Source organism: Syzygium oleosum, unplaced genomic scaffold (assembly GCF_021117445.2).
Source record: "Syzygium oleosum isolate NSW1041296 unplaced genomic scaffold, Sole_v2.1 Sole_v2.03, whole genome shotgun sequence".
Taxonomy (NCBI): domain Eukaryota; kingdom Viridiplantae; phylum Streptophyta; class Magnoliopsida; order Myrtales; family Myrtaceae; genus Syzygium; species Syzygium oleosum.
In genome coordinates, this window is record NW_026607487.1 from 16329195 (window position 1) to 16389129 (window position 59935).

General features: G+C 41.3%; 6 protein-coding genes and 2 pseudogenes across 9 annotated transcripts; 5 read left to right on the forward strand and 3 right to left on the reverse strand.

The window, feature by feature from the left end:
- The first annotated feature begins 5211 nt into the window (after positions 1-5211).
- On the forward strand, positions 5212-10673 carry LOC115672076 (pentatricopeptide repeat-containing protein At1g26460, mitochondrial). Of its 3 annotated transcripts, none has more exons than XM_056309215.1 (7): positions 5212-6028; positions 7215-7437; positions 7547-8026; positions 8834-9040; positions 9343-9480; positions 9583-9771; positions 10499-10673. In XM_056309215.1, the coding sequence occupies exons 1-6, from the start codon at positions 5346-5348 to the stop codon at positions 9766-9768; spliced, it is 1917 nt and encodes a 638-aa protein (XP_056165190.1). In that variant the 5' UTR covers positions 5212-5345; the 3' UTR covers positions 9769-9771; positions 10499-10673. The 3 variants fall into 3 exon arrangements, with proteins under 3 accessions (XP_056165190.1, XP_056165189.1, XP_030449696.1); XM_056309214.1 differs by having other exon boundaries at positions 10502-10673; XM_030593836.2 differs by lacking the exon at positions 10499-10673 and adding an exon at positions 10010-10302.
- A 520-nt stretch (positions 10674-11193) lies between these two features.
- LOC115671720 (putative pentatricopeptide repeat-containing protein At1g26500) lies at positions 11194-13083 on the forward strand. The gene has a single exon (XM_030593345.2). The coding sequence runs from the start codon at positions 11315-11317 to the stop codon at positions 12836-12838; it is 1524 nt and encodes a 507-aa protein (XP_030449205.2). The 5' UTR covers positions 11194-11314; the 3' UTR covers positions 12839-13083.
- Positions 13084-13617: 534 nt separating this feature from the next.
- On the reverse strand, positions 13618-18127 carry LOC115672029 (mechanosensitive ion channel protein 6-like). The gene is made up of 5 exons (XM_030593770.2): positions 16279-18127; positions 15806-15929; positions 15129-15422; positions 14846-15048; positions 13618-14175 (listed from the first exon to the last, which is right to left on the reverse strand). Exons 1-5 carry the CDS (start codon positions 17871-17873, stop codon positions 13887-13889), a joined length of 2505 nt encoding a protein of 834 aa, XP_030449630.2. The 5' UTR covers positions 17874-18127; the 3' UTR covers positions 13618-13886.
- A 6928-nt stretch (positions 18128-25055) lies between these two features.
- On the reverse strand, positions 25056-29553 carry LOC115672094 (uncharacterized). Its single transcript, XM_030593859.2, has 9 exons — positions 29309-29553; positions 28960-29177; positions 28399-28513; positions 27735-27824; positions 27404-27574; positions 27200-27319; positions 25905-26015; positions 25471-25552; positions 25056-25379 (listed from the first exon to the last, which is right to left on the reverse strand). Exons 1-9 carry the CDS (start codon positions 29483-29485, stop codon positions 25318-25320), a joined length of 1146 nt encoding a protein of 381 aa, XP_030449719.1. The 5' UTR covers positions 29486-29553; the 3' UTR covers positions 25056-25317.
- A 3985-nt stretch (positions 29554-33538) lies between these two features.
- On the forward strand, positions 33539-34451 carry LOC115671838 (uncharacterized; annotated as a pseudogene).
- An 802-nt stretch (positions 34452-35253) lies between these two features.
- Positions 35254-38033, forward strand: LOC115671729 (uncharacterized). 2 transcript variants are annotated; one of them, XM_030593356.2, is made up of 3 exons: positions 35256-35837; positions 35927-37297; positions 37699-38033. In XM_030593356.2, the coding sequence occupies exon 2, from the start codon at positions 35931-35933 to the stop codon at positions 37293-37295; it is 1365 nt and encodes a 454-aa protein (XP_030449216.1). In that variant the 5' UTR covers positions 35256-35837; positions 35927-35930; the 3' UTR covers positions 37296-37297; positions 37699-38033. The 2 variants fall into 2 exon arrangements, with proteins under 2 accessions (XP_056165211.1, XP_030449216.1); XM_056309236.1 differs by lacking the exon at positions 37699-38033 and having other exon boundaries at positions 35254-35837; positions 35887-37596.
- A 2985-nt stretch (positions 38034-41018) lies between these two features.
- LOC115665746 (mechanosensitive ion channel protein 8-like) lies at positions 41019-41837 on the forward strand (annotated as a pseudogene).
- Positions 41838-46227: 4390 nt separating this feature from the next.
- On the reverse strand, positions 46228-50044 carry LOC115665747 (probable WRKY transcription factor 57). The gene is made up of 3 exons (XM_030587587.2): positions 49485-50044; positions 47898-48041; positions 46228-46723 (listed from the first exon to the last, which is right to left on the reverse strand). Exons 1-3 carry the CDS (start codon positions 49889-49891, stop codon positions 46336-46338), a joined length of 939 nt encoding a protein of 312 aa, XP_030443447.2. The 5' UTR covers positions 49892-50044; the 3' UTR covers positions 46228-46335.
- Positions 50045-59935: the final 9891 nt, after the last annotated feature.

Sequence of the window (59935 nt, forward strand, 5' to 3'; positions counted from 1 at the left end):
ACGGTGATTTAATCTTCTTTCCCCGACATATATTCAATATTTCCACCTTTTCCTAAGCAGCACACACGTCTTTTTACTATTGGAATTAGCCTTTTGAATGTCTGATTTGAACCTCCACCCCGAATCCCACGTCGGATGTCAAAAAGATCGCTGCGCACACAAATTGCCCTTAACCGAGACTCATCTCGCACTTGGTCCACGTGAAACGGGCCGGATCATTACGTCTAAATTATCTACCTAAAGTAAGAAGAAGAAGAAGAAGAAGATAACGGAGGACCTGCAAGCGAAGCAAACAACAAGGAGTTCTGAGAACTGGCCTTTTTTTCTTTCCGAAAGGGCATCTATCTGAGCTTTAGAAAGATATATGCTTCTTCTTGCATCTTCTTCTTTTATCTCTTTTTTCCCTTTCCTTTTTCACTTTCTTTCTTCGTGACTTTCGTTTCGATTCGTTTTTTAAGGGTGTCCAGAGCCCAAAAGGTCGTTTCTCCACACGTGTTGAGATTAGGTTGGAACGTTTCTCGGACCAAGGCATTGACGATTGCAAAAGAAAAGATTTCGCTCTAATTCGAGGTAATTTCGTACTTCGTAAGGATCTTTGAATTTTCTGGAACTTCTTATATCAAATTGAGTCCCTAAACTTTTCAAAGTCGGCTCATGGTAACCCTTTTGTTAAATGGATCGCCTATTCTTAGTCAACATAGAATGTCGAGGATAAATACCAAAAAAGTTATAAAAATATGCAATTGTGCTAATCTAATCTTAAATATTTCAATTGACTAATTTAGTCTTAAACCTTTTGAAAATTTGCCAATTCAGCCATTCCAGTCAATTTTTGGTTGGAAATTTGCTGAAGTGGATGTCGGTCATCCTATATGGCACTGTCAGTGTTGATGTGGACAGTGTTTGTAATTTTTATTATTTTTTTCTGAATTTTTTCTGTTTTGTTTTCTTTTTTTTTTCCCTCTTCTTACGCCGTCACCGGCCTCCTCGATGGTCGGCGACTGGCCACAAGCAAGGGCCGACCTCGCTGGTTGAGCGAGGCTCGCCCTTGTAGGCTCAAGGTCGTTGAGGCTAGTAAGGGTAGCTTCCGGCGAGGCTCGACAAAGGTAGCCTTCAGGCGAGGCCAACCCTTGTCGGCCTTTGGCAAGGCTTGACCTCGCTGGCCTCAACGACATCGCTCAGCTGGTGAGGTCGAACCTCACCTGCGGCTAGTTGCCGGCCATCAAGGAGGTCGGCGACTGCAGAGGAAGAAAGAAAAAAAAAAGAAAAAAAAATTATAAAAAAAATTCAGAAAATATAATAAAAATTTACATTAGTTTTTTCCATCAGCATTGACGGTGTCACATTGGACGCCCAGCATTAACATCCGCGATTTCTGGCCAAAATTGTTCGGATGGACTGAATAGGCAAATTTTCATAAGGTTTATGACTAAATTGGCCAAATTGAAAAGTTTATAATTGCATTGACATAACTACAATAGGTTTAGGATTATTTTGGTAATTATCCCCGGAATGCCACCTTAGTAATGTTGGTGCAATAACCCTGAGCATTGAGCGGAGTTTATTATATCTTTCCTTCTTCTTTTTTTTTAATTTTCTGAATCTATTTTTCTTTTCTTCTTTTTCCATTTCTTCCTCTTTGGTCGATGAACCGCCACAGTCATCGTCCCTAAGAACTCCATTGTTGCCGCGGAACACGCTATAGTCATAGCCGCTATCGGAGACCCGTTGCATTGCTCTTTCTTTGTGGCCACCACCATCTTAGCCCCTCTCTCTGTCTTTTCCTCTCGACATCTCTTCGATCGAATGGCGACAGAGGTCGCGGCGTCGCGCAACCTTCGTTGTGATAGGTTTGTCATTTCCATGTCGAATAGTCCATGACGGGGTCTTAGTTTGTCTACACTAGTCTGGTGGCTTTGTTTGTAGTTGAGGTGGTCCGGCACTGGCTTGGTCGTGCTAGGTCGGCATTGATCTGGCAGTGGTGAACTCGATTCGAGGTCGCGTGACCCTAATTCAAGGTCACACGAGCTTCGTTTTGATAAATCCGCCTCCACGTTACTTCCTTCCTCGTGAGGTGGTGGTCGGCCTGCACCCGTCTAACGTTTGAGTTGATGGTGGTTTGCTGTTGGGGATGACAAGAGGTGGTAGTGGTGGTCGGCGAGTCGCCATGATGGGGACGACGGTGATGGAGGTCGGTAGTTCCTGGCAAGGCCGATGGCATGGTGGAAGACGGCTGCACTATGGAGATGGTGGGTTGCTGGAAGAGGAAGAAGAAGAAGAAATTACGATGTGCACGGTATTGTGAGCCCTTTCAATGGAGAACATGAAAGCATTTAGACTTTTCTATTGGACATCTCAAATGACTACTGGAAAACCGAATGTCGCTCAACATTAGTCGATTCACATCAACAAATTCCATTAGTAATACGTAATAGAAAGTTGGCATTGAACTAAGTCAAAAAGTTCATGAACTAAATTACAATAAAAAGAAGTTTAGAGATTCATCGAACATCAAAAGAAAGTTTAAAACAATCCATGAACAGAGATGAAATGCTACTGCATCTGAAACGCCTACGAACTTGCTTCACTCCCTCACATGCACATGCTAATTCTTCCCACCACCGACGATGCCGAAAGTGGTATAAACATGGTACGACATGCCCTTTTTTAAAAACATCCCCATCTCGATCTAACACTCCCAAGTTCAACGCAGCACACGTGCCATGACCAAAGTAATCGACGACAAGAAAAACTCAATGCTGAAACACAGATAGATGACTACCGGATCGAGGCCTTGCAACGAAAGGGGCGGCTCGTCTTCCACGACGCAGCGAGCTTGATTCACGTCGTGATCGAATCACCGAACTGCTCGTACCGTATTGTCTAGCCGCGGCAGACCTCGTGTGGTGAGAGTGAAGACTTCCTGACCGTTAATATCTTGGATGAGACTGCAGTGACGGGCTCTCCAACCTTGAACACTTTGGGTCACGGGTGATTCGGAACGGTTATGGCTCGGACTGAACATTTCATAGCGATGTGGAGCGCTGATGATATGCCCAAGAGGATTGCTAATGCCAATCGTCCCTTCCAGTACATTTGCTTATCAAAAACAAAAAAAAAAAAGGCGTATTGCCGTTTTTATAGCCGTGAATGCCGCTTTCCATCGCTTAGGCCACGTCTTCTTCACATCATTAGATCTTTTCAAGAGATCTCTCCATCGGATGCCTCTCAAAGTCCAAGTTAAGACATATAGGAGCTTGGATGTGTCATTTTCTTGCTTTTGTAGAACGCTTTATCTAATTAAACACCAATAGGCCTGCCAATCGAAAAATATAAAAGGAATAAAAAATAGAAGACCTACATGATTAAGGTGGGGAGGCCTATAAGAAAATCTTGAGAGTGCCCAATCCAATCCTTGATCATTCCAACATAAAAAGCCGGACGACAAGATCTAAATTTGCTTAGTTTTAGTGATTATTTCGAGGGAAAATTTCAAATAAGGGCCTGAAGTGACAAATCTAGCTTCTAGCAACATCTCTTGTTGCTGAAATCGGGGAGTGCCTTCGTTGAGGTCCACGAAGGAGTAGATCAGTGTGCTTTTGGACAGAGTTCTAATCCCATCCTACTTCAGAATATGAAATTTGAAAATCCGCTAGTATCCCAATTAATCTATAATTCTCTTTTTTTTTTTTATTTTCAATGAATGCATATCGACTAAAATGCATATAATAATTACCTGTATAATCTAGTTTATGTTAGACAACAATGAGTCTTGATAATATCATTAGCTTTTAACTGAATTGGGGTTTCACGGTGAGAGTAGCCAGCTAATAAATCTCAAAGCCCGTGTCCAAACTCTACATATGGTTTTGCCAATGCGACGTCCAAAGCCCATCTGGCAAATTCCAAACCCAACAACGCTCGACTGTAATCTCCACCTTTTGATAATCACCAAATCGTCACTGGCGCCGGCTATCCGACCCTGTCACTGATCGGGAAATGCCGCCATCGGGCTTCGTTGCTAGCAGCCGAACTTCGCCGCCGATTGCCGGCCGGCGAAATTTGGAAACCGTTTATGTTTAAGGATTCGACGCCGGTTTCTATTGGATGTCGCTAGTGACCGGCGTCGGTTGCCGAATTCTGCCGTCATCTATGAGAAGTATTCTCTTTTTGAAGACCAAATTGATTTTTCGCAATCCAAACGGTTGAAAAGGAAGCTCATCCCAAAAATCTTCTCTTTAAAGGCCCCTTCATTATTCTGTTGCACATATTTTGGGGACTTTAGACAACTCCGACGAGCAATGTCGTACTCGTACCAATGACTATGCCGTGAAATCTGTTTAGATCACTCGAGTTTTCTACCTTATCTTCAAATCTTTCACATTTGCCCTGAAGATAAAAAAAAATCACACACATTTTCATAAGCATTCGAACTATCGAATATTTTTCTTTAATTTTCAAACGAAAATGTCACAAACACTCGAATGATTTCGTCTGTTTCACGAAAAAAAATCAAAAAATTCGAAATTTTTTTTTCCCAACTTTGATCGTTGTTATTGCCTACCAAAAAATGAGTCAACGGAAAATATTTTCGCCATTAACAATATAATTTACGCCTTAATTTTTTTTGTTATTTTTTTTAAGAGTTTAAAATTAGGAAATTATCTTCTCTTCACTTGTTCATGGAAAAATGATACAAACGGCCGCTGAACTTTGGCTCAATGTACAATTTGATCCCTGAATTTTTAATTTGTCTAATGTAGTCTTTGAACATTAATCCAATGTGCAATGTGGTCCTTGAACTTTTAATTTGTTCAATGCCATCCCTGAACTTTTGGTATATGTTCAATTCAGTCCCTGAATTATATGAAAATATTCAATGTAGTCCTTTCCATTAATTCAAGTTCAGGGACTACATTGAACATTTTTCATATAGTTCACGGGCTGAATTGAACATGTACCAAAAGTTCAGGGATGACATTGAACAAATTAAAAGTTCAGGGACCACATTGAACATTAGCATAAAGTTCAGAGACTACATTGAACAAATTAAAAGTTTAGAGATCAAATTATACATTTGATCAAAGTTCAGGGACTGTTTGTGTCATTATCCCCTTATTCACCGTCACTATCGACCGTTGTCGAAATTACCAGATCGGCCCATCATCTGCCGTCGTCCGCCACGATTCAGATTAGCCCCCGCACCCCCAAAAACCTCTCACACTCTCTCAGCTCCACACTCTCAAGAACCCTAAAAAAAACCTCCCCGGCCACCATTTCCCAGGACGCCGTGCCGTCGCCGTCGCCGTCTTCCTCCTCCTCCTCCTCCTCGCTCCCCCCCATCAATGGCGTCTCAGGCGTCGATCTTCGCCCGCACCCTCGCCCTCCTCCGCCCCCTCCGCCATCCCCCTCCCCGCTCCGCCCAATCCATCACCACCTCCGCCTTCCTCTCCCAGCAGCCCCAGCTCGCCGAATCCCCCGACCCCCCCTCCCCGAACCCGAACCCTAGCCCTAGCCCCGATCCCGCGCCGCCTTCCTCGACGCCGCTCCCTCCGAATCCGGCCTCCGGGAGCCCCCTCTACTCCTCCAACTGGCGCAACCCGATCCCCCACACCGCCTCCGCCGCCGCTTCCGTCCAGTCCCTCCTCGTCCCCCAGGGGTTCCTGCACCAGGGGGCCGCCGCCTCCTCCCGCATGCAGTCCCTCTCGCAGACCCTCGACGTGCAGTCCCTGATGAACGTGTTCGCCGATTGGATGACGTCGCAGCGGTGGTTCGACATGAAGCAGCTCTTCGAGTTCTGGATTCGGAGCCTGGACAAGAGCGGGAAGCCGAACCGGCCCGACGCCAACATCTATAACCACTACCTGAGGGCGAACCTGATGACCGGAGCGTCCGCGGGGGACTTGCTGGACCTGGTCGCGCAGATGGAGGAGTACTCGATCGAGCCCAACACGGCTTCGTTTAACCTCGTCTTGAAGGCAATGTACGAGGCTCGGGAGGCCGAGGCTGCCGAGAAGTTGCTGGAACGGTTAGAACTGTTGATCCATCCTCTTAATATGGGTTAAATGACCGCGAAATGATACGATCCTGGATGTCCATATACTGATGAATGCGGTTTTTATCAGGGTATTATTGCCTTTATGTATGTATATAGGATATATAGAACAAAGAAGAAGGTGATCTTATCTGCATCATGTTCATGCTCTATGTTCTTTTGAAGCCAAGAGTAACTTCTTGAAGCTTCTATGGTACCCGACAGCATTGCGACATATGGTCACAATTGAGTACATCAACGTTGTGATCGGTTGGATATGTAACCCTTTTTGTTGAATTGATCTTTAAAAAAGAGGCTGTACGGTACATTCTTGTGCCTTACACGTTCCCACAACAGACGCGAGCAGACATCTGAAGTTTGCTTTAGAAGGGAGCACCTTTCTGTTCGATCCGTTGCCTCCTTCTCAGCATTTTCGTAGACTTAGTCAATCAACGTTCTTTATCGAAGTGGAGCTGCTTTAGCATGACATTGCTATAAACTGGGCAGGATTTGATTCTGAAGACTGGTTTTTTCTGTTTCCATGGAAAATTGTTTCTGAATGTGAAGTGAGGTAGAGATCTTTATCATGCGAGGGTCAGTTTTTCAGCCTAAGTGCAATGATTGCGATAGTCTACGTGAGAATATTTAGAAATTTTTTACTGTGCCCTTCTGTTAGTTGCCTTTCAGACCTGGATTACTTGATTTGGAGACTCAATGTTTAAGTGCGTTGTTGAGAGTTCATAGGATCGAATCACTGCCCGGGTCCCAAAATTTGAGGCTTAGCGGACTTCTGTCTGTTGATCTGTCAGGCAAAATGGATGCCCTAGCTTTGGAAAATCATGACAAGTTGTGAGCAAAATTGTGAGCATAATAGTTAACGATGTTCTTATGTTTCCTCGGTAGTAAACGGGAGTGGTGGGCATATATGATAAGAACTGCTGTCAATTGTGGTTCAATATGACTTGCATTATTTCTCAACGAAGGCATTCCCTACGAGAATACAGTTTACTTTGGGTTTTTTGGGACTAGTTGTGCATGCTGCTGTGGACTTTGTCGTCCATGGAAGATGAATTGGCTGTTTCCTCATAGTATTCATACTCTTAGTAGTGTGAGATGCATGCACTCTCTTATGGCAAATGGTTAACTTTTAATTGGACAGTCTAATTCTTACCTTCACCAGGATGCTGCAGACAGGAAAAGAATCTCAGCCTGATGAACAGTCGTATGGATTGGTAACTCGATTGCTCCTTTTGGCGGATCAAATAGATGCTGCCTTGAAATATGTAGATCTAACTCTGAAGTCTGGCTATATGTTGTCGATGGAAGTATTCTCTGAATGTGTACAAAGCTGTGTTAAGAAAGGCAGGTTGGACACATTGGTGTTGATAATTGAGAGGTGCAAGGTATGCCATTAATATGTTCAGTCCTGATCCTTGAAGTTTTGCACTTGTATATGTGCATTTCTTGGTTCGTCTTTTCCATTTATGACTTTGTTCGTGCCAATGTTCTTAGGCAATGGATCAGAATAAAGCTCTTTGTCCACCGTGGAGTGTATGCAATTACATTGCTGAAGTTGCGATGCAAGATGACAATAGCAAATTAGCATTTTATGCATTGGAATTTATGGCGAAATGGATTGCTAGAGGCGAGATGGCAAGGCCTCCTGTTCATCTTTCCGTGGATGAAGGGCTGGTTTTATCGGCGCTTGGAACTGCTGGTAGAACATTTAGTTCTACTCTCCTAGATGCTTCTTGGGCAATCTTGCGACGGTCTTTACGGCAAAAGAATACCCCTAGTCCGGCATCATACCTTGGAAAGATATATGCCTTTGCCTCGCTGGGTAATTTACAGAGGGCCTTTAGTACGTTGCATGAGTTTGAGACTGCCTGTGGAAATCTTCAGGAGCAAGCTGAAGATCTTTTCTCACCATTTACCTCTCTAAATCCATTGGTGGTTGCATGCTCCAAAAATGGTTTTGAAACTTTGGACTCCGTGAGTATCACCTGAACATTTTTTTTCATGGTTATCAACAATCTCTTGTATTATTGCAGCTTGGTATATTGCTTTGGTCACTGTTGATGTAGATCCTCTACTTTTATTTCTTGTTTTTAAATATATTCCCCACAGGACCTATTTGAAGTTCTATAAGCAATCACGGCAGCTTGGCTGCTCGAAAATGTCATTGTAATGTCCATGTTAATGCTGTCATTTTGATCGTCATGTTATTTGTTTCTAGATGAGCTTTAGGTTTCTGGCTTGCTTGCAAGCTTCTGAAAACTAGGCTGGTCTAACAACTTTTCAAATGGGCGCTGAGAAGTTGGCAGTTCAATAGGTAGAACTTTTAGTTCATTAAATGTTGACGTCATCAATTAGTTCATATACTAATCTGCGTACCACGGAAGATGTGACCCACAAAAAATGAGAGAAGAATAAGTGTGACACGCTTATAGCGAAAGGCAATGTGTAGGTTAGTGGCTAGGAACTCTCTTTCAACTGGGGTCTGAGTTTTGACATTTATCCTCGTTATGGGCTTGGATTAAGTTTTTCGAATCTCAGATTTGAATTTGCAAAGAACTCATCCGTGTAATTAGATCAAACTCAATTCAGTTTGATTCTTGGCTGAACTGAGTCATATGATAAATCCAGACTGTTCTGCAAACCTATTCTTGGTCCTACGAGTCGAATAGTTTGGCCCAGTTTGGTTTTTAAAGCATTGCTGGCATAATTGTCATGGTATTTGAGAAGTTTTTGCCTACACAATTCACCCTTTTTACTGATTCACTTAGAAAAATTACGCAGGTGTACTTTCAACTGGAGAATTTGAGCCGGGGAGATCCTCCTTACAAATCTGTTGCTGCTCTCAATTGTGTAATCTTAGGTTGTGCCAATACATGGGATCTTGATCGTGCATACCAGACATTTGAGGCAATTGGTGGAACGTTTGGCTTGACCCCCGATATCCATTCATATAATGCACTTTTATATGCATTTGGGAAGCTAAAGAAGGTGCATAGTACTTGCTTTTCTCACTTGCCTATTCGAAGTTGAATGCAGATTCCCCTTTCAGTTGAACTAGGCCATTTCCCATTATCTTGCATGTTTCACATGGTAGGCGGTAGTGTGATTGTCAAATTAGTCCTTTTTGTGGTGTCATTTTAGTGGATACTTCACTATCAGCATTCATCTGTCACATAAACTAACTTGTGACATGGACTTTTATTGGGATTAAGAGCAGATGCATGTTAAGCCTGTATGTTATGCTTTGTCACTATACCGAATGTGAGTAAATGGAAGTTTCTCTGTGGCAGACATTTGAAGCGTCAAGGGTTTTTGAGCATTTAGTAAGTGTGGGGGTTAAACCAAATGCTATGTCATATGCTTTGCTCGTGGATGCACATCTGATAAACCGAGATCCAAAAGCTGCTCTCTCTGTGATTGATGAGATGGTAAAGATATCTATTGACCGAGCTTTGAGCTGGCCTGCTCCTGAGAAATATCTATTGCTTTGATGCCGATATTGATGTTTTCAGTTGTAAATGCTATGCCAGGTAGTTGCTGGATTCGTTCCCACAAAGGAGATGCTTAAAAAGGTCAGAAGACGATGTACGAGAGAGATGGACTATGAGAGCGATGACCAGGTGGATTCACTGGCAAGGAAGTTTAAAATACGGATGGGCAATGAAAATCGCAGAGACATGCTATTTAATCTTAATTACAGCACAGAGTATGCTTGAAAGGTAATGGTAGGGCTTTTGCCACTTCATGCTTCGTGGATCCTTTTACAGTCGCATAGTTGTGTTGATCCCCTGCATAGATTGGCTTAGGATTTGCTGGGCTGCGCCTTCTTGTCATTTCTCACCACAATTCATTTATGGCTATTCCCCGTTTCCTTTTATGCCTCACATGCCTAGTGCCTCAGTCATATGTCTTGTTCGTGATGTTGCTGGCTTAATTTCGAGTGCTCTCTTCATGTAGGTAGGCTGATTTTGGCTTCGAATCAAAGGCTCTGATCTTCCCCGGCTTCCCGTTGTTAGGCATAAACTGTACCGTAACCATTGATCTTTCGTTTTCTTTTGTATATTATTCAATTCCACCCTTTTTGAGTTTTGACAGAATTAATCTAGGATGTCTCTTTAGAGCCAGTAATTTTGTTTCGCTTTTTACATCCTCTTCTTTCTGTATGAGAACCTCGGAGGGACAGTGATGCAAATCTTGCGAGGTAATTGGTTGATGATGAATAAATATTGCACAAATTACTTCCCGTTTCACATCTGCTTTCCATAAATCGATCTGCCGATCTTCCATCTTGAGCTTGTTAGCTTGGTGGTAAAAAAAGAGAAGACTAGTTTGATTAAATACTATCGTACAGCATTGAATTGCATATTGGTCCATGGGCTACTTCTTGAGGTGGAGGAAGAGAATGCTCCATGAGGGAAGTGATTATTTGATTTCGATGCTTGACAGGAGGAGAAGATGTTTTTGCTACACTTGGTTCAGTGTAGTCCGCGGGATCTGAGGATACGCATCGACTGGATGGGTGTGCGAGAAAACTTCTCTGCGGGAGATTAGGATGGCCCTTTGCTTATATATCAAGAAGTAAAAGAGAGCTATATTCTTTGCAAATTTCCTTCCGGTAGGTGGAGAAAAGTGATCAGCGCTAATAATCCTCTATGAACCTCACTATAAGGGTTCTCCCATCTGTTGTGGAATGTTTCATAATTACTCGGAACTGAGGAGCTAAGTTTTGCAAGTCCGTTGGACTTGGATTGCTAGTAGTTTGGAGTTCTCTGCACACGAGGTGTGTCGGAACTAGGCAAACGCAGTATGAGTTGCTTACAATATGAAGTGAGCTCGCGATTTTTGTGGAATATGGATGAATCGTCAATCACCAAAGTAATCACCTTAGCGGCTTTTATTGTGATCTACATATTTACATATATCGTGATGAAACGCAGGAAAAGAAGATCAAAGTTTAATCCGAACCTCAAGTACGTGTCCCACCACGTTCACACACTCCCCCTCTCTTTCTCCGCGACGTGATTGTTTAACGTGGTGTCTTAAGTTTAATGGGCGGAGGCGTTTGGCGTTGCTGGGCATTGGAGCGACCGGGGCAGCAGCTCCAGCAGGACGGCAATGGCGGCCGGGACACGGGGGTTCATGTGCTCTATGCAGGGGTCTCTGTAGAAAGAAATTGAAGAAGGATACGGCCACTTTAAACAAGAAGACAAAGCATCGAACGAAATAGAGCGCGCGCTCTCTCTCTCTCTAAAAGTCTTAACAATGAACTGGAAGAATCTCATCTTCTCCTTCTCACCAAATATGCAAGCCACCCTCGCCAAACCCCCCAAACCTCCGTCCTCCTCCGTCCTCCTCCGCCTCCGCCCATTAACCTCCGCCTCCGCCTCCACCTCCTCCGTCGACCCCTCCCACCTCCTCCGCGTCTCCACCATCCTCTACCAGCAGCAGCACTCTCCCGATTCCCGCCTCCACGCCTCCCTCCGCTCCTCCCACTTCCGCCCCACCCCCGAGTTCTTCCTCCGCGTCTGCAGCAACTTCCCCCTCTCCTGGCGTCCCGTCCACCGCTTCTACCAGTTCACCCTCACCCTCCCCGACTTCCCCCACTCCTCCCTCACCCTCAACAAGCTCGCCGACGTCCTCGGCCGGTCCCGGAACGTCCCCCTCTTCTGGGAAGTCCTCCAGGACATGGCTCGGCGGCGTTTGGCCAACGAGAAGACGTTCAGGATCGCTCTGAAGACGCTGGCTCGGGTCAGGGAGCTGAAGAAGTGCGTGGGGTTCTTCCACTTGATGAATGAGAACGGTTGGGGTTACGGCGTGGGGACTCTGAATATGGCGGTGGAGTGTTTGTGCAGGGACACGCTAGTGGAGGAGGCTAAATTCGTGGTCTTTCAGTTGAAGGACGTGATTAGACCTGATGGGGTTACTTATGGGTGGTTGATCAGAGGGTTTTGCGACGTGGGTGACTTGGTCGAGGCCTCCAAAGTTTGGAACTTGATGGTGGATGAAGGGCTCGAGCCGGAGGTTTGGGCGTTCGAGGCGATGATGGAGAGATTCTTCAAGAGTAATCGGTATGACGAGGCGATGAAGCTCTTCGGGATAATGAGGATGAGGATGCTGGATCGGTTGGGTGTTTCCACCTACAGGCTTGTGGTCAGTTGGATGTGCAAGAGGGGCAGGGTGAGTGAAGCTTATATGGTGTTTGAAGAAATGCAAAAGAGAGGGATCGAGACAGATGCATCGACGGCGGGGTCACTCGTCTACGGGCTGTTGGTACGAGGCAGGGTGGGAGAGGCTTATAAGATTGTAGAAGGGATTGAGAGGCCGGACATTAACGTGTACCATGGATTGATCAAGGGGCTATTGAAACTGAAAAGGGCAAGCGAGGCGACCCATGTTTTCAGAGAGATGATAAGCAGAGGGTGCGAGCCCATAATGCACACGTACATCATGTTATTGCAAGGGCATTTGGGGAAGCGGGGGAGGAAAGGACCTGACACGCTTGTAAATTTCGACTCCATTTTCGTGGGGGGACTAGCGAAAGCGGGGAAGTCATTGGAAGCAACCAAGTACGTCGAGCGGACATTGAATAGAGGACTCGAGGTGCCTCGATTTGATTACAATAAGTTCTTGCATTACTATTCGAGTGAGGACGGCACACTCATGTTTGAAGAAGCGAGCAAGAGACTAAGAGAGGTGGGCATGATCGATTTGGCCGATATACTTGAGAGGTATGGCGAGAAAATGGCGACTCGAGAGAGGAGGAGAAACAGAGCAGCCGAATCATGAGAAGAGCTTTACGAGGCTTAGTATGTGGGAAGGTTCTTCTTTCACAGGATCTTCTCAATGAGCAGCTATAACTTGTAAAGAGGATATTCATTTTCAGAGCGTGTTGCGGGACGAGAGGGTTTCTGAATGTACCTATCAGATAGAGAAGAAGTCTGGACTAGACTTTCTGGCTGGACTAGTTTGCTTGCAATTGTAAAATTTTTTGCACGCATATGCCTGTACATGCACACCAGGGGATTGACAAACGGAAGAAGCACCTGAAGCCCTTTCTGTGCTTGATGGGGAATATCATGCAATCCATTAAAGGTAGAGATGTTTTCCCTATCAGTGACACGGGTTTTAGGATCTGTTAATGATCAAGAAATGAACCAGCACGAAACGCGACACGTCGCGTTAAAGGTAGAGATGTTTTCCCGACCTAGATGGAGGAGATGACAAGCATAAACATCATTGACGTAAACCCTTAAGCAAAAAACAAGCTGGACAGAACTCAAATGTTGGAGTGTCGGCATTGTCACCGTTTCCTTGGTTGGCTATTGATTGAGCGATTAAATTACTTGATCGCTAAATTACTGCGATCAAGTCGGAGATATTATCAGCCGGTTAAGAACTTGTATTGAGGGTTGCATGGTATTGCTTCCCAAACACACTTATAAGGGAGAATTTTCTCTCCAACCAAGTGTTGAAACTTCTTTGTATAGAGATCTTTTATGGAACCTCTCGATGATGAACGACGAACTTGCGCATAATAGCTTGAGAGGAAGAGGCAGGCAAAGCTGCAAAAAGTATTCAAGAAGATATAATGTGTATAAAAAGTAATCGATATAGACGAATCTAGTACCGCACATACTCAGAAGCTCTTTCACAAGTTTATACGTACCTCAACTAAATGGAGTTAGACCAGCCAAGATATTGGAAACAACCAATGCCATTCAAAGCTAATTCCATGCTAATTGTTCTGACATCTGGGCGTTGTAAAATATATTATCACTCTATTATCTAATTGTCTTCCGTTCTACTAAAACAAACCCCTTGCACCTGCATGTACTCAGTTGGAAGGTGCAGTCCAAGTAGGAGGAGGGCTGCTCGAGGTCACTGGAGGCATAGCACGGATGTTGATGTCGAGGGGTAGTAGTCGGTATTGGATGTCAAGCTCCTTGAAAATCTTGACCATCTCCTCCACCAGGAGGGCTCTCCTTGCCCATTTCTCGCCCATGTCCTGGTGGTTCATCCTGTGCGTCAACCAAACTGCTATTCTCAGCCTGTTCAAATCTTCGACATCCTTGAATATTATCATTGGTGCGGGGTACCAGTGGTCCTTCTTGTTCTCAATGTAACTGCATTTAAGATAGCGATATAAACCAACTCAGACATGATTCCATTACAAAAAAAAAAAGACTTACCAACAATTTTTTCCACATATGAGATCCGCCTTAACAGCAGTTTTCTGTTTTATGGGGTCACCAGTTGTAAGAATCGGTACATTGGCAGAGAAAAATCTTATAGTCTCGTGTTAGGACCATCTAGCCTGTGCATCTTTCGTACAATGCACATGCATCTCGCGAAAGATGCTCATTATTGACGAGCCCATGCATTAAACTTGCATCTTTCGTGTACTAAACCAATACTGCATTTAAGATATGAATTGTTTTACTACAATACGAACATATATGAGATTTGCCATAACAACAGTTTTCTGTTTTATGGGGTCACCAGTTGTGAGAATCAGTATATTGGCAGAGAAGAACTGTGTTCTTAAAGGCAATAATAAGTTTCGCGTTAGGACGAATTGCATTCTAAATAGCTGCATAGACCAAATAATTTTCACTTATGCATCATTTCTACATGGCCAGAAGGTTCAAACCAAGACAACATCCTCAATTGTTTTCAATGGACACTTTTCCTGTAAATTCCTCAAATCCTAACGCTCAATCATCTAGTCATTACGAAAGCCTGAAGTAGATAACTAAAGGGGCAAGTGGATTAGCTAATAATATAACTACTGACCTTGTTATTCTTTGTTTCATTGTGGCAATCTTCTCAGTTGGTGTAGATATGTGCACACAGAATTCAACTACATCTCCCATATCAGGACTTCGATAGAAGTTACTGATGGCCTTAGTAGCGAGAACACTGTTCGGAATTATTATCTTCTGGTTGTCATACCTCAGGAAAACAGTCGTTAAGATGTTCATCTCTTCCACCACCATCTGAAACACAACGCATCATGGTTTAGAAACATATATTGTGCAAAAATGTTGAATGCACATTGCTCTATTCGCTTGGGTACCTGGACCCCATCAACTTCACAACGATCGCCGACGTCAAATGGATGCATCACAAACAAGAAAATAATCGCTTCAAATGTCATCTTGCACGAGTTTCCAAATATGAATACCACAAGTAGCAATTGGGAGCTTATGAGAAGCAGAAACTTTTTCGTTGCAATTCCTAGTATAAGGAGCCAAACAATGGCTATTAGGATGCCAACTAGAATGTTCACCATCCGATGGAGTTTGTTCACAGCTGTCTTAGTATCATCCAGGGTCAAAGCTAGTGCTCTTCGTTCTCTGAAAGCATTAACCTGCATTTCATCCAAATGCAACCTCAGAGCTCAATTAGTGGACATTGCAACTATAGAAGTTCAACACATGTAGAAAGACCTTGTAATTACTTTATCGGGTAATTCCAATTAAAAAGGATTGCATTCATAAGCCTAGCGCAATCAATTGATTTCATTATGTCCACATTTTTTAAGAAGCACCAACTAGTTTTTGCTATTTGAGCTATAGAAAACGATCTCATTTTGCATCTAAATTAAAAGTAGGGAGTACCCTAATCTAAAAATATTAATTCAGTAAAAAGTTTTGTCCATGAGCACTCACAACTAGCAATAACAATTTCCCCTTTCAATCAAGTGCTAAAAGAGTCAAGACAACAACATTAGATGCTTTCTACATCTCTTACCACCCAGTTTTTTAAACAAGATTTGCTAATTTTGTGGCTCTCAGATGCTCCTTCAAATAGACTCATCGTCTTTACAACCTCATCTTCTGGCATAAACCGCATCAAGTCCTCTATATATATGTGCCTGACATAGAAGTAGCAAGTCAAAAGACCGATAAAAAATAAGACCAGTGATTGGAAGGTCATACAACTGATAGAGTTACAAAGAGAATATAGAAAATCGCATCAATGAATGCAGAATGGGAAGTTCAGAATGGTAGCAAAGCAGACTATTCAGCTCCTAGAATAATTTTGTAAGATGATGCTAAAATTGATAGATAAGATAAAATTTGGGACTTTTTCTTGAATAGTTTGGCCTACGTGCCATATAAAGGCTTAATATGGCCAGGACAATGATAGGTCCGTGCACAAGATCATCAGGATAGTGATAGAATATAACAACAAATTTAAAAGATCACAATGATGAGGCATACCTAGATCCTTGCTGAGCCACATTCTGGAAAATTTTCTTCGCCGCTGCTCTTGCCTCACTTTCGCTGTTTATTTGCTTCGAAGATTCATCATCGTGACCCGATATCTGCTCATCCAGTGTTGTGAGGTTCCCATACCGCACCAAATTCATCAGCCTCTTCATATTCCAGGCAGATACATTCTTTGGATTAAGTTTATGCAAATGATCGATTGTGATCCCCTCTTCCCCCTTATCCTTTCCTCTAGGACTCTTCTGCACTCTCCCGCTACCTATCACTCTCCCGCTACCTTTTGTTGGCAATACAGCTGCATTAAGGTCGGGAGGTATAATAGCACCCGCCTTCTGCAGGTTCTCAACTTCAACCGCAATCTTCTCCTCCTCTTCCTCTGCTTTCCTCATCTCGACTAAGGGCGGGCCTGAAAGCGTCTCGATCACATATTGATTAAACAGAGACTCCTGAATCCTATCAAAATAGGTGCTCACGTGAAAGGAAGATGCCAAGACCTTAACTATAAGAGTCTTCACAAGCCAAATCATTGTGCCAACCAAGAGACAAACCAAGACTTTCGTGACCAACTGGAGGTTCTTGCTATTGGTTTCTCTCTCAACCTTTTTATCAAACAGAAAGTGCCATGCTATTAAGACTAGCCCCAACCACAGACAATTCTGCACTGCTTTCCTCAACCCATAAACAAAATAAAGAACCCTTTTCCTCAGAACAAAATTCCTCTCAATAAAAAACACAATGATCCGAATCCCCCAACTAGAGACCAATCTCCCACATATCAACACCAAAATCATTACCTCCCACTTCCACAGCATGAGCTTCCACAGAGTCTTCTTCCTAAGATAAGGAATGGTGAGGCTACAGACAAGTGCACTTATGATCAAGATCAAACTTACCCACTCAAGAAGGACCACAAGGCCGAGCGTGCACTTCTTGTACTGCTCCGGCAAGTCCTCCCCCGCAAAAGGGTCGTCCTCGTCCTCGTCCCCACCGAGTTTGGGCGACAATCCTAATTTCGAAACCCGACCCGATTTCTTGTCCGTGTGATCAGGCGGATCCAAGAGCCTCGACTTGTTCTTTGCCGCCCCCGTCAGAAGCCGTGACTTTCTCTTGAACGAGCTGTTGCTATGAAACGAGGCGTTCGATGTGCACCTCAAGACTTGCCCATCTTCGCTCCCCTCCTCCTCCTGCCGCTGCTGATTCTCCACTGAAAACCTGGTGGGCTTGGCCTCGCTCGAGCCGGGCTCGCCGAAGGACACCTTGTTCCGGCTCCTCAATGGCGACTCTTCCAAAGGTGGCAGCGGCGTGAAGTCGTCGTCGTCGTCCTCTTGCTTGAGCTCTTGCATCTCCAGATCGATGTCGAGCGAGAAATCGCCGGAAGCCCGCTGCTTGTGCAGGAACTGACCGATCAGCCTCGACGGCGGATCTTCTTCCAACCCCTTCTTGCCGCTTCCCCGGCGGAAATCGAACTCGTCGCTGCTACCGACTCTGGACTCGGTACCGTTCGCGTTACCGCCGGCAACTTCCTCGTCCTCCCGGAAGTCGTAGCTCGAACCCCTCCAAATCTTTTCGTTCCCTCCTCCGTTCATCGTGCACGCGAACTTGTTCTCCTTAGTGGGGTTCGGCAATGCAAGTTCGCTACAGTGAGCAGATCACTGTGAGTTCTTCCTGTGCAGTGACGATGGCGATGGGAACGAAAGCGACAGGAAGGTGGTGGTCGGAACGCGAAAAGCAGTAACATGGGCGTGGTGTGAATGGGAGTCAAAAGAGGCAAGAGCGAGGTGGGGTGTACGAACGAGCGAATCCCAGAGATGAGATTTTTGCTTTTGCTTGATTGATGGGGGTCGGTACGATTTCGAGGATCGCGAGGAACGAGAGGAGGGACGCGTGTTCTTGGGTTGGTGTTAAAAATTGGATCTTCAGTTGAATTTGCGACAGAGAACATGTGGCGACGGAAACGGAATGAAAAGGACGCGACAGTCTTTGCTGGTTCACGAACCCTTTCGAAAATTAATGTTATTATAATTTGGTGCTTTTGTCAAAAAGGATTATACTTTTCATAGACTGTATTGATTTATACCCTTGTATGAACACTCCATTAAAAAGATTAAAAGTTAAAAATTAACTAAAATTGAATTAGGAATGAAGAAATTTTAACCTTGATGCCAAAAAAAAACTTGCACATTCTCGATATGACTGACATTTTTGCCTTGAGTTTTATTATCGCTTAGCTTCTTAGTTCTATTGATCAAAGTGCGAATATATTAGGAAAAAAGAGGAACCTGCACTATGCACGGAAAAATAGAACTTCATGAAAGCACGACGTAAATTATCATTCTCGTCTTTTCTTTTATAGGTTTTGGAATTTGTTAACATGTCGTGATTTATTGAGCTCGTTAATTATGCATTTTAGTTGGCATTTTTCGGTGAAGAAATAAATTTTCGTGCTCTTTGATTTCACAAAACGGGTTTTGAGTTGTCATGCAGTGCCAACATTAAATTTCAATATATTATCATCTCACATAACAAAAATATGTTTTGAGCATAAAAAGAAAAATTTCTTAATTCGAGTAAGTTTCCTAAAAAAAGTTTTCTTATTTTGGATTCAATTTTTGTCTATATATAAGAAGTGGATTTTTTTTTTGTGAAGTGCAACAAAGAGGAGTTTCTATTTGTGAATTACATCCCAAGAATTTGAAACTAATTAAATTTTGTGCTAAGATTTGTTAGATTGAGAGATTGTTTCGTAAGAAATTGTGGGGCTAAACACCGTGTGAGTTATTAGTTGTAACTGAGGGCTGGGTAACACTAAGGCTGCGTTTGGTCGTCCGGATTTCTAAACAGGATAGGACTGGATAGGATAGGATAAGAAATCCTGGGATTTCTTCATATCCTGTCCACTGTTTGGTGGACTACGGATTTAAAGTTGGATAGGATATTTTTTTATTTTTTATTTTTGCTATTCACGGGTCCGGAGGAGTCAGTGAAGGAAAAAAAAGCCGAGAAATTTTTTTGGTGAAAGCGCACAAGGTGTGGGGATGAAGATGACGGCAAGTGTAGCGTAGGGTTTCTGGAAAAATAGGCATTAGAAATCCTATCCGGGTCTATCCCACCCCCTCCCCCGGATTTTTTTATCCGGGTTATATCCGGTCTATATCCAACCTTATCCTATCTTGGACCACCACCAAACACAGGATAGGATAAAACATATCATATCCTGGCTTTTATCCGGTCGATCAAACGTAGCCTAAGAGTATTTGAATTACTCGAGTGTAATTGTGATCTCCGTTATATCGCTTGATTTATAGTGAAATTCGTTTTTGCTTTCACCGTGGACAAAGTTTACCTGATCGAACCACATAAATTTAGTGTCCGATTTATTTTCTTATTATTATACTGTAGTTTGGGTAAGACCGAGGTAAGCTTGGAAATGATGATGCAAGAAAACCTATTATTTAATGTTAGGTTCAAAATACAATCAAGAATGGCCATGCTTCACTTTTCCAAGTACCAATACGATACGAAATAAAAAGAATTAAATTTATAAAATTGTGAAAAACTCGAGTATAATTAACCTTGTCAAAAGCTTGTGAAGAGACCACATCATCCTTTTACATTGTGGAGTATTTTTTTTATATATAAATAAATTAGATCAAAATGCATGCGTAAATTAAAATTCCTGGAGAGGGCACACATACTTTATGGCCACTTCACGGTTAATCTCTTCACTATTCGAACTCATTTTTATTCTTCTTAATGATAAAGTATGCTTGGGTTAGGTGAAAAGCAATCAAGCATTGGAAACCAATACATGAATTTGTCTCTTGTTCTCCCTTTTGGCATGTGAAAAATAAAAAAGAATGAACATGATTATTCTTCTAAAAAAGTGAAGAAATAAAGGGTTTCTTGTAATTCAAGTGACGTGCATGGTACTGTAATTTTCCATGAAGAAGAAGATTGCATCGTCCCCAATTCGCCATCACAAGATTTAGAGGTATGGACCTAAAAGCACGTTCTAAAACTACTTCGCCTGAACTCTAGAACGTTAAATTCGAGGATATTTCTTAAGGAGAGGAAAGAAATTTTTTTTTCCTCAATTGGGAGCTATGCATACGGCAACGACACGTTAAACAAGAAATGTAATCCTATCAGCCCATCAAATATATACATTCGGATAGACGGGGCAATCCTAATCGGAAGCTCGCTTTTCTAATTTTGATGAGGAATTCTCGATAATCATCATGAAAGATCCAAGGTTAATCCCTGATTTTTACGACCACAGAATTTAGAGGTGAGTGGTCCTTAAATGTATTTAAATAGGTCGGAGATGATGCATATGATGTGACGGGGATAAGAGTGGGTTGGACACATGCTGTCTTTTGGTAGCAATAGGTCGTCGGTGATTGACTCGTGGCTTTGATCGCGCTGCTCTTCACAGGCAAAGCCTCCATCTGTTCTCCACATCGAAACCACAACCTTTTTTTTCCACCGCCCGGGTCATGATGACGATGCCTGTGGTTACTAATTTATTGAGAAAATTTCTAAATTCATTCCATAATCATCAATAAATTTCAAATATTTTAATTATATCAATTTAGTAATAAATCATTTGATAATTTACTCATTTAATTTTAAACCTATCGACGATTTGTCAATTTAGTTTTTCTGCCTAATTTTGGTCAGAATTCACTAACGTGGCGATCTAGTTAATATTGGACACCTTACGTGGCACAACTGGTACTGTTGTAGAGAATTTTTTTTTTCATTTCTTTTCCTTTTTATTTTATTTTATTTTTTTTGGGGTCTCGACCATGGCCGGCGATTGGCCACAAGCAAGCGTTGCGATGCCCTCACCTAGACCTGGTAAGGGCGTTGTGGCCCTTGTTCGATCTAGTGACGGCAACCCTTGTCTAAGAGAGGCCTTGTTGGTCATCGTTGCCTGTGGTCCGCAAGGCCTCACCTGTGGTTGGACACCGGCCATTGTCAAGATCGGCCATAGGCCAGAGAAGAAGAAAAGAGAAAATAAAATAAAAAGGAAAAAAAAGAAAATTTTTAGAAAATTAAAAAATTGGAAAAATTGTCCACGTAAGACGCTTAACGTCAATTAGACCACTACTCGGCAATTTCCTGTCAAAATTAGCCGGAATGACTAAATTGGCAATTCGTCAAAAGATTTAGAATTAAATCAGCAAATTATCAAAATGTTTAAGACTAAATTGACACAATTGAAAAAATTTTCATTAAATTGATAAATCGTCAAAAAATTTAGCATTAAATTGACACAACTAAAAGTTTTAGGATTGAATTGGCCGCCGTACAAAGGTTTAAGATTTTTTTGTATAATTTTTCCCAAATTTGTAAGCAATCTTATATGCCACAAAATCAACTGACCTTATCGTGGAGTTTTTTGCTCTGTTTCCCCATCACAAGAAGTGGAAACGTTTCTGATTCGATTCCTATCCGTGCTTCTCTCCGTTTGGCAATCAACTCTGGATTCTATACATTTCCTTGCTGCGAGAAGTTCAAACACTATAATTGGCGAAACTTCTCTCCAATTATTGCACGTTTGCAGTCGACATTTTGAGGGAAAACAAAAGGTGACATGACTAAACAATACCACACCCTACTTTAAAACCAAGCAACGAGAGAGGTTTGAAGGAAATCCATCACTGTCCATGGACCTGACTACACAAACTACTGCGTCTTACATACCGGGAGAACAACACAGATTCACAAGTAAACTCTGCAGTTTATTATGTTTCGGATTGCGCCATGGTGCGGCGCTCGCCGATTTCCCTAATCTAATGGCAGGTCGGGCCTGTAACTCGGGCTGCCGTCCGGCGGGAAGTCCTCGTCGAAGCAGTGGTATCTCTTCAGCAATTGGGTTCTAAAGCTCGAGGGAGGGCACGGCCGGCACACCAGCAAAGTGCATACTTCTCTCAGGAATATATGCCCGCTCCCCGGCGGCGCGACCGACGCGTCGGAGCTGGACAAATGAGCACGCGAGAAGGACAAGGCGCAGAGAGCCCCCACGAAGATCAGCTTCAAACACGTACATGTCCACAGCTTAGCCATTGACCTTTCTCTGGAGAAACCTTCTGGTACTTGCAATGGTGCCTCAGCAACTTTTCTTTGCTTAAGCAACCTTTTTAAATACCGAGGAAAGGGACTGTTTCTGTTTCCTGCAGAATTAAATGAGGGCATCAGGTTCATGCCTCGATGCTACGTCAGTTATCCTAACGTGCATTGAAGACGACTAATTAAAGATGTGATGCCGCGTTTGTAATCCTGGTGCATTGATGAGATACTTATGAAATACGAAATCTTCAGATTCAGAAATCGATTATAGTGAGAGGACCAACGGAAATGGTGAAAAAGTTGATGATTTGTCTGAATAACTCAAGCTCTAATAAGATGATCCAAATTTATTTATCTTCATTGATCGAGCTACCTATAACCTAAATATGTTGAAATGGCTCTAATATGGGCAACCTCAAATTTGAAGAGCCTAGCCATAATGGGTTCTAAGAGAAAAGACCCAAAATAAATGGGTCATTTCCAACCCATTTAATAAACAAATGGGTTCGTCTGTGTTAGCAGCTTCTCACGCTCTCTAGCTCTTCGTTCCTCTTTGCCAGATCAGAGTCTCTTCAATTACACGGACCGGTTTCGCCACCACCTATCTCCGGCTTTGCCCCCGCCGCCGATCTCCAGTGGCCCTCCGAGGAGTGGAACTTCTCCAAGGACAAGCACTACTTCGGCCTCGAGAACTTCGGCAACATTAGCGTCACTGAACTTCGGCAAGCTTAGCTCATTTTCCGGCTAAGGACAAAGAACACGCGTGCTCATCACCAATCTTTGGGGAAAAGTGCCAAAAAAGTCCTAAACCTTTTGCATTAGTGCCAATTTAGTCCTAAACCTTTTTTTGGTGCTAATTCAGTCCTAAACCTTTTGCATTGGTGCCAATTTGGTCTTAAACCTTTTTTTTGTGCCAATTAAGTCCTAAACCTTTTAAATTGGTGCCAATTCAGTCCTAAACCTTTTTGTTTTTGTGTCAATTTAGTCCTTCCGGTCAATTTTGACCGGAATTTGCTGACGTGGACGGCTGCCGGCCGGCGATCGGTCACCGGCGCCGACGTGGCGCTGACGTGGACAAATTAAATAATATTTTAATATTTTTTTGAATTTTTATTTTTTTTCCTTTTTTTTCTTTTTTTTTCCACTTTTTTTTTTTGGTTCTCTCCCTCCTTCCTCTGGCCGGTCGCCGGTCCGGCGACCGGCCAGAGGCCAGAGGCCGGCGAGCTCGACCTCGCCGGCCACTGGCGAGGGCGGCCTCGCCCGGCGAGGGCGAGCCTCGCCATGGTCGGGCGAGGCCCGACCTCGCCGGATCTGGCGAGGTCGAGCCTCGCCCAGCCGCCGGCGAGGCCCGACCTCGCCAGATCCGGCGAGGTCGGGCCTCGCCCGACCATGGCGAGGCTTGAGCCCTCGCCAGAGGCCGCGGCGAGGGCGAGCCTCGCCATGGTCGGGCGAGGCCCGACCTCGCCGGATCTGGCGAGGTCGGGCCTCGCCGGCGGCTGGGCGAGGCTCGACCTCGCCAGATCCGGCGAGGTCGGGCCTCGCCACTTCGCCCGACCTCGCCCAGCCGCCGGCGAGGCCCGGCCTCGCCAGATCCGGCGAGGTCGGGCCTCCCGACCATGGCGAGGCTCGCCCTCGCCGCGGCCTCCGGCGAGGGCTCGAGCCTCGCCATGGTCGGGGAGGCCCGACCTCGCCGGATCTGGCGAGGTCGAGCCTCGCCCGACCAAGGCAAGGCTCGGCCTCGCCGGGCGAGGCCGCCCTCCCCAGTGGCCGGCGAGGTCGAGCTCGCCGGCCTCTGGCCTCTGGCCGGTCGCCGGACCGGCGACCGGCCAGAGGAAGGAGGGGAAAAAAAAAAAAAAAGTGGAAAAAAAGGAAAAAAAAAAAATTCAAAAAATATTAAAATATTATTTAATTTGTCCACGTCAGCGCCACGTCGGCGCCGGTGACCGGTCGCCGGCCGGCAGCCGTCCACGTCAGCAAATTCCGGTCAAAATTGACCGGAAGGACTAAATTGGCACAAAAACAAAAGGTTTAGGACTGAATTGGCACCAATTTAAAAGGTTTAGGACTTAATTGGCACCAAAAAAAGGTTTAGGACTAAATTGGCACCAATGCAAAAGGTTTAGGACTGAATTGGCACCAAAAAAAGGTTTAGGACTGAATTGGCACTAATGCAAAAGGTTTAGGACTTTTTTGGCACTTTTCCCCCAATCTTTGCGTGCGATAAACCAATGCCCATTAAAAATTGCATCAGGAAAAATCGAAGAGCAATGTTAGAAAGATTGGACATATCGAAATGTACCAAGATTTATATCCGAAAAAAGGTCTTAGACCATCAATGATACGGTGAATTAAACATAAGAACAATTCAAATTTCGTGTTCGCCGTCCATGTTGGGTTAATTTGTGCACGAATAATTGTGCGGGTTGATTCGAAGGTGACTTATATACGGCTTCTTATTCAAGGCAGGCTTAACAGATTATCACAAACAGGCTTGAATGTGGTCAAGTGTTAACACCACAAGAGCACGGTTTTTCGAAGGCGATGCTGATACATACGCATCTTCGATGCAGTAAATTGCTTCGTTTCGGTCAGGTTCCTAGAGTTCAAGAAGAAACTTATTGCAATGTACACATTTTCTTTGGGAATGAGTCTTCTGTGTTTATTGTGCAACTCAACTAAAAAATAGAAAAATAGAAACAAAAAAAGTGCGGTCGTTTTCTAAAAAACGCCGCATTTCAAGCCATTATTTAAAATTTTCCCTCAAAATTTGGGTTAAGCGGCTAGATGACCGAGACATATACATCAAATTAGTATTTCATTCTACGCATAATGAAATTGCTCAAAAACGAACCCGTGATCATTGAACCGGCTAGTTGTATAACTAACTGAACTTATGATCTACATTTCTCATCAAATCAAGGAATGAGGAGCCAATAGCATGAATAAATCGCCAGATCACGATGCCAGTGCACAAACTCCGAGGGAATTGATGAGAACGTCCTCGTTGAGATTATGACCTGTCGGAAGAAACATATAAATGGAATTTCAATTTAAGACGGAAAAAGCACCCTGAGCTACAATCAAGAGATGAGCTTTGCAGAACATCACCAATAAAAACTATCTTGTTCATCGGATTCTCTTGCTCTTTCCATTTGCGAGATGGAACAATCTCGTATATCTCCTTGACAGCCTGCCAAACAGTTGAAAGAAAAGAATTTGAGAAATATGACGCATGAAATCAACGAAAGATCTTCTGTATGTTCACGGATAGCTGCATCACTGATTTCAGCAAAAGCATGCAGAAAGATGTGAGGTATAGATGCAAGGAGCCTACTTTAATCCCATGTGGAATGAAGCAGGCTTAGGAAATCCAGTCTGAACGCATGGATACAAAGTCCTTAATGACAACAATTTTGTGCATGGATGAACTTGGCATTGAGATGGGGAGAACAAATTCACCATGCTATCGATGTCAGACCCCAGTGGAAAAGCCAAATCACTTATATACAATGCTATCAATGCTACCTAATATAATGGTTTACCTGCAAAGTATGCAGTGTGTTTGAGTTCAAGACACTCAGGACCCCTTTACAGCGGTATACATCCATGCCATATTTCTTATCCCAAAGAATCTCCTCAAGCCATGAACGAACCTGCATGAAAAGCCACTGAAAAATTACTAGGGTTCAAATGGGAGGAAAGAAAAGGCAAGGTGAAGGCTCTGTAATTTGGATTTCTTGTCTACCCTCAAATTTATTCTTTCTGAATTATCCCTCCCACACAAATGGGGATAAATTAAAACCTACTACTCAGTGTAAGATCTAGCTAGTACAACCAATGCAACATACTGAAATAGCAAAGAGAAGAAGAACAAGCCCTGTATGTTGATCGACATAGTATTGGTTTCAATGTACTAAAACCATTCACAACGGAGGAGATAAATTATTTAACCTAAGATGGTCCTTTCCCTAAGTTCTTGATCTCGATATTACACATATTATAGAATTCCTATCCAATTTTCCAACCCTATGAAACAGTTGATCTTTACTGTCTATTGGACGGGAACCCAAGCATAAAGGAACCATGTGGCTAACCCCACCAAGTGGAAACAAATTACGGAAATTGTCATAAATGAAACTTGTACGCAGTATAAGATGAAGGCCAGAAGCCATGAGGAGATTCTATCAATCTGTGCCTGCATAATATCTTCACTGTGTGAAAAAAAGAAACTAACACCACAAAAATTACAAAAACCAAAAATGTAGACCATTTAACAGAGAAATATAGAGTAATCGGAGGAGCACTCCACACTTCTAAAAGCAGTAGTCAGCTGCAGACTTCCTTTAAGGGTCAAATCTCCATATGCCTAGATAAGAGAAATCTCAAAGACACAACACCAGGTAAAAAGACACCAAATAATGTCTTACACTATGAACCAAATTCTCTGAGAGAAATATCTATGACATTATTTAAGCTAAGTCATGCCTTGTCTATTTTCTAGGATCTTGCAGATACCCCTAGGGATACAAAATCCTTCATACAGATATTTTATCAGCATAATGATATTTCCAAACCTTACTAAAGCCACATATTACACGCATTCTATGTCTCATTATGTTCCACCATCATAAATTAAAAATGTTTCGATGACACAGATATAAATCATCAGACTAACATCATACTTTCCACTATCCTAAAATGATATTGCAGTTAAATAAAATATTAAACAGATAATTCCCAATTAATTTGCTCACTAAAAGTTCCAAATATCATACTGCTGACAAAGGATGACATATATCAGTAAATATGACCCTTGCGTCTGTACCTCATGCATTACCTTATCGAGATCAACTTTCCGAGGCTCACAAATGCATAATGTGCGCACTCTACTGTCATGAAGTTCTCTACCAGAAAGAGATTGATTTTCTTGCAACAGGGCTTCTAAGTGAGCAACACGCTGAAAGAGCATATTGAGCAATATGATTAACTTAAAAATGAGAGTCAACAATAAGTATAATTAGTGAAGATACATATAACTCACTGTAGCATCATAGGCCTGCCGATCCAAAATTGTTGGCAAGTCAACTTGACATCTAACAGTGCGAATGATGTCGGCAATAGAGTTAATGCCATGTATTTCCTTCTCCAATTCTTCCAAGGCACCAGTGGCCTCCAAGGAAACCAAATCAACCTTGTTAAGAATCACCACATCCTACAACAGTAAAAAGTTTCTGTAAGAACCTCCTACATTCCAAACTCTCCTATCCAACAGAAAAATAAAGACAAACATGATGAAAAAATCATGGAGATGGAATATGTGCCCTAGAGTGAATGAACTAAGATGCACGAATAACAATAATTCAAAATCTTACCGCAAATGCAATTTGAAGATACGCTTCTGGAAATGAAGAAGAATCACGCTGCTCATTGAGCTGCAATCGGAGGTTTTTAGCATCTACAACCTAGTGAAGGAGCAGCATATCAAACAAGGGCTGAAGAAAAAATAGACTTCATCAATGATGATTTTGTCTTATAGGCATGTAAACAACATGTAAATGTATATTAACCTTGCCATCCCCGAAAAGCAAAAAATGTAAGAACGGCAAAAACCCAAGAAAGAAAAGGAAAGAACAAGAGGGTCCTCATAAATGGGGCATTCTGCTTATCAAGTGTACAGACATAGCAAATATAAAGTAATTGAGTTCCGAGTTCCATCTTTGCATTAATGTCCACCGAAGCAAAATGGCAAAGGCAGAAGCACAGCTACTACACCTCACCACCTCAAGGTCAAACATAACAATGACTTGCTTAAGCTGTTCGACAGATATATAAGTAGGGGATGCGAAAGTTTCAGACTTTAATTAGGGAAAGTAACGTGGGATTTCCAGCCAGAATAAAAGTACTTGAGAAAATAATACCCAAGTGGTTATGTAGTTTCACTTTCAAAAGCATAGTTTAAGAAGAGATGAACAAAATGTCAGCAAGTGTAATATGATCCTTGCAAAACAAACTAAGATATCATCAATAACTTCTTACTGTGACAATGGAGTCGAGCTTCACAGCAGATTCAAGCTGCTCATCCAACCAAAGAACAGACGCAAGAGGAGCAGGGTTCGCCAAGCCGGTCGTTTCCAGCAATATATGGTCGAGCCTATCCTACCAGAACAACAACAAAGGCAGTTGTCAGCTTCTGCCACAACATTCTAATTGCACAAGACAACACCTGGAATCCCGAGCAAATTCCAATCATGAAGAAATTTAAGCAGAACTTAATGCCGAAAATGATAAACAGATCGAGACAAATCCAGAAAAGAGTGTCAACAAAACCTCACAAGCTCATGCGCGTCAGATAATTCCTAATTAGGCTAGTGGTCCTCATAAGAGGAGGACGACGACACCAACACCAACACCAACACCAACACCAACAAGAACATAATCCCTGTTGCCCAGGCCGAAATATAACCTTCGCTCAAGCTCGAAACCTCTGTCTACTTTTCATTTCACTTCCTCCACAAAGCCACACGCTCATTCCAACACTAAGACAGCACATAAAAGAGAGAATTTATAAATCTCCAAAACAAAAATTTGATTACAGACCTTTCTTTCCTCTGAACAAGTTGCTCGAGGGCTTGAACCAGGCTGTGCTTGACGGTGCAGCAGACGCAGCCGTTCGCGAGCTCCACCCACTCTTCGACGAGATCCCCGCCCTCCCCTTCGTTGATCATCGCCCTCTCCACCCCGAGCTCTTCCCCGAACTCGTTCAGTATCACGGCTATCCTCTTCCCGTGCTGAGAGTTCAGGACGTGGTTCACGAGCTGCCAAATCAAACGCATCGCGTTCCGAAGAGGGGAGTCACGGCGGTAAAAGGAAAAAAAAAGGAAACTTCGAAATTCCCGAGGAACCGGGGCGACGAATTCGAGGAGGAAGAAAGCGGAACGACGCTCACCGTGGATTTGCCGGCGCCGAGGTAGCCGGTGATGACGGTGACGCCGACCGAGGCGCCGCCGACGCCGACCGAGGCGCCGCCGCCGCCGCCGTCTTCGGCCCGCTGCGCCGGGTCGGACGTTCCGGGGATTTCGATCGCAAGCGGCGGAGCTTCGTCAAGTTCGGCGTGGTCTTCCATGGCCGATCGGAGGGAGTTTTAGCTCGAGGGTCTACGGGGAGTTTTTCATTTGGGACTCCTCCCCAGTGTTCACGCTAATAAGCAGCGAGTCAAAATCCAATTCCACCGAAGCATAAATATATAAATAATATCACAATTGTAATAAATTTACTCTAACTTAATTTTTTGATAATTAAAAATAATATATTGATATATCTATAATAATTTTATTTCAAATTAAAGTTTTGATCATTAAAAATCCCAACTAATACATTTGTGATAAATTTACCTTTGATGAACACCACACGTGTGACAAACGGAGAGTAAGTTTGAGATTTTTCGTGATCAAAATAAAGTTTGAGGTAAATTTATTACGAATGTACCAGTTTGAAGTTTTTCATGATATTAACCTATTGAATAAGGTTTTTTATCTTAAAAATTTATTGGGCCAATTCCCAATGCCATCAACATTATTCTCCTCTTTGTCAATGTCATATTTGATGTTTCCCAACTTCGATTTTATTCGGTCTAATCGATATATTCTTTCGAAATCGAATATAATTACCTTATCAGTTTGATCCGATTGACTTATGATGTGGCAATCCGACTTACTGCGCAGCTATTCGCGTCATAAATATCAAATGAGTTTGAGGAGAAAGTTGAATAAGGCTTGTGCTAAGATTTATAGCTTTAGCATATTGTGTTTGAGACCAGGCTTCTTATCCCTCCGGGACTCATCCGCATAGGGTTGGATATGAAATTTTATCACAATTGAAATTTCATAGAAATGTACTTCGCTCAAAGCAGATAATTAAAAAGGCATTATTCATTAGTTGAGGAGTGAAACCCACAAAGGTATTACACACCTTTGTTTAACTAAAAAAAAAAGGAAAATTTCCGAACTTTATTGTTTAACTATAAAAAAGGAAAATTTCCAAACTTTAGTGCAATGAATAGATCTTTTGGCAACCCTGAGTGCATGAATCTGCACAAGCTCTCACTTTTGTCACGTCCGCTCCAACTTTCTTGGTATCTACATGAGTTCAAAGTCACTCACAACAAAATTGACATCGAATCTCTTTTAACAAAGCATATATATAAAAGTCCAAGGAAATGAAATGGTATAGTATGCAACCATGCTCTCATAATTAAATTACATCAATAAATCACTCATAAGTAAACACGATTATACAATAGAGAAGCTAGTTTATATCTTCGATCTCAATGCAAAGATTATTACCTGGATGGTAGTGAAAGCAAGTTGACAAGAAACAACCGACTTCGCAGTGCTCTGATGCTGCGGATGTCAAGGACTCGCTATGGTGATGCTTGAAGCAATCTTTAATGCATCGAACCGGGTCATCTGACTTCACGACACAACGAAATATACAACTAAACTTGCTTGCATCGGCACCGATGGACGACCACAGTATCAGAGTTGCCACAAGAATCATGGACCCCATTCTTTTGGATGTTGTTACCTCCATGGCTACACCCACCTAAACTCTTCTTACTCTCTCTTTCTCTCTCTCAACGAGTCTTGACAACTTTGTGACCTAGTGCAGTGATGTGTCGAGATGAATCGTAGCACCTTTATATACTTAGAGCTAGATCCATTCAAGTTGCTAAATGAGCTGATGACCAGAAAGTACGTAGAGGAAAAAGATTTCCTTTCCATTTAATGAGGATATGCTTGAGATATCATCTAGTCCAATAATATGGGATTTTAGCTATTGATGGGAATTTCCTTTTCTTACCAAATTGCAGCGTCGAGTAAAAACGCTAAAATAAGTTGCTATTTATTGTGAGAATTTTTTGATCCAATACGTAAGAATCCATAGAAAAGGCAAGAATAATGCTTAGCTAACAGTGCCGTTAGCTTGGAAAAGATACGGTCAAATCTAAGCCAAGCATTTTCCATCTTAAAAAATGGGAGACTGGTGAAATATTAACAAGTTTTTTATATACAAAAATGCATTTTCTATATATAAAAAACCATGAGAAGATAACGATTTTCTTATCTTACTTAAAGAAACAAATCAAAGTGATAATATTCAAACAATAAGGAATATATGAAGAACTCAGTTGCAATTTTTAAAATAGTGAATATTATTATCCGGCCAAAAAAAAAGATTAGGTGGATACTGTTTCCGAAAAAAAAAAAACTTAACAACTAAAAAAAATGTGAATGTAATTATCTTGTATACTTTGAACTTCTAATTACAGTAGGATTTTGTAATCGAATAAGTCATAACCGTGAAGAAATGTTCATTAATGTCTGCTTCTTTCATTGCAAGAAAGAAAGAGGTTTTCATTGTCATCGAAAGAATGAGAAGCCATTTCATTACGCAATGATTTCGCTATTTGCAGCAAAGCCAGCGATTCCAGTGTTCTTTCATCTTTTAAATATAATAGATTTATATAATGACATTAACAGTTTCTTTTTCGTAAGTGATAACATTTTTTTACTTATAGTTATTTATATTTCGGCATCTAATTTATTTTTTCTTTCTTCATATTCAAGAAAATTGATTTCCTGGGGTCCTCTCACGATTTTGTCAGTCAATATGAGCTCGCAATAAGGAAACGTAGAATTAATTAAAAAAAAAACATTAACTGAAGAATTGAAACCGTCAACTGGTTTCCTAAAAACTTTTCGTGGCTGGTCTTTGACCGTAACACTATCGTTCACGGTCAGGCTAGCGGCACCCAAAAGGCAAATTCCTTATGTTACAACCAGATCGGGCTCGCTTATTAATAAAGTGAATAGATCTGCCATTTGAAGGGTTAAGGCCTCGGGAATGGACGTGGAATGGCTGCCCTATGGTGGACTAAAGACGATAATCTGCCCACGATCCCTCACGAGGGTGTTCGAGGGGAGGAAAGGGAGAAGGATGTAGTACAACACGATGGTGGGGGTGCAGGAGAAGGAGATCAGCTCAGCCACGATGGCTGACGGGACCGAGATCCCAGACCACGCAGTGAAGCGATGCAGCGAGATCATCGAGCACGAGAGCATCCAATTCGAGTGGGAGAAGGAGAAGGGCGACGTCCTCTTCTTCGACAACATGGCCTTGCTTCATGGACGGAGGAGGCCATCGCTCCCACCAAGGAAAGTGTTGGTGGCTACGTGCAAGTGATCTGGCCCGGAGCGTGTCTTGGGTGGAGTCGTGCTTTCGAAAGCTTTGAAACAGATTATTGCGTGAAAGAGAGAGCGAGGGGTCTGAGTGGCTGGGCTGAGCTGGAGAGAGAGGAAAGAAAAGGCCTAGTTGGGCCGGGGCTATCGGGTCAGAACAAAGGACCAAAAAAAGAGGCCCAAAAGCGGGTCGGGTCGGGTCGAACTGGCCGGATTTTCCGTTTCTCGTTTTCATTTATATATATATATATATTTTTCTAATAATTCTATCTCGTTATCTCTCTTTTGCATTAGTTTGGTCCATTTGAATTTCAAAATGCCAATTTACCAGGCCAGCAAAAGCCAGGTGTCAACAGAAGTCTCTGCGTATACAACTTGTAACTTCTCTTATTAAAGTTCCAGTAAAGATGAATCTGGTGAGAGAGAGAGAGAGAAGAAAAACAAATGCCGTCACAGATCGCCTTTTGGAATATTTGAAGTGAAAAAATCAGCACACCAGATATCAACCTGAGCTCTTCAAGTACAGAGCCTGGAATGTGTATAGAGGGTGATGCGTCTTCTCTCTTCAGTCTGTCTTGTAAACTTTGATCTCTTTCCTAGATCTTAGAATTATCGTATTGCTCTCTTAATGATTGAACGCTTGTGTAATTACTCCACTGGTCAGCGTTGGCAGAGCCGTAATCCGAATCTTGTTTGCAATCTCACTTCATTGTGACAAGTAGAACTGTGTTTGCTTTGTCTGATGCATACGTCACGTACCGCAATTTCTAAGGGCCATTAAGATAAGGAGTGTGAAGAGGTAATCATGGAATTGTATTTGCTTAGTTTAGGTATGAGTTTTCCTAAATTGGGTTAATTATAGAATGCAGCATTTTATGGAGATATGAGGTATGCACTATGCAGTGATCTGCTGATTTACATTAATGGTTGTTTGCTGAAGTTGTAGTTCTGCTCTGTTCTATTTCTTTGGTCATCCAAAGGGAAATGAATCAGAAGATAGACTTTGTGTGCAAGTATTGCAACAAGAGGTACCCGTGTGGGAAATCTCTAGGCGGTCATTTGAGCTCTCATAAGATAGGGGATGGTTTCGCTGGAGAAGATGGTCGACATTGTAATGAACATAGAGTCAAGGAGCTTCGAGTTGAGGGGAATTCCGGCCTCTGCCTCCATAAGAACTGGAAAGATACGAGATTGTTCGAAGATTCGGGCAGTATATTGAGAGTAGGGAATGTGTGTAAAGAGTGTGGGAAAGGGTTTCAGTCATAGAAAGCTCTTTGCGGTCATATGGCTTGTCATTCTGTGAAAGAAAAGGCGACCAATTGCCAAAAGGATGCATTGGAGTACAGCAAGAAGCAGATCCTAGAAATGGATGTAGTCCCCAATTCAGAAGCGTCAGCTCAAATTCAGTGTAGGAGATCGAAAAGAATCAAGTGTAGAGTTCCTGCAAAGATCTTAGTCAGCGGTTCGTAGTCTGTTTCTGAGATCGAGCAAGAACAAGAAGAGGTGGCAAAATGTTTGATGATGTTATCCAGGGATACTAGTAATTTTAAGGGTGCTTGGACTTGGATCCAAGATGGTGCAGATCATGATTCGGATTATTTAGAAGCTAAATCATCGTCGAGCGATGTAAGAAGTGGGAAATCGGGTGAGATTGACGTTTCTAACAATTAAGGTTCTGGATATGTGAAGAAGACGGAATCAGATTGTCATGTTGATGACAATATCGGCATTCGTGAGCTTAAGAATCGTAAATTAGTCTACGGATCTACAGCTAGGGAAGATGGTGTCGAATGGAGGAAATGGTTGAACAGAATCAAACACAAAGCTGAAGGAGTAGAAGGCACCATAAGGGAAGCATTAAATAACAAAGGAAAAATGTGACTTTAAATAAATACCGCCAAAAATAAGATGAATCGGCTCAATAAAAAAGAATGCGCTACGACGAAAATATCCCTTTATGTATTTGGATTTAGAGAGTAAAAAAATTAGGTCATAAAGTAGGAACATGAAAATATTTATTTATTAAAATGCAAATTGCTCCAAATTCCTTGATATTTGCCAGGTGCACCTTTGATTTTCCCTTTTTGGGAGGCAAAATTGAAGGGGTGAGGCATATCAAGCAATAGGACTAAGGTGTACCTTTGATTAACCTATTCCTTGATATTTGTCAAGTCACTAATGCTGAACCTTTGCATTGCCCCCCCACTCATGCAGGCTACTCAATAGGCCTCGAAGATACATATCAAAGCCATTTTTAATGAAAATATCTCTACTCAGAATTAGAGAGGAATCCTTCTATCTCGAATTTACACATCTATCAATTCTCAGATTTTTTTAATACAAAAATCTCAACTACCGAGCAATTAATCTCGTTGGATTTGTAACAAGTAATTCTACGATAACATCTATCGAATATACTCAATTAGAAAAAAACCGATTTTCAAAGCATCGACCATGCACGCCGTGAAATATCAGAACATGCTGGGTTTTTTGGGGATTCATCGGAGAAGTCACATAACTTATGAGAAGATCTTCTCCTGAGCAAGAGACAAAACAAGGCATGGAGTTTTTAGCCTTCTTCGGCAGTCCTCGTACCTCGGAATGCCCCCCAATAACCCACCAATCTCGACCGTCCAACAAGGCAAACGAACGATCTGTGCTCTCTCTAGCACACGTGCACTCCAGCTTTTGCTTCCCCAAAACCTGTTTTTTTTTTACTGAACACACCTTTTCAGCTTCCATGATGCATGGAATTCTCCTCCAACAACAACAAGGAGGAGGACACAACCACAGGAGAGAGAAAGAGTCGTAGTGTCTTTGCTTTGATTGTTCCTCGCGTAGGCCCGTGCCTGTTTGTCGCCGTCATTAGCGACCCACCACTCCCCTTCAAAGTTTTGAATTCTTCTCTCCTTCGGTTTTTTGAACATTCAAGAGAGGGACATGATGTGAGAACCGAGGGTGAAAAGGTATTGGATTTGGACGGCCTATCGTTTGGTGGGTCTGGATCTTGTACTTTGGGAGAAAAAGAACCGGTCACACTTCGTTCTTTTGTGGAAAAAAAAGAGTTGCAAGCTTTCTTGTCTTGCTGAAATCCGGCACATCAGATATGATCTTCTCGATCTGGAACTGAATTTCCTCAGCTTTTCTGCTTCATCTTTCTCACCACAACTTGAGGGTTGTTTTGGTGGAAGGAGATGGGCAAAGAACGCGGAATGCAGCATTTTCTGGAGATCTGAGGTATGTCCTATGCAGTGATCTGCTGATTTACATTAGTGGTCTGCTGAAGTTTTTGTTCTGCTCTGCTCTGTATCTTTGGTCATCTAAAGGGAAATGAATCAGAAGATGGACTTTGTGTGCAAGTATTGCAACAAGAGGTACCCGTGTGGGAAATCTCTTGGCGGTCATTTGAGCTCTCATAAGACAGGGGATGGTTTCGCTGGAGAAGATGGTCGACATTGTAATGATCGTGGAGTCAAGGAGCTTCGAGTTGAGGGGAATTCTGGCCTCTGCCTCCATATGAACTGGAAAGATATGAGATTGTTCGAGGATTCGGGCAGTATAATGCGAGTAGGGAATGTGTGTAAAGAGTGTGGGAAAGGGTTTCAGTCATTGAAAGCTCTTTGCGGTCATATGGCTTGTCATTCCGAGAAAGAAAAGGCGACCAATCACCGAAAGGATGTGTTGGAGTACAGCGAGAAGCAGATCCTAGAAATGGATGTAGTCCCGGATTCAGAAGCGTCAGCTCAAATTCAGCGTAGGAGATCAAAAAGAATCAAGTGTAGAGTTCCTGCAAAGATCTTGGTCAGCGGTTCATCGTCTGTTTCCGAGATCGAACAAGAACAGGAAGAGGTGGCAAAATGTTTGATGTTGTTATCTAGGGATACTAGTAATTTTAAGGGTGCTTGGACTTGGATCCGAGATGGTGCAGATCATGATTCGGATTATTTAGAAGCTAAATCATCGTCGAGCGATGTAAGAAGTGGGAAATCGGGTGAGATTGATGTTTCTAACAGTTACGGTTCTGGATATGTGAAGAAGAGGGAATCTGATTGTTATGTTGATGACAATATCAGCATTCGTGAGCTTAAGAATCGTAAATTAGTCTACGGATCTAAAGCTAGGGAAGATGGTGTCGAATGGAGGAAATGGTTGAACAGAATCAAACACGAAGCCGAAGGAGTAGAAGGCACCATAAGGGAAGCAGTAGATGTTTCAAGAAAGAGAGTCGAAAATGATATGCAAAGATCATTCAGTGATTGGAAAAATGGATCTGTGATTGGTGAGAAGATCTCTGAGTCTCCCAAGAAACTTGCTAAGCACAAAGACTGCCAGAAGAAGTTAAAGATGAGCACCTGGTCCAAATATGAGAGGAGCAAAACTGGCAGTGAGATTGATACATCTCACAATCCTTCGCAAGTGATTAGTGATCCGGAGCTTTTCACTGGTGGAAACGCGACTCGAAAGGAGAAAAAACCAGGTACAAAGAAGAAGAACAGGCATGAATGCCCGATCTGCTTCAGGGTCTTTCGGTCAGGTCAAGCTTTAGGAGGTCACAAGAGATCGCACTTTTTAGGGCGGTCCAAAGACAAAGCCATGGTGACAGGGCGACAAGTTCATGAGGTTCCTGCTTTAATTGATCTCAACCTTCCTGCTTGGGAAGAGGAAAATGGTGAGGCCGGTTTATTGTCTTGGTAAAGGTAGGTCTCTTGCAGCAACCTTTGGGCATGAAGCTGGGGGGCATTCCAATGCACCAACCAAATCGGGAGAATCTTTCACTTCTTCCTTTTGCCCGAGATTCAACTATCTCCAAGATGCTCTATATTCTGCTTATGATTGTGTTCGCCAGAGAAGATCTCAATCGGAACTTCTCAAATTCTTTTCTCAATTCTTGCAATGTCCTGAAATGTCTCTGTAGAGATGAAAAAGAGAATGAAAAAAAGAACACTTTGATTCATTTTGGAATAGGTAACTGGATTCAGTGATATTTTTCTTGAATTCTACACTGAATTTCCTGCCCTGATCACTGAGGATCTCTTTATGCCTGGTAAATCATAACTCTTGCTCTCATAGCAATGATATGCATATTTTTTGTTGCAAGCATTTCTGATGAAACCACCTGCTTCAGAGGGAAGAAGTTTGAAGTGTTTGGTAATTGAAAAAAGCGGCAAGCGAAGTTTCCTTGGGCCAAGGCAGAGCACTGTGCATTCACATGTAAACAACGGCAGTCGATATGCCAGAAAACCTCAAGATTGATTGGCATGTGCCCTCTCTTTTTGTACTAGTTAACCAGAAAGATTAGCAAATTCTTTCTTCTGATCTCTTCCTCTGTTTCTTGAGAACGCTCCAAGTATTAAACTCACACAATGATCCTGACTTTGGCATTTGAGAAGTTGCAAGCTTGAAACTTGAAACCCAAGGAAGCAAATGAGGTTTCGACATGGAAGTTAATCCGCCTTTTACTACCAGACCAGGATGTGGATCAATTTTGAAAAAGGTTGCAAGCTTCAGTATGCCATTTCAAAAATTATCAGGGAACAGGGAGAGTGGTTGGACTAACACTCTTTGGATTGAAGGCTGGAAAGAATGATTAGTTCGATTGGAATCGTGAGGAATGAAAACTGTTTGATGCACCTTTATTCTTCAAGAAGAAATGTGGTTATGGAGGGTGTGGAGTCACCTACCAACGACACATTGCAGTGTCTCTGTCTGCTTCATCTACCTTATATATTAACTTAGTCCAAAAATCCTAGTATCATCTCCGTCAGTGTCTAAAAGTCACACTCACAGAGTAACTTTCAAAAGCAATGAGCTGTTAAAAGTAGCTCAACTTTAACCAGGAAACAGAACCGCATGCAGGATTCTTTGTCCTACTGGGTCTAATGCCCTAAACATCTGTTTCACAGCGTACATCTCAGCTAACTTTACACCTCGAATTTGATACAATTGGCCAACTCGCCATACGGAGAACAAATGAATCATCGCACATGACGCAAACTCTTCTTATTGGGTCCACACCTCAAGCCGTCCTCTCTGTGGCCAGACTCTGTCTTTGCTCGGCATATCATCACCATCCACGCCTGGCGCCTTTCACTTCTTTTCGCATGATTTACACACATGTTAAGCATAGTACGAGCTAAGCGCATGCCTGTAGTTTGACAATCGTATACAAGAGGATCATGTACAAAGATTGTGGGTGGCTCCTTGAAGTTGGTGGTGTCGGATGAGTGTATTGGAGAGTTTTGGATACTTGAATTGAGCTCAACTTAACAAGATATTGAACTTGAAATCAAGCAACCCGATATCAAAACTTCTTACTTAATTTATAGTTTTAGAGTCAGGTCAAAGTACTCGCTAGTTTTAATTAAATGCAAAATGAGAACCTCAAATAGCAGAAAACTAATTGGTGCTTCTTAATAAATGTTGACATAATGAACCCAATTGATTGCACTAGGCTTGTAAATGCAATCTTCTCGAATTAAAGTTACCCGATAAAGTAGTTGAAATGTCTTTCTACATGTGTTGGACTTCTATAGTTGCGGTGCCTACTAATTGAGCTTTAAAGTTGCATTTGGATGTAACACAGGTTAATGCTTTCAGAGAACCAAGAGCACTATATGGCTCATTATATTAGGAATTGCCACAAAAAAGTTTTTGCTTTTCAAAAGCTCCCAATTGCTACTTGTAGTATTCATATCTAGAAACTCCTGCAAGATGGCATTTCAAGCGATTATTTTCTTGTTTGTGATGCATCCATTTGATGTCGAAAATCCTTGTGAAATCGAGGGAGTCCAGGTACCCAAGCGAATAGTGCTCTATGTGTTCAACAGTTGTTGACAATATATGTTCTAAACCATGATGCATTGTGTTTCAGATGGTGGTGGACTGTTTTTAAGATACGACAACCAAAAGATAATAATTTCAAACAATGTTTCTTGCTATTAAGGCCATTGGAAACTACTATCGAAGTCCTAATATGGGAGATGCAGTTGAATTCTGTGTACACATTTCTACACCAACTGAGAAGATTGCCACAATGAAACAAAAAATAACAAGGTCACTAGCTATATTATTAGCTAATCCACTTTTCCCCTTTGGTTATCTACTTCTCGCTTTCCTAATGACTAGAAGATTGAGCATCAAGATTTGAGGAATTTACTGGAAAAGTATCCATTTAAAACAATTGAGGATGTTGTCTTGGTTTTGGACCTTCTTGCCATGTAGAAATGATGCAAATGTGAAAATTATTTGGTCTATGTAGCTATTTAGAATGTAGACTTATTATTGCCTATAAGAGCAAAGTTCTCTGTGATTCTCGCAACTAGTATGGCGGATCTCATGTGTCTGTAGTGTAGTAAAACAATTCTTGGTAAGTCTTTCTTTAATTTGTTACAGAATCGTGTCTGAGTTGGTTTATATTACTATCTTAAATGCTGTTGGTTTTGTAAGATGCATACGCATTGCACGAAAGATGCACGTTTAATGCACAAAAGATGCACGTTTAATGGACGGGCTTGCCGGTCTCAACAATTTGGCCGACCAGTGAATCTGTGCATTAAACATGCATCTCACAAAAGATGCGTGTTTAATGCACTGGCTAGATGGTCCTAACACAAAAATTATTATTGCCTATAAGATCACAAATTTTCTTTGCCAATATTTTGATTTTCACAACTAGTGACCCATAAAATAGAAAACTGTTGTTATGATTGATCTCATATGGGTTTGTACCGTAGTAAAAAAATTCTTGGTAAGTCTTTCTTGGTGGGACTCCGTGGAAGCTCATGTTGGCCCCGTTTGGTTCAGCATTGGGAATGCTCATTTGGCCTTAAATGAGCATTCCCAAAATGCTGAACCAAACGGTTCAGCATTGGAGTTCCAAATGCTCATTTGGTAGCATTTGGAATGCTGACTGTTCCCAAAAAAAAAAAAAATTTCTTCTTCAGCAAAGCGTGGCTGGCTAGGGCGGCCAGCGAGGGGCCGGCGAGGTCGCGCGACCTCGGCGACGGCCGCCGGGGTCGGGCGACCGCCCGTGCCGTCGCCGCTGGGGTAGCGCGACCGTCCAGGGCTGTCTCCCGGGTCGCACGACCCCGGGCGGCGAGGGTCGCGCGACCGCCCAGCGCCATTGCCCGGGTCGCGCGACCCCAGGCGACGGCTGCCTGGGGCCGCGCGACCCTCGCCGCCTGGGTCACGCGACCCAGGCCGTCGCTAGATCTAGCTCGCCGGCGGCCGTAGCTCTTCGCCGGAGCCGGCGAAGGATACTTTTAAAAATAATTAAAAAAAAACCTCCCAAAGCCCATTTATAAAAAGAAATAACCAAACACAATTGCATTTCCCCAAGTGGCTTTCAAATAATATTTTACCAAACGTCATTTGCATTTTTTCAAGTGGCTTTCACCTAAAGGTATTTGCATTCCCCAAATGAATATTATAAAAGCTGAACCAAACGGGCCGTTGTGGAAGTGGGAGGTAATCGTGTTGATGTTGAGAGGTTGGTCTCTAGTTGGGGCATTAGGATCATTTTGTTCTTTATTGAGAAGAACTTTGTTCAAAGGAAGAGGGTTCTTTATTTTGTTTATGAGTTGAGGAAAGCAGTGCAGAATTGTCTGCGTTGTGCTGGTCTTGGTGGCAAGGCACTTCCTATTTGATAAAAAAGTTGAGAGAAAGACCAATAGCGAGAACCTTCAGTTGGTGACCAAGGTCTTGGTGTGTCTCTTGGTTGGCACAGTGATTTGGCTAGTCTTGGCATCTTCCTTCCACGTGAGCACCTACTTTGATAGGATTCGAAGTCTCTATTCAATCAGTATGTGATCAAGATGCTTTCAGGTTCGCCGTTAATTGAGATGAGGAAAGTGGAGAGAGAGGAGGAGAAGATTGCTGTTGAAGTTGAGAACTTGTAGAAGGCCGGGCTATGATACCTCCTAACCTTAATGCGGCTGTATTGCTAGCGAAAGATAGCGGAAGAGTGAAATAGAATCCCATGGGAAAGGACAAGGGGAAGAGGAGATCACAATCGATCACTTGCATAAATTGAGCCCAAAGAACGTATCTGTCTAGAATATGAAGATGCTAATGAATTTAGTGCGATATGGGAACCTCACAACACTAGATGAGCTGATATTGGGTCATGATGACGAATCTTCAAAGCAAATAAACAGCGAAAATAAGGCGAGAGCAGTGGCGAAGAAAATTTTCCAGAATGTGCCTCAGCAGGTATCCAGGTATGCCTCATCATTGTGATCTTTTAAATTTTGTTGTTCTACCCTTTCACTGTCGTGATATCTTGTGCACAGACCTAGCAGTGTCATTGTCCTGGCCATATTAAACCTTTATATTACACGTAAGCCAAACTATTTCGAGGTAAGTCATGGAATGCTAGTGTATAATTAAGTAATAACTAATTGTGACCTTATCCACGAACATTGATAACCGATTAGCCTAAAAGTACACAATGCGTCACAATTAGAACCTCTCAGCCCTTGTGTCTAGGATCGCATTTAGATGGTCATTTAAGGTTCAATGAAAATCCAACAATTTTTTCATTTATGGTTTGATGAAAATCTAGTTGGCATCCTCATAGCCATCATATGGCTCCTCATTCTCGGAATTGCTACAAAAAAGTTTCTCCTTCTCATACGCTCCCAATTGCTACTTGTGATATTCATATTTGGAAACTCCTACAATATGACATTTGAAGCAATTATTTTCTTATTTGTAATGCATCCATTTGACGTCGGCGATCGTTGTGAAGTCAATGGGGTCCAAGTACCCAAGCAAATAGAGCTATGTGTGTTCAACAGTTGTTCACAATATATGTTTCTAAACCATAATGCATTGTGTTTCGAATGGTTGTGGAAGAGATGAATTTCTTAAGCAATGTTTTCCTGAGGTACGACAACCATAAAATAATAATTCCAAATAGTGTTTTTGCTTCCAAGGCCATCAGTAACTACTATCAAAGTCCTGATTTGAAAGATGCAATTGAATTATGTGTGAACATATCTACACCAACTGAGAAGATTGCTATGATGAAATCTTAGTGAGTCTTTCTTTATGGAATCGTGTCTAAGTTGGTTTATATTACAATATTAAATGCAGTTGGTTTAGTAAGATCCACATGCATGGCTCGAAAGATGCACATTTAATGCACCGACTTGTCGATATGGAAAATTTGGCAACAAGTGAGTCCGTGCATTAAACGCACATCTTTCGTGAGATGCACGTGCATTGCACGAAAGATGCACATATGATGCACGGACCAGATGGTGCTAGCACGAGACTTATCGTTGCTTATAAGATCGTAGTTTTTCTCCGTCAATATATTGATTCTCACAACTTGTGACCCCATAAAACATAAAACTGTTATTATGGCGGATCTCATATGTGTATGTACTGTAGTAGAACAATTCTTGGTAAGTCTTTCTTTTGTTATGGAATCGTGTTTCAGTTTATTTATATTACTATCTTGCAGTTTCATTGAGATCAAGGACACTGGTACCCTGCACCTATATAATATCCAAGGATGTGGAAGATTTGGTTGACGCACAGGTGAACCACCAAGACATGGGCGAGAAATGGACAAGAAGAGCCCTTGTAATGGAGGAGATAGTCAAGATTTTCAAGGAGCTCGACATCCAAAACCGATTATTACCCTCAACATCAACATCCCTACTATGCCTCCAGTGACCTCTAGCGGCCCTGCTCCTACTTGGACTACACCTTCTAGCTGAGTACATGCAGGTGCAAGGGGCTTGTTTTAGTAGAACGGAAGATTCATGTAACTTATCAACTTCCGATTAAGTTGTACAATTATTTTTTTTGTTATTAACTCTCGATTGAGTTAGCGGTGTTTAGTTTTTTCCCTTTAAAAATTTATTAACCTCTCTATTGAATTACTTTTGTTTATCTAGCTAACAAACCTTTTAAACTTACCAAATTTCTTTAAAAATCATCTACCTCAATAAGAGTGATTACCAATTTTTATATTTGATTAAGTTACCAAATTGTTTTGGCCTAATTTCCTAAAAAATCCCCAACTTTTGGTCAAGTCCCAAATTTGCCCCGAATTTTTTTTGTCTGAAAAAAAACCCTAAACTTTAAGTTCAGTCCCAAATCTGTTTCGAATTTTGTTTTGTGTAAACAAAATCACCAAAATTCAATTTATTTTCAAAAATATACTCCGATGATCCAATTCTAACTTGACATGACACTTTAACGTCAATAACAAATCCACATCAATAAAGTAATGGGTTTTTTTTTTTAGACAAAGAAAAGTTCGAAGCAAATTTGGACTAAACCTAAAAATTAGTTTTTTTTTAAATAAATTTTTTTTTGGTGGATTTGTTATCGTCCCTAACTTTTATATCCTAGAATGGTTATTTTGAAGAATTTCAATAATTTTTATTTGGTTTGATTTGTTATCGAAGTAAAAATGCAACATCGATACGTACTTATCGCTCCATTACTTTGCTGATGTGGATTTGTTATGACGTGGAAGAGTCACGTCAAGTTGGGATTGGATCACGGAGGTATATTTTTGAAAATAAATTGAAATTTGTTGATTTTTTTTTTACATAAAACAAAGTTCGGGGCAGATTTGGAACTAGACCTAAAGTTTAGGGTTTTTTCTAAGAATTAAAAAAAGTTTGGGATAGATTTGAAACTTCACCTAAAGTTTGGGGTTTTTTAGGGAACTCACCCACTTGTTTTACGTTACCAACTCTTATTAGAGTTAGATAACATTGTTTACTAGGTTTATTTTAAAAAGTTATCGATTTCTCTTATATCCCTAGCAAAGAAAGGTTCTTTATTGTTTACCAACACCTCTTATCTTTATTAACGATTGTATAAATGACCAACATCTCTTACCTTTAACAAAAAAAATCTCATATTTTTTACTACTTTTTATCTACCTCTCTTACCAATGCTTTAATTTTTTTCTGTCATTATATGACATTATAAACCTTTTTTACGTGACTTACCAACTTTTCTCTACTTAAATCAACCACTAGTTTTGAGTTACCAATTCACATTTGAGTTACTCATTAATGCTTGTTTGGTTTTTTTCTATGTTTACCAACTTTTTTTATTGAGTTACAACTTTTATTGGCTTTACTTATAAATCTTTACTACAGTTAAGTTACCAACTACTAATTTTGAGTAACTAACTCTTATTTGAGTTAGCTACCAATGTTTATTTGATTTTTCTAAATTCAACTTCTCTAAATTCTAGCTGACAAATGACTTCTTATATCTTTAATTTACTTTTATTTACATTTCCTACTAATGCATTAAATTCACCAACCATTATATGAAATTAGTAACCTTATTTGAGCGACTTACCAATACTTTCTCCGACAACTTATTGAAATAAGAATTGGTAACCAAAAAAGTTGTTGATAACTATAAAAAAAAAAGATAAAAAGTTATTAATTTTTTAAAAAGAGTTGAATAATTTAAGACCTTATTAATAAAGGTGAATAAAAGTTGGTAATTGAAAGAAAAATAAACTTGATAAGTAACTCAAATAAGAGTTAACAACCCAAAAGTAGTTCGCCAACTTAATAGAAGAAAATTCAGTAATTCCCTCTTCTGAAAGTTGGTAATTTAACAAAAGAGTGGGTAAATTTAAGATACTGCCAAGAAATGCAAATAAAAGTTTGTAAGCGTAAGATTTGTTGGAAAGTTAAATAAACCAAAGAAACAAAGGTAAATAACTAGCAAATAAAGTTTGTAATTTCACGAAAGTGTTGGTAAGTTACTAACAAGTAACTTGAAAAAAAAATCACTGGTCATTTTTTTTTTACCACAAGTATTTGGGAGTTTCCTAACGCTCATTGAAATCTACCGATATGGGAAAAAAAATCTATACTTTGACACGTAACAATAGAATTCTTTTATGCACGTATTAAACATTTACGCATCTCTGGTGATCACTAGCCCGGGTTGCATATCATTTGGAGTCTGTGCTTGGGTAGCCTGCAGAAGTGGATCTAATACACACGGGCTTCTCTTGTAAGCAATAGAATTATTGGCAAAAGTGTCAAAAAAGTCCTAAACCTTTTGCATATGTGCCAATTTAGTCATAAACCTTTTTTTGGTGCCAATTCAGTCCTAAACCTTTTGCATATGTGCCAATTTAGTCATAAACCTTTTTTTGGTGTCAATTCAGTCCTAAACATTTTGCATTGATGCCAATTCAATCCTAAACCTTTTGCATTTATGCCAATTGAGTCCTAAACCTTTTTTTGGTGCCACTTGAGTCCTAAACCTTTTGCATTTGTGCCAATTCAGTCATAAACCTTTTTAAGCTAAATTAACCGGAAGGACTGAATTGGCACCAATACAAAAGGTTTAGGACTGAATTGACACCAATGCAAAAGGTTTAGGACTGAATTGGCACCAATACAAAAGGTTTAGGACTGAATTGGCACCAAAAAAAGGTTTAGAACTCAATTAGCACAAATGCAAAAGGTTTAGGACTGAATTGGCACCAAAAAAAGATTTAGGACTAAATTGACACCAATGGAAAAGGTTTAGGACTTTTTTGACATTTTTCCCTAGAATTATTGCTCTGCTTGCTAATCAGCATATAGCCAAAAATAAAAGTACTCCATCCATAGGGCGCAAGTTCACTAAATCAATGACATGAATAAATAGGAGCCATATTTACAGCGTATATCAGTATTGAAATAGCCATTAATTTGTCTTCGAGTTAGCATTTACCATCATTCAATCATCATCTCATTCCAGGAGGCACAACATCGGCAAGCAGTCCTTCGGTAGGAAGAACTTGATTAACACCGGACACTGCTCCGCGTTCTCTGGAAGAAGTCGGCAACCGTTGCAAGTCTCCAGAAGAGGTTGGTACACGGTAAGCGTTTAAGTTAGGAGGAGAAGTTTCTATGGGTATATGAGCTCGTGTGGGATGGTGAATTTGTGAGGCCGGATGAGCCAAATGCCTGCCGAAGGTAGCCTCGTGGCTAAGGACGCTGCTGCGGAGGTACCCAGCTGAATGGTGGCAATGTTGGCCTTCGTAGGTGGTTATTACAATTGCAGGGTCTTCCGAGGACCGCTCCACTCTCTTCTTGACTGTGCATTTGCTATTCGTGCAACGATAGTAGCTCCTGCATTTGTTTTAACAAAAGAAAAGTGAAAGGAGGTCAATGCAATCCTCAAAGCGATCTGTTTAAAACTCGTTTGTAATTTGCAGGTTTTCAGCACATTTGACGAGCCAGTGGCACATTGTGGCAAGTCAGTAGAAAATTTTCCAGCTGCCTACGTCGGCATAAGAAATAGTTTATGAATACACTTGAGTTCATGGCCGGTCTGCCTATTTTGAAGGAGGCAAGAACATGAATAAACAAAACACGAGCACAAAAAAAGCACTAGTACAGTGACAGCTTAGCAACAACTTGAATTTCATATGATTTGACTGCCGTTTCATGGAATTCTTAGATAAACAAGGTTTCATGAATTGGTGGAATTTGGAATGTGTTACTATTGACAAAAACTTCGGTGCTTGTACACAATGACAATGTGAACTGCCTTTCCTTTAGATACTTTTGCATTGCTAAGTTAGAACCTAAACTCAAACACTCCCTCTAATATTGGATAATTACAACGTGGAAAGATGATTTATCTAAAAGAAGATAAGGCAAAACATTGATATTGCTCAGGAGTATGAACTCGAGATCATGTTGTCTTGATACCCCGCGGCTGCACACATAGTATTACTTGGACTACTGTAGATAGAAAACTTTCCAAGAAAACTGCAATATCAGTTGTACTGCATCTTCGATTAAGCTAATAGAGGAACTCAAATTTAATTTGCTTCTCTAACTATGTGGGTATTCATCAAATGACAGCAGATCCTAAGAGAGAGCTAAAGTCGGATACTCTAGACAATATCAAATGCTTCACTAGTGTTTCAAGAAGTAAATGCACAAATCAGATGAGCTCCCATTTCTAACCTCATAGCAATAAAACTAGGAAGGGTTTTGTAAGGTTTTTGCGCACAATGGATTGCAAAAGAAAAGTGCAACGGGGAACTTCTCGAACTGAAACTAACTAAAATTTAAATGATTTGAGTACGGCATTAACTTGGGCATAATGCACTTTCTTAGTGCACCTTCTTGGAAGGATCTTAGACAGATACCAAAATATCCAGCAAAAGAATTGACCAAAAGAGATTCTTTTTTTCACTCAAATCCACATCAAAAGACGGACCAAAAGGAGAGTATCAAGATTAAATACATATAAATTTGGGCCCCTTTAGAGAGCACTATGAAATCAACATACCTCGGATATGGACTATTTTTAACAGCCTTTTGACCATATTTTCGCCAGCGGTACCCATCTTCAAGATGATCAACTTCGCTCTTAGTCAAGAACGCAAATCGTGGCTGCTTTATTCTCTTTTGTCCTTTCTTTCGAACTTTATTCCTGCAGAAGCACATCAACCGTGAGTAGGAAACAACAAATGATGATAACTAAATAAGCCACACACACACACACACACACACGAAATAACTAGCATGTACTATCTTGTAAATCCAGCCAAAGTAGATCAAACTAGCTATATGAAAAACAAGATCGAGGGACACTAGATTCTTCAACATCAAAAGGGTAAGAGTCAATGTTCTGTGTCTTGGCATGGAGGTTGCTCTACCATACAGATATGGATGTGGCGGTTGTTTCTTGAAGAAGGAAAGAGGTTAACCACAACGCCTTATTTACTTGGGGTAAAATATAGTAAATCCTGATGCTGTTGATACTCTATGTAAATCTCCGATGCTGCCTATGTCAATGCCAGTAGTCAAACTGTAAAGCGCATTCTCAAAGCTAATTATATACGAAGATCAAGAAGTCTGGCGAATTTTCTCGGTTAGTTTCCCTCCGAGGGTTTCAATGAGCTGAGAAAAACCACTGCAAATGGAATAACCCCATGAACGACCCGCCATTGCTGTCTCTCGTTGATATACACATGTCGGAGTCGAATCTGTCATCAAAAGAAAACCTAGCTCTCCCCCAGATCACACATGCATATAACGAAACATGCACTTATTAATTCTTTTCTTTTCTTTTCTTTTCTTTTTCTTTTTCGTGCATGACTGAAACATATGATAACATCGTATAATCCAATCGGATCGCACGAGGCGCCCACTGAACAGACAACCAAATCTGCCTCGGAGATCGAGCGCAAAAGTGCTCTGTCTGTACGCTTCTCGATCCCTCTCTCTCTCCTCTGCTCAGTCAACTCTCTCTCTCTCTCTCTCTATCATAAAGCAACCCATTGTCTTTTTTGCTCGCGAAAAGGGTCTCATGTGGGAGGAGAAGAAGATCTAGATGTCGATCATCACTGTCATCCCACCACCGCTGTTCCAAATCCAAAACCCAAGAATATATATATATATATATGGAAGGAACAATTCAAAGTGCCCAAGAGAGGTAATTAGGTAAAAGAAAGAAAGAAAGAAAAACCATCGTACGTTGTTCCTATATAAAGCAAGAACAAAAGGGAAAAAGGAGGAAAATCGGAGCACGCTATTCCCGCCGAAATAGTGGCGGTGTCGAAGGACACACACACACACACCCCTAATCAATTAATAATACAACCCCCCCACGCAATATCGCCCTTCGTTCTCGCTCGAAATTACGAAATTGTCTCTCTCTCGCATGCGCTTCTACAGCGTACCGACAAATGGTGGAGTTGCACTGGGGTTCGGAAGACTCGAGATCAGAGGAGAGAAGGTTCAGCTCCGATTTCGATGTGAATTCCTCGGTTCCCCCGAACCCCAAAAAGGACTCGTGGGTTTTCACCAGATTAACTTGCGATTTTTCAGTTCCGATTCTTTCCACAAACAGCAAAAACCCTACGATACTCACGGTTTCTCTGGCACCAGCAAGCTCTCGCCGGAGGCCGCGGACCTCTCCTGCGGATCCTCGCTCGACTCCGAGGACGCCGTCCTGTTCGACGTCGACGCGGCCCCCCCGCAGGCGGCGGCCGAGGCGGCGGCGCCCGAGCCGCGGGGCCCCGATCCCGTCCCCTCGCCCGCGGCCATGATGATCTGGTGGCCGACGTCGTCGTCCCCGCCGAAGCAGTCGCGGGCTCCGACGGATCCGGCTCCCGGGAGGCTCCACCCGAACTCCCTCAGGACCGCGCCGTCTCGGTCGCCCCCGCCGACGCCGAAGAAGTAGCGGCCGTCCGGGTCGGAGCCGAGCTGGGGCCAGCAGGGGACGGGGGCGAACTCCGCGAAGGGATCGGATCGGCGCTGCTCTTCATTGTCGTCCATGAAAGAAAGGGTCGGGGCCTTCTTCAGAGCCGAGAGAAGAAGTCGCAGTGCAGACTGCAGAGAGAGAGAGCTAGGGTTTGCGTTGCTAGCGGGGGGAGAGGCTAATAGCTATGCTAGCGTTGGAAAGGACGCGTAGCTTTTTCGAAGCTCTCTTTTTTTTTTTGACAGGGGGGTGGGGGAAAGGGTGGTGGGGGGTTTGGACAGCTATGTCCTGTCAAGACTTAGACATCTAAAGTAGTATCAGTACTAGTAGTTACTTTTGCTCGCTTGCGCACAGTGGGTTTCATTTCATTCCGTCGGATATAGATAGAGAGAGAGTCTTGGCGGGGGGGGGGGGGGGGGGGCCACGCGCATGAATGGCGGGACAGCTTTTGAGGAGGTGGTGGTGATACGATCTTTCCGACAAGGAGGGTGGGCCACCACCCCCGCTCCACCTCCTCCTCCGCCTCCTCCTGTTTGATCTTCTCGTGAAGGACCAGCTCTGATCCTAATTTTGGTTACTCGCTCCCCCCTTCGTCGCATCGAGATAGAAACGATGTCATACGTACGTCTGGCTCTTGCGAAAAAGCGCGGCCGTAAAAAAAAAAAAAGAAAGACCTATCCTTTCGGGGTACCTTAGGACTTTCATGTGCATATATCATTTTTGTCCTTTCAATTTACGAATTTGGCTGGCCGTGAAAGATTACGGGCTTTCCTTATATTCTTAGTGTTCGGTTAAATGGTAACATCGCCCAAAAAAAATAAGGAGTCTAAGCTCTTGCAGTATCAGGTCTCTCCGACCTGTCTCGAGCCTGTCCAGCAGGATCAAGACAGGCTCTACAGAAAGTGCTTGTGGCCGAACCCCTAATTCCCTTAAAATCTTAAGAGTTTTATATCTTGATGATCCAGAGGTCCGAACAAGAGTCAAAATTGAGCATTTTAAGGATTTGCTCAGATCCAAACCTTAGGACTTTCATGTGCATATATCATATTTTGCCCTTCAAATTCGTGAATTTGGCTGGCCGTGAAAGGTTACCGCTAATAAAGACAAAACTAGGGCCCGTTTATTTGAAGGAAAAATCATTTCCCGAAAAGTTATTTTTCTACTTTTTCTAGCGTTTAGATGACGGAAAATTGATGGATTTATGTGGATTGATAATGACAAGTTTTGATCGGGAGAAAACGACTTTCGCCTTCTGATAAGAAAGAAATTGATTTTCCTGAATCACCGAACAAATGAAAAATAAGCACTTCCCTATAAAATTATATTTTTATCGTGAAGTTTTTATTGGAATAAACGCGCCCCTAATCCTAATTTATATTGTTACTCATGAAGGGTTTTACGAAGAGCCAAGGCTTCCTTTTTTTTTTCTCTCAAATTTTCGAACAAATCGTGCTCTTACTCGATAGAAAAGTTGGACATGTAGTACACGGTCATTAATTGTATAAAAGGACGGTGGTGGAAAAATAAACCTCTGAAAAATTCTTTAACAGATAAATTAGTTCGAAGGATTTATTTGATTTGGGGATGTCAAATTCTCCTAGATCCCTTAAGAGGATTCGAGGATCCAACTTATATTTTTCTTTTCACTCCTCTGATTATATCATATATAACCAAGCTCAAAGCTCTCCTCGAGATAATTAATTATTTTTTTATGATAGAAAATAAGATGAGATGATGAATTCTTATAATAATACATGGAAAATAATAATACATAGAAAGCAACAAAAGAAAATGTCTCACAGAAGGAAACAAATAAGAAATCTCACTCGTAAGGGATATCGCGTATTAGCATATCGCCATCTAACGAAATCCAATTTTACACGACAATAATTAGTCCACGTCCCGATCCAGAAGATAATATTCAACCATATATCACTACCTAACAACACGTGTCCCTCTTATAAAGAAGGAAAGATAAACCCTAATTACGAGCGCAAATTAAAACAAACATCTCCCGTCAATCTCAAAATTGAAGTTGAAGATACATCTCTTGTCCAAAAAAGAGAAAAGGGTAGAACGGAATTTTACGGTTTGAGGTCGAAGGGCCGGGCAAACCTTTCACCCAAGACGCCGTTCCAATCTATTAAACCCTAACCTTAATCCTATGTTATGATATAGGGTCCGGCTATTAAAAGAAAGGTTCTTAACTTATATGTTACGAATTTGGTTATTGAAAAAAATACCCTTTCAAATTGAAGACGAAAAGTAATCGCGAAAGCACGTGGCTTTTCGAAAGCTTTTTAAGTAGATAGGGCAAAGAGATCTGTTCCCGGAAGCAACGCATGCAAGCCTATTTCGGTCACGACGTGGAAGGTTTGCGTCCTTCCAGTTCGCCTGGCAATCTTATTCTTCTTCCGGGCCATGTTCGATCGGAACATCATCGTAAAAAGCAGCACCATGGGACTCATGATACACTAGATGAACACGTCGACATATGTTCCTTGGCACTTTATCATTGGAGCCACCCAAAGATGTTTGGTGACAAACAACCGAGCGCATATTTAGATATTTATATTAGCTAATTTGTCTAATGAAAAACTCTAGACTTTATTCCGGATCAAACCGCTTATTATTCTCTCCATGATTCGTATGCTTGCCTTGGAACTAGGGGCGAGCATGGTTCTAGGGTGGAATCAGAGAACCGGATCAATGGAAACCTGTACAGTTCCAGGTTCTAAGGTATGCAGGGTAGGTTCTAAGTTCAAAAAATTGGAGGACTTGTTTTGATGGGAAGGTTCTAGATTCTATGTAGGTGAAACCCAGAATAAGTTTTTGTGTTTTTCTCGATTTATGTCTTCGCGTAATTCTACGGTATTCCATGTTATCCGATGATGAGTGTATAATCTGAGATCACTAATCTTAGCTTTTATTTTATGATTGAGAATTTTACTTTGTTAATATTTCATATTCTTTGTGTGTCTAAATATAAGTTATGGTCAGTGGATTATAACAGCAAGTAGTAGTCGTTAAATGTGATGATTCACTACAATCGTTCAATTAATAATACGGGTGGAATCTGAGTAGACCCTAGAATCGACCCTGAAACCTGAGTAGACCCTAAAATCGACTTTGGAACCTGTGACAATGTAGGTGTGAGGTTTCAAGATATATAAGACAGATTTCAGGTTCCAAACAATGAGAAACTTGTTACAACGGGTAGGTTTCAGGTTTCATATAGAATATGTACGAAATCTAGAACCGTTCATTCCTATTAAGAACGACCATCGTTATTATTTCGAATGATCCAACTTGTCCGGCGCGAAATGCCGCCGCAAGTTTAGCAAATCTTGTACTGATTTTACAATCGCTGTTCATGAACGCGGTCGCTCATAGTGACTAAACCCAAAACTGTTTGGCACTTTTCTTTGTTTGCCCCTAATTATGGGGGCGCCAATCTTTGCAATTACAGATTTTCCAAAGATTAGATTTGATTGGACAATGATGCCCGATGCTGCTTAGCAGCTGGACACGTGGGACTGTCGACAAGACTCCTAGTATTGTCGAGGCACGAGATATGTCCCCTCGTGAATCGCATGTGGGTGGTGCATGTTGTGGAAAGAACTTGAGTTTTCTATACATAATGGTGAGGAATCTAACTTGGATTTGTTGAATTTATTTTTCATTGTATTGGTTTAGGATTCGAAAAGAACAATTACCCACCTCTCCTTTTCTTTTGTATATGTATTTATTTTCCTATTTATCCATCAAGTGATATTCTTTTTATATTATAATGTATAGTGGTGATATGCTTTTTTACATGTATTGAATTTGCCTCGTGTCCTTTAGGTAAAGGATAGATAGATGTGGTCCTTTGAAGTGGGGAATGCACTTTATTTGTTGTGCCAATACATCATGTGCAATAATCACGCATACGTGGTCCATTTCCCTTCAGCATTGCTTCGCTAAAACATGATTATCATTTATGATCTCGTTTCCACTTAAAACAGTGAAGAGCGTGATTGATTTTAATCCATTCATTCGAGTTATTTTTATTAACTAACAATGACTTTTTTATGACTGCAAACCTTCAAATCTTTTTAAATCAACTATATAATAATTCAAAACTATTTTACGGCGTTTAGCTGATGAAATTTTGTCTATGACATTCCGTGAAACGCTCTCATTAAAAAAAAAACTCATTTATTTAAAATAAATCCTTTATTTAAATATATTTAAAGGTCATTATCGTGATGTGAAATTTACTCATTATCTCCACTAATTCGCTTCATATCGTGGGTCGCGGCTAACCTCATTGCCCTCTCTCTCTCTCTCTCTCTCTCTCTCTCTCTCTCTCTCTCTCTCTCTCTCTCTCTCTCTCTCTCTCTCAGCCCCACAAACAGGCGTCATAAGTACTTTGGATGGTTACTTATGGAAGATGAACTTTTTCATGTTTCCCCAAATAAGATAATTATTCAATAAATCATATGAAAGTTTAATATTTCATTTGATTTTGATAGTAATTAAAAGCAAAGCAATATCCAGGCGCGTATGCAAGGAAAAGTTCAAAAAAAGAGCATGAAAGAGCGATAATTTCACAAAGAATAATATTGTTTAATGAAGCTAATTTAACATACTGTAATTGAATTTTAAAATAAGAAGATGCCCGAATAAAGTAATGCCAGCTAGAAATATTAAAAGACGTAATCATATTCGATTTTGTGAAATGGCGGGTCATATGTCTCGATAAAAATAATAAATATAAAATGATGCGACATATTTCATTGACTATTTAGATGAGGGCCAACTTATTTCGCGGCCTATATAACTTGTCCTATCTAGATTTACAACAACTTATTCGATTATTTAGCTACGGGTGTCACATCAAGTGTCAATCAATTCTAAAAAATAAAGTCTATTGTTTGCAGCATCCTTGACGTTATTAGATCCGAATTTAATGCGGGTACGCGGCTGACAACTAGACAGTCGGCAAATTAGGGCACGTGCGTTATTTGACTTGTCTCTTTTGGGCTTTTTTTCATCGGACGGTCATTATCGTTTTGCGAGCCGCGCACTTAAGAGATCTGTCGGCCGTCAACTGGTGGAGCGCGGGCGTCGGTGGGGACCACCATCGTCTGCATGGATTCTTCGCCGTCGGCAAGTAAAAGTGTTCTCATTTCGTAAGTGAAATTGATGCTTTTGAAACCTAAGAAAAAAATAGAAAATAACACAAATAATTTCTAAATTTTACTTCAATACGTAATATAATCTTTAAAATTTTAATTTATTCAATATGGATTTTAAATTTTAATTAAATGTGCAATTTGATCCCTAAATTTTTAATTCGTTCAATAACTAGTTTCAGACTATTGAATTTAATTCTCAGGCAAGGCCGAGCTTGCTAGATCCCGGCGAGCTAGAGTCTCGCCAGTCTCGTCGGGATCTGGCGAGCTCGAGCTTTTGCTGGTATCGCGCAAGGCTCAACCTCGCCGCCTCCACCTCACCTAGACCTCGCCACCTCCACCTTGCCACGACCTCGCATGAGGTTGGCAAGCTCGAGGCTCGGCAGATCTAGGCGAGCTAGGGCTTAGCCGAGGTCGGCGAGCTAGGGCTTAGCCGAGGTCAGCGAATTCCCGGCTCGCCAAATTCCAGGCGAGCTCGGGCTCGCGGCTTGCCTGATGATTGTGGGCTCGCAGCTCGCCTAGGGTTGTCACTAGGGTGTCGCTAATCAGTCGCGGCGGAGGAAGAAGGAGAAAGAAAAGGAAAAAGAACAAAAAAGAAAAAGAAATTAAAATTTCGATTTTTTTAAAATGAAAATAAAAATTAAAAATAAATTAAAAATTCAATTTTTAAAATAAAATAATTAAAAAAATTCGATTTTTTTTTTGCCTGAGATAAAGTCATGAGATTAAAATTATTTTCCAATAAAATCCAAACGTCATAAAACGATTTCGATTACATATTACAAAACCAAGGAAAACTAACTGTTTTACTGAAAAATGCTTTCTGGAAAATCATTTTCCTTGATCATTGAGTTTTCTGTGAAACAAACATACCCTCATATTAGAAAGGAAAAAAAAGGAGAAAAGATTATATCAAATTGAGTTTCTAGCAAAGTTCTTATTCGGTAAAACGAAAATTACGTTCGCTTACGTCTGGAAAATGCACTTGGTGAAGTTCTGAATAACACGGGGAAATAAACATGTTATTTGGGAAAATCCCAGAAACCTGCCTAAGTTTTTTATTCGGTGACAAAGAAAGGGATAATGACACAAACAGTCCCCGAACTTTGACTCAATATGCAATTTGATCCCTGAACTTTTAATTTGTTTAATGTAGTCCCTGAACTTTAACCCAATATTCAATGTGGTCCCTGAACTTTCAATTTATTCAACTTGATCCCTGAACTTTTGGTAAATATTCAATTTAGTCCACGAACTATATGAAAATGTATAATATAGTCCTTGAACTTGAATTAATTGAGCGACTTATAAAGTTCAGGAACTATATTAAACACGTACCAAAAGTTCATGGACCACATTGAACAAATTAAAAGTTCAGGAATCATATTGAATATTGGGTTAAAGTTCAGGGACTACATTGAACAAATTAAAAGTTTATGGATCAAATTGCATATTGAGTCAAAGTTCAGGGGCTGTTTATGTCATTTTCCCACAAAGAAACATAGTTCTATCTTCAAAACTACAAGCTACACATCTTAACTCAACAATAATTGTGAAACTTATTTTACAAGATTCTCATTCTGAAGGTCTTATTTGGTAGAACCGCCGGTCGAGGTTGCGGCAATCATCCTCGGCCCGGGCAATCTCACGAGCAAGCACGACGAGGAGAGAAAGCAGAGAGGAGAGGGAAACATAGAATAATGATCCAGTGGAGGATAGAGGGAGGGGGGACGGATAGAGGGCGACGGTGGCCCACGACGACGGGTGCTGCGACAAACGACGAGAGGGGCGGAGATCAGCGCGGCGGTAGAGACTTCAACGAGCTGATTTTGAGGGTCATTTAGGGTTTGCATAATCTTCCTTCACCGCATAATAAGGCAGCATCTTTTTAATATTCATGGCATTGTTTCGAGGACAAACGCTGAAGATACTCTTGTTTGAGTGGCTCTTCGAAACGTGGCGCTCGAAAGAGAATCGAGCATCTTCACATCACCATTTGAAAATAGACAGATTGCAAGTAAATAGTTGCCTAACCTAACACTTCTAGATCTAGAATCTCATTAGAGAGTTTAGGCTTCGTTAGGTAAAAGAACCAGTGAAAATGACCCGCCTCTCAAAAAGTTCCATAGCCTTTCCTGATGAGTAACGATGGATATAATTCCAAGCTTATTTACAAAAATCACTTTGCATAGTGATTCACATTTTAAATAATCGAGCTTCATATTCTTTTTGTTTTCTAGTGAGTCAGTAAGTGACTTACAACTTACGTATTCGATATCTAATAAGAGTTTGATTTCTCTTTATATATAATCAGTCTTAATATACCTGGCATTACTTTTTCGTTTTCACTAATTCGACGGTATCTATTTGCAAATTTCCACTTATTCGAAAGGGATTTGCAAGAGCCAACTCGTTAACATCAGGCCAATAAGGAAGCTGGCAAAAACGTGCAAGCAACCAAAAGAAATTTGTTCGGGAGATAGACTTTTGACTGGTTGAAGAAAGGAAGTGACACTTTGGTAAGACGGCAAGACCTAGCCAAGAGTTTTAAAAGAACCAAAGATGTGACCTTCGATGCCAAGAGCTGCGAACGTCTTGACTCGCCGAATTATATGTACCACATAAAAATATGCTGATATAGTTAATTGCACGGAGTTTTTTCCCCGGGGTTTTAAACATAAAAATCAACATTAAATTGCGTTTGTTCGAGCATTGTAAATACCGCTGGGATATCGGACGTGATCTCTGAGGATCACATCATTCCTCCACCTAATCAATCACGGAATACAAGACACTAACATATTAAATGTAATAACTTTTCTTTATTTGGAAGACATCAGAAACAAGGGAATTCTTGATGCAAAGCCTCTTCAAGGTTTCGCACTTTGCAGCGATGCACGCAATTTGCAATCCCAGAAAGACCACTGTAGCCGCCGGCATCCTCGTCCTCGTCGAACGAGGAGATGAGCTCCAGCGACGAGAGGGAGTCGAGGCGCTGGCTCGACAAGATCCCGCGATGGATCAGCTCGGGGGAGCTGGAGGCCGAAGACGGAACCTGCCTCATTGCACGACGGCGCGAAATCGGCTGAATTACAGCGAGAGAGCAAATGGGTGTGTCGTGGATAGGATGAAAGTGAGAAACTTTGTGAGATCTCAGTGAGAGAGCCGTCATCACTGGATATCAATTTCCACTTTGTTTGCCCAATTTCTTTTCAGTCCCGTTGGTTAACCGAACCGAACCAAACCGAATAAATCCAAACCAGAAAAAAAAACAGTTATTTTTTATTATCCGAACTGAAAACCGAACCGAAACGAAGATGCACAAAATTTCGGTTCGGTTCGGTTTCCCGGTTCAGTTCTGACACCCCTAGGTGGACGGATGATATGATCTCTCTTGAAATATCTAAAATGATGTCTCTAAGGGTGGTATAGAAAATGGAGAAATTACCCAAAAAAAAATTCCAAATTTATTGTATTTATCTCAATTTAGTTATAAACCTTTCAATTTGGTCAAATTAATTCTAAACTTTTTGACAATTTGCCTTGACGTGGACGCCGATCCTCCTATATGGTACCATCGACGTTGACATAGAATATTTTTGTAAGTTTTAATTTTTTTTTCCTTTTTTTTCTTTGCCTACGAGGGGTCACCGACGACCCTCGTTGGCCGCAAAAGCCCTAGGCGAGGCCATCACGATCTCGCCAGCCGTGGGCAAGGACACGAAGGCCCTCGCCAGATTTGGGTGAGGCCGGCCTTGCCCACGGCTGGCAGGGCTATGAAGGCCTTGCCTAGGGCCATCACACATAAAAAGAAAACAAAGGAAAAAAAGGAAAATAAAATTACAAAATTACAAAAATTGCTCACATCAGTGCTAGTGGTATCAAGTAAGATAACCAACGTCCACGTTAGCGATTTCCAGCTAAAATTGGCCGGAAGGAATCAATTGACAAATTGTCAAAAGGTTTATGATTAAATTGGCCAAATTGAAAGGTTTATGACTGAATTGACACAAATACAATAAGTTTATGACTAAATTGGCCTAATTTTGCCTTAAAAAAATTAGGCCAACTTTAAACAATGTTTTGACATTCGTGTTAAAAAAAACAAAAGAATACAGGTATTTGAAATACCATGACTCTTTGTTCTAAAATTATCTATTTATTTGTGCGTGGTTGATAGTTTTTTATTATTTACTTTGAAATTTCGTAAAAGTGATCGTAAATTACGGATCCGTTTAATCAAATCTCCTAAAAGAATAGAAACAATCGAGGAGCACATAGATAATCATAGGGAAAAAGACACAAATGGTTCATAAACTTTGATTCGATGTATAATGTACTCCATGAACTTTTAATTTATTTAATGTGGTTCCTGAACTTTTAATTTGCTTAATATAGTCCTTGGACTTTTGGTGCACTTATAATTTAGTTCTTAGACTATATGATAATGTTCAAATTGTCCCTAAACTTGAATTAATGAAAGGACAACACTAAATATCTTTCATATAGTCCAGGGACTAAATTAAACATGTACCAAAAATACATATTGAACAAATTAAAAATTTATGAACGATATTGCACATTAAGCTAAAGTTCATGAGTCACATTGAATAAATTACACATTGAACTAAAATTCATAAATCATTTGTGTCGTTATCCCATAATCATATGGTTCAGGCAAACCGTCCAGTCACTAGGAAAAAAATTTGCAAAGAACCGCAAAGAGATGGCCTGAACAGCTCTTTCCCTCTCAACCGAAGCCCCCTCTCACCCAATGTCAGGTTATGCAACACACTTTGACTACGATCAGTGCTTTTGTATCAATGAAGATAAATTCCTGTATTACTTGGACTTTGATGAGAAAAACATCGATCTCCCAGTATATCTAATTCTTAAAGTTAGTAGATTTATGCTACTTTGATCTTGCTTTCATGATGTTTC

Excerpts from the sequence above, each read along its gene's own strand:
- LOC115671720 (XM_030593345.2), top strand. The coding sequence starts at position 11,315 with ATGAACTGGAAGAATCTCATCTTCTCCTTCTCACCAAATATGCAAGCC.
- LOC115671729 (XM_056309236.1), top strand. The coding sequence starts at position 35,931 with ATGAATCAGAAGATGGACTTTGTGTGCAAGTATTGCAACAAGAGGTAC.
- LOC115672094 (XM_030593859.2), bottom strand. The coding sequence starts at position 29,485 with ATGGAAGACCACGCCGAACTTGACGAAGCTCCGCCGCTTGCGATCGAA. Across the intron at positions 28,514-28,959 it reads CTTGTTCAGAGGAAAGAAAG|GCTCGACCATATATTGCTGG; the intron begins GTCTGTAATCAA and ends CTGGTAGGATAG. Across the intron at positions 26,016-27,199 it reads GGAAAGTTGATCTCGATAAG|GTTCGTTCATGGCTTGAGGA; the intron begins GTAATGCATGAG and ends CTTTTCATGCAG.
- LOC115665747 (XM_030587587.2), bottom strand. The coding sequence starts at position 49,891 with ATGGACGACAATGAAGAGCAGCGCCGATCCGATCCCTTCGCGGAGTTC. Across the intron at positions 48,042-49,484 it reads TTGCTGGTGCCAGAGAAACC|GAATAAAGTTCGAAAGAAAG; the intron begins GTGAGTATCGTA and ends GTGCTTCTGCAG. Across the intron at positions 46,724-47,897 it reads AAAAATAGTCCATATCCGAG|GAGCTACTATCGTTGCACGA; the intron begins GTATGTTGATTT and ends AAACAAATGCAG.
- LOC115672076 (XM_056309215.1), top strand. The coding sequence starts at position 5,346 with ATGGCGTCTCAGGCGTCGATCTTCGCCCGCACCCTCGCCCTCCTCCGC. Across the intron at positions 6,029-7,214 it reads GCCGAGAAGTTGCTGGAACG|GATGCTGCAGACAGGAAAAG; the intron begins GTTAGAACTGTT and ends TACCTTCACCAG. Across the intron at positions 9,481-9,582 it reads TCTCTGTGATTGATGAGATG|GTAGTTGCTGGATTCGTTCC; the intron begins GTAAAGATATCT and ends ATGCTATGCCAG.
- LOC115672029 (XM_030593770.2), bottom strand. The coding sequence starts at position 17,873 with ATGAACGGAGGAGGGAACGAAAAGATTTGGAGGGGTTCGAGCTACGAC. Across the intron at positions 15,930-16,278 it reads GTGGCTCAGCAAGGATCTAG|GCACATATATATAGAGGACT; the intron begins GTATGCCTCATC and ends CTTCTATGTCAG. Across the intron at positions 15,049-15,128 it reads GTGAAGTTGATGGGGTCCAG|ATGGTGGTGGAAGAGATGAA; the intron begins GTACCCAAGCGA and ends GTTGTGTTTCAG.